Genomic DNA, 72,089 nt, shown 5'->3' on the forward strand with positions numbered 1-72,089 from the left:
CTTTGGACTTTATTGTAGTAGGACAATTAAGTCACATACCTTTTATTGGAGCCAAAAGAGGGACCTAACCGGACTTACATAAACCAAGTTCTAATAGATGTTTCTAATTGGATCAACTCTTGATCAATTGAGATACATTTATTAATCCCGATTTATTCTACTAAGCAATTGAGATTGCACTCTCGATTCGAGCGATAGTTATAGAAGCAAATTATGATCCAATAAAAATATCCTCTGCTTATCGTTGCACAAATCAATCCCCATTTGACCACCAATATGTTGAAACTGGCAAAATGACCATTTTTTTTGCCCTTCAACATGTATTACCTTCTAAGTTCCATTTTTATACGACAAATTCGCTGTGATCAACTCACAATATAAAGTCTCATCGTCAGATTACTGTGCTCAGGTTTAATTTGCGTAGAAAAATACCTTAGAGTGACGATTATCTTATCTCAATGATTAATGAATTCCACTATCGCAAGTATATGATCTCTAATTGTTTTTGCCCGATTCCCAAAGCACCAAGATCAATCTTCTATTTAAGACTTCACTCATTGATACCTCAAAAAACTTGAACTAGCAATCGAAGGTACATTACTCGCTCAGAATTTAGGTGACTTGTTTGATAATCTAGTAGAGTCTCATTTTGAACGGTTATAAATGAGTCATCTACACGGTCCCATGCAATATGCATCGAAACACATTATTGTTCTTATTTCAAGATCTAGACAAAACTTAATAACACCAGTGCAATCTTATCAATATAAGGCATCCAACTTTATGTGCTAGTTGTGAATGACATAATTTTGATCACATCTCGAATTGTGTCTTACGAGTATACAATTTGTGACATCCTATATGATTATGGAATCTTAGAGAGTCTCTTTAAATTATAAAACGAAAATAAACGAATGTCAATTCATAATGTGATTTTAAAGAACACTACTCGAAGAAATGGTATCAAACTAAGAATCTCTCGTTTGCCCCTTTTAGAGTATGTGTAACATATCAAGAATATCCATCCCCTTAAGATGCCCATCAAAAGCTTTAGCTAGTAAGGTCGTGTTGAACGGATCAGCAAGATTTTCTGCTGATGCAATCTTACTAACCGTCACATCTCCTCAATGAACAATCTTTCTAACAAGGTGATATTTCTCTCGATGTACTTGCCATGCTAATGAATCCTTGGTTATTGAGCATTGGCAACCGCTCCACCATTATCACAATAAAGCATTATAACTTCTTAAACCATACAACTTCTTTAGCAACTTCACTAGAAAGCTACATATTCTGCCTCCATGGTAGAATCAATAAAGCAAGATTGTTTGATACCCCTCTATACCACAGCTCCACTTCCTAATGAAAGTATTGATCTTGACGTAGACTTTATAAAAACACAATCAGATTGAAAATCGAAATCGATATATCCAATAGGATTCAGATCATGTCCTGAATAGACAAGCATATAATCTCTCGTTCGCCGAAGTTACTTGAGTATATGCTTCACCGATACCCAATGTTTTGGTCCTGGATTAGACAGATAATGACTGAGAAGACTTTCCACAACCGAAGGATAAAGAACCTTTCTCATATAAACTATCTCCTTTGTAGTCTAGGGACAATGCTCCTTAGATAGATGAATTCCATGTATAAAAGAAAGTTGTCCCTTTTTGGAATTTTGCTTTGCAAATCTTAACAATATTTTGTCAATATCTGAAGCTCTGGATAATGCAATCCTTTTGTTTTTCCTATCTCGTAAGATACGGGTTTTTCTTACCTCATAAGATACGGATTCCCGAAACATAATTGGCTTCTTTCAAGTCCTTTATGTTAAATTGCTGTGACAACCATTTCTTTATAAATGACAACGTCTTACATCATTTCCAATGAGTATAATGTCATCTGCATACAGAATCGTAAAAACTACTTTATTTCCTTATATTCACTTGTACACAAGGGTTCATCCAGATATTGTTCAAAACCATAGGTCTTAATGGTTTGATCAAATCTTACATTCCAAGACCTAGACGCTTGTTTGAGTTTATAAATAGACCTCAATAACTTGTAAACTTTCCTTCCATAGCCTTCTTTTACGAACCCTTTAGGTTGCATCAGGTAGATGGTCTCCTCAAAAAATCTATTTAAAATGCTGTTTTGATGTCCATTTGTCAAACCTCATAATCATAATAAGTGGCAATGGATATAATGATTCGAATAGATTTAAGTAGGGCAATCGGTGAGAAGGTTTCTTCATAGTCGATGCCTTCTCTTTAGGTAAAACCCTTGACCACTAGCCTTACTTTGAAGGTTTCAGCATTCCCATCTATATCTCTTTTCCTTTTATAGACATACTTGCACCCTATAGGTTTTATCCCATTAGGTGCATCTACAAGATCCCAAACCTTGTTGGAATACATAGATTCAGTTCATGGCAGATTTCCATTATTCAAAGTCTACATCATCCATTGTTTCCTTAAATGAAGTGTGATCTTCTTCTTGCTCTGTAGAGATCGCCTGATAAGATTCTCCACAAAGCAAGTACTTAGAAGGTGGTCTTACAACCTTCCCCACTATGAGTAAAAATTGAAAGTGCCTGATTGTCCAATCTGACCAAAGGTCGTTCCTTTGCTCCCACTACTTGGTCCTATCCTTGCTTAGGACTAAAGTCCTCATTATCCCCATTGAGAGAGGCATGTAGAGGTGCAACAATAGGTGCCTCATTCTCTACTACCTCTGGTTCCATTTGTCCATGAGGCTCAATGGGAACCACTTGCTCACTTACTTCATTAGCAACCATTAGTTCAGTAGGAGGTTCCAAGTCATCACTATTTTATTTTATGCGAAAATCTGGAATTGGGTTGTTTGAACCATGTTCTAATACCTCTTCCAATAGAATCTTAGCAGTAGACTTGTGTTCTTCTATATACTTATCCTCTAAGAATGTTGAATTTGCATTAAGAAATACCTTCTTATTAAAAGGATTATAGAAATATTAACCTCTCATTCCTTTTGCATATCTTTGTGAAACAAACCTCTATCTTGATTACATCTTATCTGTATTTCCCTTTAGCACATGTGATGGACATTTCCATATACAAATATGGTACAAATTAGGCTTCTGCCTATTCCACAACTTAAGAAGCGTCTTGGGAACTAACCTAGATGGTACCAAATTCAAGATATAAATGGTTGTTGGTAGTATATATTCCTAAAAGGAAAAAGGCAACGAGGAGTAGCTCATCATTGAACTTACCATATCTAAAAGAGTTCGATTTCTTCTTTTCGAGATACCATTCTGTTGGGGAGTTTTTGATGCACTCAGTTGGGATAATATCCCATTATCTGATAAGTAGACCTTAAATTCTTAGGATGGATACTCGCCACCTCGATCGGATCAAAGATCCTTGTAACTCTTACCTAATTGTTTCTCAACCTCCACCCGAAACTCTTTGAATTTATCCAAAGTTTTGGATTTGTGAGACATAAGGTATATGTATCCATATCTAGAGTAATCATCTATGAAGGTGATGAAGTACTTGTATCCTCCTCTAGCCCGAGTACTAATGGGTCCACAAATATCAAAATGTACTAATTCCAAAACTTCTTTAGCTCTTAGTCCCTTAGCTTTAAAGGGTCTCTTGGTCATCTTTCCTTCTATAAAAGATTCACAAGTTGGTATGGATTCCACATTTAACTTATTTAAAGGACCACCATTTACCAATCTTTGAATCTTATTTATATTGATATAACCCAATCTAAGATGCCATAAGAGAGTTTCATTAGTACTAGACGACATATTTCTTTTCTTAGCAGTAGTAGTGTTATGTATATAGCCAATCATATAACTTAAGACATAAAGACTATTAACCATATAACTTCAACATATAATAGAATTATTCAACATAATAACGATCGTAGAATGGGTAAAAAGTATCGAATAACCAGGAGATATAAAAGTACAATGGAAACCAAGTTTCATATACATTCTGGAACATAATAACAGTCATCTAATATCAAACATCTACAATTCTCAAAACATAAATAAAAGTACCAACAGTTTTGGCAGATACTACTACTCCTATGCCAACTCTAAATGTATACTCCCCTTCACTGAGGTGCTTGGTTTTCTGGAACCTCTGCAAAAAATTACAAACATGATTAGTGGCTCCAGAATCTACAATCCAGATATTAGTAAAATCAACCCCTAAGCATGACTCAATGAATAGGGAGTGGCTTTTACCTCGCTTCCCCTTAGCTTGGTGACCTGGGCAATTCCTCTTCAATGACCATTTTCTCCACAAATAAAATACTTTCTCTTTGGTTTCCCATCGGCATTAGTTTTCTTCCCTTTCGACTTGCTATCTGGCTTTTTGTTTGGCCTCTTCCTCTTCTTTCCTCATTTGCCACCAGAAGGCTTAGGATAAGAGGGCCCAGCAGTTACAATCAAAGCACTTCCACTTCTGGTCTTTAGAACAGTTTCAACATTTTAAATTTCTTTCATTAATTCTGTTAGAGGCGTGTTCATTTTGTATAGATTGTAGTCAACTATAAATTGTGAGAACATATCAGAAAGAGTCTCAAGTACCAATCATGGTTAACATATGGTCCCTCACAGATGTGCCCGATTTCATACGTGTGTTCATAATTGCCCTAATGGAGGCATCGGTTTTGAAGTCCAAACATCTCTTGAAGATTTTCCATTACGTCAAAAGCAGCTTACATATTTTGAAGTTTCTGTTGTAATACATTTAACATGGATGCCAAGATGTAGAAACGAGTCATCTCATCAGAATGACATCACTTTTCATATACAGGCTTTTGAGATTCCGTGGAGTTATCATTAGAGGTTTCGAGACAAACTTCCGATAGCACAAATTTGTGTTTTTCAATAGTAAGAACAATGTTAAGATTCCTTTTCCAGTCAACATAGTTTTCTCCCACAAGTTGATTTTTGTTAAGTATCACTAATAATGGATTTAGCGACATTTTCTGTAAAAATTAACGATTTGTGTATTAGTAAAATGAGCAATGATCTTTGTATAATGCATGTATATAAGTATGAAAATATAGATCCAAAACTATATCTTTTAAACAAAGATCTTAAACACTTACAACTTTTAACACACCTTGGGTCAATGTAGTTGTTGGCAAGGTTGAGACCATCCTGCTCATTTTATTGAGCTAGGCATCTCATGTTACAAAAAAATGAGGATTGATTATTATTTGGCCTATAAATAATTTTGTTGGAATCTTCTAAAGGAAGTCCTCCCAAAAAAATTTCATATATAAGTGTAATAGTCATTTTAAAATATCTGAAACATATAAGATGCCATCTATAGGATGATCACCCAATCATTTCAAAAATTCTATCGTTAGATCCAATTTTCAGTTAATCTAAAATAACTAGTTATCCTATAGGAAGACCGATATAATTCGATACTAAATATAAGCATTTTAATAATAAATTGGATGATGGAGGAGGCCGTATGTAACGCCCCAAAAATTTTAGAATAAATTTATTTTAAGGAGTAAGATTTTGTAACGCCGTACTATTATTTCTCCTGATTATTATGTCTATTTAAATTCATTAATATTATTTAGATTTTGTCATGACTAACCATACTTTGTAGTGGAATGTATCGTGGTAGCCCTAAATGATCGACGTGTCAACTAAAACTTATTATGGTATGCTTATAATTCAATTAAACATATTAATGCATTATATGATAATTAGTTTATAATAAGCTCAACGTTATAATTTGCAATTAGATATATAAAACTTAGATTTGACCATAATCATATTTGTATCTTTTTTGTTAATCCGGATAAACTCTTAATTGGGTTTATAACTAGACCGTAAATAAGGTAATGAACCAGCCAACGAGTTAACTTACTGGATTTGATGAAATTTCTAATTATTTTATTAGCACGATTTTTACCCTTAAATTAAGTGTCCTAAAATTTGAATGAAACTCTTTCACCTTCATTTACTAAAATAAAATAAAAATCTTTCCATCCGCTTATGTTTCACGTTCCTGGAATTTTATTGGCGCTAGAATAGTTAATTTATTTTATGTAATTTCCTAATTAAATTCTTTTTCTATTGATTCGAATTGGCAAAGACTAATTTAAGGTGTTATTTAAGTAAATAAGGTCAAAATTGGATGTTAAAATTTATTAGCATAAATTGTGCCTAATTACATATCATTAGGCCGAAAATGAAGACTTTTTACCTAGTTTGATCAATGCCTTTAAAATAATTTAATAGTATAAAAAGGAGAGGGGGGTGGCTTATTAATTAAATTAGCACCAATTGCACTAGTTAGCTGTCATTAGATTTAAAATGAAGACTTCCCACATACTTTTGCAAATTGGGCTGCACTCCCTTTGAAGCTACTGCCGACCCACGTTGACACCCTCAAAGTATCCAAAATCTTGTTTTTGCTTGGCAATATTTTCCATAATTTTCTCAGCATATGGTCACGGCAACAGTGAAAGGTTTTGAGAATATGAATTTCTTACTTCCAGCAATTTTACTGTCAAATGAGGTACGATACTATATGCAAGTTGTCCCGTCCTTTCAATATTGTGATTTTTTCTACTTGATTTATTTCATGAAATGCTAATTGACCTACGGATCCATATGAAATGAAATGAAATGTGTGATCGCTTTGGGGTCTTCTCAAATTTGTTAGAGCTTTCAATTGATCACCGATTACTCTAGATGAAATAATGGTATGGAATGTTATAGATTCATGTTTTAAAAATTATCGTATTGTTTAGACGCACGTATCCTACTGAGTATAAATTACTCACTCCTTTTAATTTTAAAATTTCAGGTTAGTGCGGATCGATTGGATTTGTGACAAAATGGTGATGCGGACTACCAAGAGGTGTTCAAAAAACTAAAAAAATAAGTCTTACAACCTTTAAATTTATTAGTCAAATTTTGTTTGAAAACACGTTAATTAAATTATTAGTTGATCATATATTTAAAGATACATTTTCCATGATTTAAATTAAATTTACGAATAATCCGGTATTTTATTTATTAAAGAATTTTACTCTTACCAGTTGGTGTTTAAAATAAAGAAAAGTGAGTTTTGGTAGTGCTCCAGTGTTGATGAAAATTTGGGGCGTTACATAATGGTGTCAGAGCAAAGGTCTACTTTCCTGTAGACTTAGAAATTTCAAAAAAAAAAAAATTTATTATAGAGCACTTTCCAATGCATGAAATGTTTTCTACTGCCTAGTTATTATAAGGGATTTCATTTCAAGTATATTTTAATTCTTCCATATAGTGATTTCATTTTAAATATATTTTATTTCTTCCATTTTTGTAGGCAGAAAATAAAAAATTGGAGCGTGATTCTTGAATCTTGTCTTGCAATATTATAATTTTTGGTGTGATTTATTTCATGAAATGCTAATTGACATGCGGGTCCAATGAAATGAAATGAAATGTGAGATCAACTTCGAGTCTTCTCAAATGTGCTAGGACATTCGATTAATCACCGATTGCTCTTGATTAAATGATGGTATGGAATGTTATGAATTCATGTTTTAGAAATTATTATATTGTTTTGGATGCACGTATCCTACAGAGTATAAATTACTCATTCCTTCAAATTTTAAAATTTTAGGCTAGATTGATCGACGTGGATAGTGGCTAAGCATTGCCCAAGTTGCCAAGTAAAGAAATTATTTTTCCAGAAATCATTCAAAAATAATTTCGTTAGGCTATATTTATCACTATCTTTATTTTATTTAGTATTTAAGAGTTCAAATAAATTAAGCTAACGCTCCAAATTTTCATCAACACTGGAGCATTACCAAAACTCACTTTTCATTATTTTAAACACCGAATGGTAAGAATAAAATTCTTTAATAAATAAAAGACTGGATCATTCATAAATTTAATTTAAATCATAAAAAATGTATCTTTAAATATATGATCAACAAACAATTTAAATAACGTGTTTTCAAACAAAATCTGTCTAATAAATTTAAAGGTCGTAAAACTTATTTTTTAATTTTTCAAACACCTCTTGGTAGTTCGCATCACCATTTCGCCACAAATCCAATTGATCCACACTAACCTAAAATGTCAAAATTGAAAGGAGTGAGTAATTTATACACAGTAGGATACGTGCGTCCAAAAAATACGATAACTTTTAAAACATGAATCTATAACATTTCATACCATCATTTCATCAAAAGCAATCGATGATCAATCGAAAGCTCTAACACGTTTGAAAAGACCTGAAGGCGATCTTTCATTTCATTCCATAGTGACCCACAGGTCAATTAGCATTTCATGAAATAAATCACGTAAGAAAAATTACAATATTAAAAGGATGGGACAACTTGCACATAATATCCTACCTCGTTAACTCGAATGAATATGAACGGCAATACCAAAATCATGTTTCAGATTTTTACTTCTGCCTATTACTATGTTGAAGTATGTATTATTTTAATGGGGGTATTTATATGGTCCATATCAAAATTTCAAAATTTAGTATAATTGAGATGATGGTGCCAATTAAATAAAGTCTACCATTTATGTTTACCTCAATTAAATGTGATTCATAGTTATGTATGGGACAAACTTCCACAAAAGGTGGTAGTCAAAATTTTTTTGCTTTTTGCTATCTAACATAATAACGTGTTTTACTCAATTTCGAAATACAAGTGACAGAGTCGAAAGAATAGTATAGAAATGAATAATGCTATGTATTGTATTTAAAGTGTGAATGGGAAAGAAATGAATTTTTAATAGGCCAAAAATTTGCACATATGTCGTATTTGTCCGGTCTAAATCCCAGTATTCCGTACAGTCAACATTTATTTCTTTTCTATATAAACAACGCATGGCAGCCCACGCTTACCAAATTCCAAAAATCAAGGCAATTGAATCATTTAAAAAGGAACCTACCTTATCTACCATCTAACCTATAATTTCAAAAATCAAAATGTGACACTCCAATTACGTATCTCTATTTCCATTTAAGATTTTAATTCAATTAAAATACTAGTTTTTTAACAATTTTTCAAGCTATAATAACTTAGTGTAGAATTACCAGAATCAATTTTTCTCGAGCCTAAAATATATGATTAATTACGAGTTATCCAACGTGTATAATATTAATATACTTATCATTACTCAATCACTTTTTAATTTTTGATCTAAATAAAAGAAAATGAGTTTAATTCCTACATCATTTTAGACCTCGTTTTTTCTCCAGAATATAAAAATGTAACATATAAAACAAATATATTTTTATTCTAAAATTTTCGGGGTGTTACACCGTAGGTTTATACATGCCTTTAAACCCTCACCCACTTATTATTTTGAACCCTTGGGTTTTCACTTAATAATTAGTCCGCCAAATATAAATAATTATAATGGCATTAATTATTAATAAAATATTTTATAACCACCTCCAATTAATTTAGATTGTTGAAAAAATATTTAAGTGTAAATGCATATGATTTTAGTACACCAGGTGGTGTCCATTTAATTTACATGACATGTGATAATAATTAAGCACTCATCCATTCATAAAACAGTAAAAGCAATAACTAAATAAACAATAATCACTAATGGCCCATTCTAGGAATTTAAATTACAACATGGATAAAAGTATTAAATGGGGCCACAATCCTGCCCAATTCTTCAATCATCTTGTAGTCCATCCCATGTAATGTCCAAATTGGATCAATTTAATTTTTAGGCTCAATTCTTAAAACCAACAAGGTCCTTATCCAACAAGATTGGCCCATGTCTCAAAAAAAAAACCCAAAAAATCAATATTAACCTAATTTCCAAAACCCTATTAAGAAAACACACTTCTCCATTTCACACACTTTTTTGATGACGGCGCTATTATCGGCAGCCCCAAAAGAGGTCGTCGCCACCACCTGCCACCATGCAGGAGCTGTGGCTGTTTTTCACAGCAATAAGTTTCAGAAGCATTGGCTACCATGATCGACAGCCAATGCAGCTACCGTGGCCAGCGTTAGCTGCTGCCGTTGCTCTGATCGCGGTTGCCTCCTGTGAAGTGTTTTTTTGCTTTTTCATTTTGTTGACCTCTTTTTTGTCCCATTTCTCCAACAAAAACAACAAGAAAAAGCCCATTTTTTCTCCTTAATACATAAGTATAAATGAATAAAAAAATACAAGAAACCTAGTGCCTTATAGCTAACATCATCTCTAGAGAGAAATAACAACAACAAATAAATTACAATGGAAAAAATGAAAAATCTAGGGCCAAAAGTGATTGTAAATATATCAACAATGACTTTAAACATTTAAAGCATAAACATGTCAAATTAAATTATCTAACACCGCCCAACTAAAAGTGCATTTTATACTAGGATTTAAAGATCTTAATCCTATTCAAGGCTTACAATGACCTTGGCTCTGATACCATTTGTTGGTTAATGGATTTAATCATCACAATAGGAAATTAATTTTTCTATGAAGATTAAAACCATGATAATAAGGATTTTTGGTAACCTTGAGATCATTGATTATAAAATCCTCACACATAGATAGGGAAGATGATAACCTTTGAAGGAACTTTTATGGCCTAACCAAATGCTTCCACCATTAGATCTTCTCCCTTGTTCACCTTTAGGTATATCCCCTTTTGAGAAAATGAAAAGTGGCTAACCTTAAATCTTGTTGAAATAAGGGGCATATTTATAATGCTCAATTAAGATTTTGAAATTGCACAAATTTCCTTGAACTTTATTGTAGTCGAACAATTAAGTCACACGCATTTTATTGGAGCCAAGAGAGCGACCTAATCAGACTCACATAACCCAAACTCCAATAGATGTTTCTAATTGGGTCAACTCTTGACCAATTGAGATATACCTATTGATCCTAGCCTATTCTACAAAAAAAAAATTGAGATTGCACTCTCGAGTCGAGTTATAGTTATAGAAGCAAATTATGATCCAATAACACTATCTTCTGATTATCGTTCCACAAGTTAACACCCATTTGACCGCCAATATGTTAAAACTGGAAAAATGATCGCTTTGCCCTTCAACATGTATTACCCTCTAAGTTCCATTTTCATATGACAAATTCGTTGTGATCAACTCACAATATAAAGTACGATCTCATCATCAGAGTATTGAGCTTAGGTTCAATTTGCCTAGGAAAATACCTTAGAGTGACGATTATCTCATCTCAATGATTAATGGATTCTAGTATTGTAAGTATATTATCTCTAATTGTTTTGGCCCGATTCCCGAAGCAGCGAGATCAATCTTCTATTTAAGACTTCACTCATTAGTACCTCAAAGAAGTTGAACTTGCAATCGAAATTACATTACTCGCTCAGAATTTAGTTGACTTGTTTGATAATCTAGTAGAGTCTCATTCTGAACGATCACAAATGAGTTATCTACGATGTCCCGTTCAATATGTATCGAAATACATTATTGTTCTTATTCCAGCATAAAGCGTTCAACTTTATGTACTGATTATAACGGACATAATTTTGATCATATTACGAATTGTATCTTACGATACCCGAATCATCGAGTATATAATTTGTGACATCCTATATATTCATGAAACCTTAGATAATCGCTTCAAATTATAACATGAAAATAAATGAATGTCAATTCATAATATGATTTTACAGAACACTACTCGATGAAATGGAATCAAACTATCAATCCTAACTCTCTCGTCCTTAGGTCAAATCGTTGAAGTTGTCCAGTCGAAGCCAACAGTAGTAGTAGGGATAGATATTCTACTTTTCAAGGTCAAGCCTTAACTTTAAATTATATGGGTTAATTTTTTGGCCATTCATTTGGCCCATTTTATTTTTTTCCCTTTTAACTTAGGTCTTGGCTGCTTTGGCATATTTATAATTGGGGATGACCCAAAATCAAGTGTAAGCATTTGCCTAATGCTTTGCCTACATTAGGCCTTCACTAGGTTTGCCCCTGATGAAATGAAGAAAGGAAGAAGATCAATCTACAGAGAGAGATGAGACACAAGGATAGAGAAAAGAAATGGGAGAAAAGTGAAAAGAGAAGGGTTAGGAAGAATCGATTTGTAGAAAAATAGGAACACACAGACAAAGTACGAGGAACCCAAATGTATTTTGAATAGATATATCACTATTGCAAGCAAGTTTGAAAGATAACGTCGGGGAAGCAGTTGAAACTCGTTATCTTGTCTTTACTACTCTAATCACAACTACTAAAGTTTCAATAAATTATTTTTAGGGAAAGTCACAAAATTGGTGCTCAAAATATTACTCAAGTAGCAAGTTAACTTTTAGTTTTAGTTTCAGAGTTAGTTTACAATGATAATAATCATCCAAAACTCAGTTAAATCGTCTTTATAAAATATGTATCATTTCAAAATTCTAGACACTGCCTTGTGTAGAAAATAAAATTTAGTTTCATAAAGTTAGATATGGAGGGTCACATGATGGTTTAATAGGGATTTGGGTTGCTTTCCTTGTCCATAGAAGAGACCTTTCACTAGCCAATGTCAAGCTTTCATCATCATTGGGGTTTTCATTTAAAATGCCTAGTCGAAGCAAGTATTAATTTAAAAAGCCTGGCTTCAATATTTTTTAAGTTAAAAAACCAAAAGACGCAAAAATTTGGAAAATACATGTAAATGACTAAAATGTCCTTGTATGTAAAAAAAATTATTGCCCTCAATATCATTTCATATTCTCATTTAGGTCTAAATCAATTTTCTTCTTGGCATGAGAGATCGATCATAGAACCTCTCCAAGGTTTTCTCCTTTCCTTACGCATCATCATCTTCCCTCCTTCATGAAATCCTAAAATCTACATTGTCATTCTTGAACACTAATTTGGTTGAGGTGAGTAATCAAAGTTCAAAACATTGTTGTTGGGCACTTGAAAAAGAGTAGAATATATTGTTAAATTTCATTATTTAGCTATTTTCTTTTCTTCATTTTTCTGAATCATTTTTTTCATGTTGCTTTGATTTGTTTTTATAGTGTTCATGTGTCAATAATGGCTTAAAATTCATTTTATCATTGATTAGAGCTTTGACATGGGTATTTCGACCCGCTCTTATTTCCATTAGTTGGAGTGAAATGTATGTGTATAAATACGTGTTTGGCTATTATGTTTCTTGTTCTACTATGGAACATACATTTCTAATATGTAACGACATACTTAACATTATTTTATTTCATTTCCTGCTATATATATATACATGTATATATATATATATATACATGTATATATACATATATATATACATGTATATATACATGTATATGTAGATGTATATGTGTATATGCATATATGTATATGTATATGTATATATATATGTATATGTATATGTATATGTATATGTATATATATATATGTATATATATATATATATATATGTATATATATATATATATATATGTATATATATATATATATATATATATATATATATATATATATATATATATATATATGTATATATATATATATATATGTATATATATATATATATATATATATATATATTGTTGAATAAGAGCAGTCAGTTGAAGGTGGATGAAAATGGAAATATACAGAAAATGGCAAAGGGAAAACAACACCTAATCTTGTTTCGAGAACAATTTCTTATGGGAACTTGTATGATAAAGTCAAAAAGTGTTGAAGGTTGATACGAGGCTATACAAATTGAGGCGTCAATTTGTCCCTATAATGTATAAGGCTTCAGCTGCACTTACCATCACTGATTATGGTAAAAATATAAAGTGGATTGTTCTGTAGAAAAACTTTTCTTTGCTTGTAACCCTTTAGAAAAAGTTGTTAAAAACCAAAAGAATTTGGTAATGATGGATGTTTATCGCAAATAGAGGGTGGAGAACAGTTTGGAAGTATGCATGAGGAAGAACTTGTTTGAACAGACTATGATGGCAACCATGACAATATTGATGGAATTTTTTTAGATTGTAGTAGTTTTGACATAACTCAAGATAGTTTCCAAATAGTAGATGGGGCTCAAGATAGTTTCCAAATAGTAGATTGTGGAGGTAATTCTCTACTAGCAAACGACAATGATGTCGAGTTATACATAGATGAACCCTATAGTCAAACTGTAGCAAATGATAATGATGTTAATTGTAGTTAGATTGTATCTAAAAGTGTTAATTTTCTCCGTTGTACGACATTAGTAAGAATTCCAAAAACTGAAGATATACAAGCTGACCAATTATTTCCTACTAAAAACGACCCAATATCAAAATTGCAGTTACTGGCTATGAAGTGTCACTTTGAATACAAAGTTGAGAAGATAAATAAGAGCACTTATACAGTTGTTTGTATTGAGGAATTGATGTGCAATTACGGAAATTGCAACTATGGGCTACCTACAACTTACAAATCAATGGCCTACCCACGACCGTTGAAATTTCCTATAGGCTGCAAGTTTGCAATCCACGATTAACCACATGCCTGATTCCGTTGGGATGCATTTTGCAATTTTTTGTATTTTTTTATTCTTTCTACGAGTTTATTTTTCATGTAAACTCTTATTTGAAGTGTAATACTATATAAAGACGAAATCTAAACAAGAAAAGAGCCCCCACTTTTTGAGAATTATAAGAACACATAAGGATGAAAAAAAGAATGAGGTTTTGGCAGTGGAATTTGGGTAAAGAAGATGATTTTCATACAAGTTTTTCTCCAATTCTCTACATCTTTCTTCAAAACTTGGCGATGTACTTAACAATTATTATTTATTTTTCTTCATCTAGCACGCATAACTAAACATTTTTTGAGGATGAACAATGTAGTTTATTGAGATACTTTAATTCAAATTTCAAGATTCTAATTCTAAAATAAAATATGCATTGATTTTATTTATGGTGTTTTATGCTTTGAATTACTTGTCCAATAATTAAATGATCTTGTGAATATATAATTAGTTGAGAGGTTAGTTATAGATTTAGACACAAAATGATGCAAACAATATAATAATGGATGTTCGATCCAAAAAAAGATCTACGTCCCCGTTACCAAGTTCTTACAATGCTTCCAGTGACTTATAATCAAGAAGCACCGATCTTTATACGATATATAGCTTTACGGGACCTTTATATGACTCACAAATTCAAATAGTAATGAGTTTACAATTTTAAATTTTCTCTCAATAAATGATACAATCAAAATTAAGTACAAGAGAGAAAAAGAGCTAATACTTTAATAAATAGTAATGAATGAAGTTCAAGTGTTAGGTAATAAAATTTGGATGAAAAAGATGATTTTCTAAGGTTGATTTAATCAATCAAAAGTTTTCAAAGCGAATGTTTGAAGAATTAACTAAGATGTAAGCTCAAAGAGTATTGCTCAAAATACTTTTCACTTTAATACTATCAAAGAAAGTTATAATAAATGCAAGAAGTGGGGATATTTGTAGAGTTTAAAACATCAAGAAAAATCTTAAGCCAGATGACTCATCCGGTCGACAATCTCTTGTCTGAATGATCAATATAGCTGTTTGTACAGCCAAAATCGGATGTCAGAACAGTCAAATTTTGGGCTATTGAAATTTTTCAATCGATCGTTGCCCTTGGCCGGTCTACCGCCTCCCGATCGGTTGATAGCCGACAATTTTGATCTTTTTACGTTTTGCCCCTATTTGACCCGACTTGAAGGTTTTAAAAGGCATGGATTTTTGGGGGGTATTTTTAAAAACTTTTCAAGATAAAAGGTATTTTTTAAAGTTTAAATATCTTTTTAAATGTCATTTTTTTATCTCATCAAAATATTGTATTTGAATGACTTTTTAGTGCACAAAGAATTGTTTTTAATGCGTAAAAGGATTTTGAACTTCAACATTCATTTCCAAAAGTGTTAGTACTTTTACATTTTATCTAAGAAATCAAGTCTTTGATCTTCTTTGGAAGTTTAGCTCTTAAATTCTTGAATGTGTGATTTCGATATTAACCTCTTTCTTGAGTCGATTTATGATGATACATTTTGATATTTTGATGGTCATCAATCAATTTTCCATCATATGCTTTGAAAAACTATAATCACTTGAATTCAATTTATTAGCAAACAAGATTAGTTTGTTTGATATAATCAACAATAGGTCAACAATTTCCCCCTTTTGACTATGACAAATAAGATGATTTGCAAAGTAATATTAAACAATTGATAAGGAATATAAATCTTAAATTTTGCATGCAATCCATATACTTCTCCTATATTTTACAAACCAATGGCCATTCACTTTAAAGCATATGTCTGTAAAGCATATCATCAAGCACATATCATCTCATATATTAATCAGATGTCAAATAGTAAATATAAATAAGATAATGATAAGTAAAAGGGTAGATAGGATGCAAACGATATAATTATGGAGGTTCCAAGTCAATGATCTACGTCATCCGTTACCAAACTCTCTAACATAGGTAAGGCCTTTTTCACTACATTGATTGACTTATGATGCAATCCAATCCTTTATAATGCTTCCAGTGATTTACAATCAAGGAGCATCGATCTTTATAAAATATAGAGCCTTACTGGTCCTCTATATGACCCACAAATTCAAAGAGTAATGAGTTTACAATTTGAACTTTTCTCTCAATAAATGATGCAATCAAAATTAAGTGCAAGGGAGAAAAGAGCTAACACTTTAATAAATAGTAATGAATGAAATCCAAGTGTTAGGTAAGAAAACTTTGATGAAAAAGATAATTTTTAAAGGTTGATTCAATCAATCAAAAGTTTTCAAAGTGAATGATTGAAGAATTAATTAAGATAAGCTCAAAGAGCATTGCTCAAAATACTTCTCACTTTAATGCTATCAAAGAATGTTATAATGAATACAAGAAGTGAAGGTATTTATAGAGTTTAAAACGTCAAGAAAAATCTATGAGTGCGGATGACTCATCTGGTAGACCGCTTCTTGTCCTGATGATCAATTTAGCTGTTTGTATAGCAAAAATCATATGTTAGAATGGTTGTTCAAATTTTGAACCGTTGGAATTTTCCGTCGACCACCTCCTGATCGACTGACTGTCGATAGTTTTTTGATCTTTTTACATTTTGCCCCCGTTTGACCCAATTTGAAAATTTTGAAAGGCATGGATTTTAGAATGTATTTTTAACATACTTTTCAAGATAAAAAAATATTTTTTCAAGTTTAAATATCATTTTAAAAGTCATTTTTATATTTGATCAAAATATTGCATTCGAATGACTTTTAGCGCACAAAAAATTGTTTTTATTGCATAAAAGGATTTTAAATTTCAACATTCATTTTAAAATATCAAAGTGTTAGTATCATTACATTTTATCTAAGAAATCATATCTTTGACCTTCCTCTGAAGTTTGCCTCTTAAATTCTTGAATGTATGACTTCAATCTTGACCTCTTTCTTGAGTCTGATTTGTAATGATAGCTTTTAATCTTTCGACGACCATCAATCAATTTCTCATCACATGCTTTGAAAAACTATAATCACTTGAATTCAGTTGTTAGCAAACAAGATTAGCTTGTTTGTTATAATAAAAACTTAAAGGTTATAATGTCAACATAGTAGTTTCCAAATCTATAATCATTTTGTATTTTTTATACTTGCATATCCATATGAGATTATAGACAGTCTTTTTTGCTCACCATAAGCTTCTTTCAAAATAATTAAGAACCACTCTCATAAATCATTAATTTCTAAATCACCAATTTCAAATGCTAATATGAAGATGTGTTGGCATCTTAAATACATGCAGTGAAAAGTGTTCTATCATATTTGCCTTTTAAGAATGTAGCATCTATTACTATAACTGATCTGCCATACTTCCACCCTTAAATAGATGCACCTAATGTTATGAAGAGGTACTTTAATTTTTTGTCATGATGTGTCTCAATTTTTGTAACAAATCGGGAACTTGTTTATTCTATTATGAACAAATATTCTAAAAAATTTTCATATGACAATCCATTTCGATCGAGTATCAAGCATTAGAAGCATATGCATGCCTATGCGAGATTATGCGTTTTCAAATTTTAATATTATTTAAATATTCTAAACTAATAAAATAATGCATTCTTTGAGCACTATACATATTCTTTATACTTTGCCAAAAAAAAATAAAAGATATTGTTCAAAATGATAAGCACTATATATATATATATAGAATTCCTATGATTAGATTAGATATGAACATCGACTTAAAAAACACTAAATGCTACCTAGGTCTTTGTTGGATTTCAATTCAATCTCCTATTCTTCATCTAAGTCATTTTACATTCATACGATGCAAAATTATTTCCATTGGACCTTTATTTCAACTCGAGAATTTCTATTACCTTTTATAAATGATAAGATATCATTGTCAAACCTCCTTGTCCTCACCACAACCACTACTAAAAAACAGAGTTTCAGGCACGAATTTTTCGTTCCTAAAGTCTCAATATCTGTTGCTAATAATCTTCACCAACGGAATATTTGCAACCACAAATCCGTTGGTAATTTGAGGGTAGTTACCAACGGATCATGCCGTAGGTAAAGAGTAAACATTTTACTAACGAATTTTTCGTTGGTAAAGTGTGAATCTTTTACCAACGGAATTTTTGTTGGTAAAAGTCTTAATCAATACCAATCGACTTTCCGTTGGTAAATGTCTACCATTACAATTGGTAAAAATCAATGTTGTAAATAACCGTATGGTAAAAAAGTTATTTATTATTATTATTATTATTATTATTATTATTATTATTATTATTATTATTATTATTATTATTTATTTATTTAATAATTATAATATATTTTTTAGCCAACTGAATTGAAATGCCAAAATATTGTTTAACTCCTTAGTCAACCACAAATTTATAGAGGGCAACTATAAAGATATTGTTGTAAACTTTCGATGTGGGATAAGTGAATTATTTTTACTAATGGAATATCCGTTGCTGAAAGATCAAAACGTTAAATGGTTTTATTAGGTACGGAACATCCGTTGGAAAAGAGATATCATTTTTACTAACGGATAATCCGTTTCTAATTACCAATGGAATATCCGTAGGTAAAAGATCAAAATGTTAAACGGTTATATTAGACACGGAATATCCGTTGGTAAAGAGATATCATATTTACCAACGAAAAATCCGTTGTTGATTATTGTAGCTAAAAGTGAATTACTTTTATCAACGAATAATCCATTTTTAATTACCAACGGATGCAATCCGTTGGTAATATTCGGTATATCACCTACGGAATATCCATTGGAGGAAGATCCAAATGTTAAACGATTACATTAGGCACGAAATATCGGTTGGTAAAGAGATATCATCTTTACTAACGGAAAATTCGTTGCTAATTATCGCAGCTAAAAGTGAATTACTTTTACCAATGGATAATCTGTTTCTAATCACCAACGAATGCAATCCGTTGATAATTTTCCATAGGTAAAAAGCTGTTTTTTAGTAGTGAACCATCAACCATCCAAGATTGTACATCACTTGGTAGTAAAACTAGAAGAAAACCAAAGAAGAATGAGGCTTAAGCTCGACGAAGATGGTTTACAACTCTAACAAGAGTTTGTTCTGATTCTTGATTTTTCCAAATGTCAAAACCGCACAGATTGCTATATATATAATTCATGGCTAGGTTGATTTGGGATAATTTGATTTTTTTTTCTTGGGATAAATTTGCTTTTTTAAGCCATAAAAATGAGTTGGGATTTGTTAGGCTAATTTTGGCACAATTTTTAATACAAATATGTGCACATTTTGATGTTTAAGCGTGCATATATGGTCAACAAAATAGGTTGACGTATTATCACACGTATATCCCATATGCGGGACATTTTAAAAATGTATCGAGTATATGAGTGCATTTTAGAACATAGCTTGTAATTCATCTACAAACCATATGTACTCATCATGTCACTTATAATGTTTATGGGAGTGTATGTTGTTTTTGTCGAGATATATATGTATTTGATGAATTTTCTTACTGTTGAGCTTGTTGTTTGACAATGATCTTCCAAGATGATGTTATTTGAGTACGTATGATCATTTTTTATATCCTTTTCCTTGAACATATATGTTTTCCCAAGCCTTGAAGTCTTAAAAGTCTATTTGCACTTATCATCTATAGACTTCAACACATATTCTTTCTTGTCTAACTTACTTACCTTGAACTGAAAGTTATTGTGTAATTGTATATACCGAAATACTTTTCGTAACCCATATCTTGTTCCTAAATACTTTATCTTTTACAATTCCATCCACAGTGATAATTGAAATGATACTACTTCTTCCTTTATTCATCAATTCTTTAAATCCTCTCAAGATCAACAATATTAATTTCAACTATTTTTCCAATCAATCATTGATGCACTAATACGATTAGAATTTTCAAGTGGAAGTTTATTCAACTTGAATTTGTTAATTACAAATGTAGCTTTCATAATCTATGTAAACAGATCATTAAACAATTTTAAAATTACAGATTTAGAGATCCAATTGAACAAAAAATCCAAGACATAAAAACCTGTAAATTTTGGTTTTTTATTTATAGATTTAGGGAAGAAAACTTCAAAGAAAATATAGGTGAAAATGTTCTAGATCTTGTTTTTGTTTGATTTGTGTAAGATATCTTATTTTTCCCTTTGATTTTTCTTGATTTCTCGAGTTGGAAGCATCAAAATTTTTTTGCTATTGTGTGTGTGGGTTAGAGGTAAAAAATTATGCTAAATATTAACTATTTGCCTTTAACTAAAGTTCGTCATGATTTTTCAAAATGATCATAACAGAAAAGGTATTTGTCTATTCTTTTCTAACATTTTGTTCCATCTTTCCAAAGTGGTAACTATGCTAGGACAGATTTTGAAAATTTGTATTTAAAAAATAAGATTTCAAGTTTGCTTATACATAAATCAGGTGATAACTCAACAATTGATGTTATTAATAATATTATAAATTAAGTTAATCTAACCCACTCCACCTTATCCCATACCCATCTACCCCAAACCCTAAATCATTTTTCACTTTCTTTGCTCTATCATTTTCCTTCTCGCTTCAATATCATATTTATTCTCCTGTAACACACTACCCCGGCAACATGGCACCTCTAGTAACATAACAATCGACACCGTACGAAGTAACACGGTACACAATGATGCTGAGTCTCATAGCGCCAATAACATCGAAGCCTCTACACTGAGGCACATCAGTTGCTCATTGTAGCAATCTGTACAAAGATATTGTACGTTCCAGCTTCTCAAGGCTGTACCTTTGCTCATGAGGTTGAGGCACGGAATCGGAGCTTTTGCGTACAGAGGAATAGAGCTACACAACTCCTCTATGATGATTTGTATCAGGATTTGTACTTTCCAACTAAATTGGTCACGGATCGCCACACATACTTAGCAACGGTGGAAGGTGTGGTGATGGTAGGTTTATGTGCTGAGTCATGATTTGGAGACGATTTTTGTTGGTGGTGATGATGGTGGGTTTTGTCAGATTGATGGTGGATTTGATGGTAGTGGTCTGACAATGTTTTAGCATTTTGGTAGCCCCGGATCCAAAGTGCTTCCCGATAAATATAGTGCTTGTTGGATCTGTTAGTAGTAGTGGTTTTTATTGGTGGAGGTGACGGTGGATCTATCAATGGCAGTGGTGGTTTTGTAGTTGAAAATGGTGGTTTGTTGGTGGTTTTGAAATTGGAAAATGGAAGTTTGTTTGGCAATGGGAGCGACGTTAGTTGTGGTTGTGAGGTAGCATTGCTTTGGATTGATGTCATGGTGGAATGGAGTTAGGCAGTGTTGGTGGGATTAAGAGTCTTTGTGGGACAAATAATTTGTAACTGATAATTTGTGACTTAAAATAAGAGTGTTTGTGTGACAAATAAATAATTTGTGACTGATAACTCATGACTTAAAATAAGAGTGTTTGTAGCCAATTATTTGAGATCGTGACAAATAAATAACTTATGATAGATAACTTGTGACCAATAAATAGTGTGTGACTTAAAATAAGAGTGTCTGCAATCAATTATTTAAGATTGTGATAAATAAATAACTTGTAATCATCACTTGTGAAATATAAATAATATGTGCGTAAAATTTTATGACACATAAAATTTGTAATTTATAACCAATAAATTATAAATTTTTAAATTTGTGATCGATGAATAAATTGTGACATATAATTTTTTTTTACTGTGATATAATTTAATGACTAATTAAATTAACAATTTGTCATCAAATTGTGACCTTAATATATTTAATTAATTATTTTATAAATAAAATGTAATTAATATCTGATTTTTGAAGTTTTAAACCTTATTTCTTAATTTTGAAATTGATTATATCTATTTTTTTAGATATGACAAATTTCCCTTACAAATTGATCACTAATTATCAATCCACATGTAAAAGGGCAACTTACAAAAATACCCTTAAAATCATGGGACTTTTGAAAAATCATATGAAAAGTTTTTGGAAGTAAAAGATACTGTGTAAAATTAAAAAGTAACACAATGTCACTTTTTTTATAAAAATTGTGTCACTTTTAAAAGTTTAGTATCACTTTTTCATTAAAATATTACATACAATGTCACTTTTATTAAAAAGTTACGTTTGTCACTAAAAAAAGTTATAAAAATTTGAAAAAGACAACCAAAAAAAGTGACAAACAGAAAAAAAGACAAAAAAAAGTGATGAATTTAAAAAAGTGATTTTCTTTTATATGTTGTCTTTCTGTAATTATATTCTACTTCTATTAACTAACATGTTAACTTGGATTTGGAAGAAAAAAATTTTAAAAAGTGTCGAAAACCCAAAAAAGTGAGGAACACTTAAAAAAACACAAATACTCAAAAAAGTGACATAAAACCAATCAAAACCTTGGAATCAGTTGAATAAAGTGACAGAACATAAAAAAAATGAAGATCACTCCAAAAAATAACAAATATCCTGAAAAGAGAGATAGTATTTAACATCAATCAATGTAGAAAGCCTAGTTATGAGTAGTCAATCAAATGACCTACTTCTTAGACGTTTTCCTCTTCATGCCCAAACCAACAGGTTGTGGCTTGGGGTATTTTTCAACTTCACTTGAATCTAACCGATTGAGAGGGTGACGATTGAAGAGTGGCAAATTGGGAACCATAATCAAAGAAGTTAATATAACACCAGCTACATATATAAGCAGCACTGCTTGAAATGATACCAACACATCCCATGATGAATTCCAGCACTCCAAAAAGTACCAATGGCAGCTGCATCATGTGCTCTACTAGCTTTTGTCCTTGCCAATCCATCTATAAATCCACCATTGAGAAAATCAATTGCATATAAAAACATGTATACAATTGCTTGTCCAAGCAAAAACACATGAAAATTTAATGATACATATCACAAATCTTGTTTTCCAAATGGGTCAAGAAGAAATGTTTTCCCACATAATCTATGTTTCCTACATTCATTTAGAAAAAAAGCAGTCATTGTAAGGATTTAAAGACTAGAAATACAAATTTTTCCGCTTGAATAAAAAATAAATAAATTATAAAATGCTTGGAAGTTGGAGTACAGAACTAAAGTAATTGAATTGAAAATTGTGAAGGATCATTTCAATATTCCTAACTTTAAGACCAAAACACCATTTCAACGGTACAAAAGCGTAGCCCAATATCTATACTATAAAAATGAATTCGCCTATCTATCGTCAAGCGTTCCTCTGATCATCACGACGACTAATCAAGACCATCAAATGTACACATACGTCACTGGAATAAATAATCTAACATCTACACCAAAAGATACCAAAAAAATATTGAAAAAATATGTGCATACATACATCTATGTATATCGAGACAGGGAGCGAGGGATTCTCACCGGAGAAGCGACGAGTTTAGAGATTTTTGTATGAAGAAAAAGGTTTTGGTAAATAATGTAACTGTAGAAAACCAGCTGCTTTTATGATTGAAGAAGATGACGGTGTAGTTTTGGGGAAGATGATTTAGGACGTGCAGGTGATGAAGTGGGAGAATTTGAGAGTATTTATTATGGGAGTAAAAGTTTTAATTATTTTCAGAGTATTATTCTAATTGATTAATTTTAGTGGGTATTGGGTCTAATTTTCCCCATGTAAAACCCGTTACCCGAGCCCACCAACCCGAAATGCAAACCCTTTCCTCCTGCCAACGACAACAAGGCGGCCCAAAATTCTCCTACCACCCAAATCAAAAAACGCCCCAAGCCCTAGCACAATACCCGCCACCGCCGACAACCACCACCACTAGAGCGTCGGTATAACGGCCATCCCAACTACCGGGGCCTACAATCCTCGTCTACATCAACCTCCACCTTTGCTGGCGTAGACCTCAGGAAATTCCCAGAAACACCATTATCGCTCGACCCAACTGTCGCCAATCCGGGATTCACGATCACTATCTCGGTTCAGTGAATTGTTCTCTCTTAGCTCTAAAGATACTTCAACCATTAATTATTCCAGATGAAAATAGCAGTTGAGGGTTGTATGCACGGAGATTTGGACAATGTATATGCAACTCTTTTACATCTGCAAGAAGTCGAGAATATGAAGATTGATCTTCTCATTTGTTGTGGGGACTTTCAAGTACATTTCTTATTTCTTTCTGTACCCCCTTCAATTGCTAACATTAACTTTTTGTTCTTTGCATATGAAGTTTTAATGAATATGTAGCAGCAGGTGGTTTTATCTTTAATTTTTTCAAATTTTTTGGGTTACTGTTCGAGGGTTCAGTTTTTGCTTCATTTAGAAAGTTAGAAATCTTTGTTTTGATAATGTGAAAGGCAGCTTTAGAATGAATTGACTCACATGAAAATAGGACAGTTGATATTTATTCTGTTGTAGGATATGTTTCAGTTTATCATCTTGGTATTCTTTGTGTCATTTTTTGCTAAAGAGAGTTTGTTGTCTTTATCTAACTTGTTTGATGGATATGATGAAGCCCCTTCCCTTTCTATCTCTAAAGTACTGAACGGAACTTGATTCTGCTAGTTGTCTGCCTACTTTAGGAAGATTGATTTTACGACAGACATTCATGGGTTGCGATGGAGCAAGTAGTTCAAAATCTCTTGCTTCTTTTAGTGATTGTACCTTCTCTTATGGCTTCCAGCTTGGGTAGAGAGGCTGGGCATGTCAAAAGGAAGATAGGTGTACAAAGATTCAAATTTCATGTTATTGCATGGAGTTTTCAAATGTGAGGTTCATTAGACCCCTTATAATTTTAAAGCACTTGATTATTGTTGAAATTCTGGAGATGTGGCAATATTCTACCTACCATAATTAACCTTGTATTTAGGGAAATTGTAATTATTGTAATTAGGATTGATTCTTGGAGATTATTAGGCTGATTTATGATTTTTATTTTTCCTTTTTTAATCCGTCTCATATACTATTAAAGGAGGTCCTTGGTTGTATTATTAACTATGAAAGTATAGAGAATTTTGTCTCTTTCCAATTTCCTCAGTTTTCGATTATAATTATAGTCAACGATCATTTAAATTCCACAACAAAAATGAATTTTAGGAGCTTACAGAAATCAGGTAGTGAGCCTTCAGAAATTTTGCTCTGTATTCTTATGTCCACCAGTTATTGACATATGAACATGGACGGATGAAAACCAAATTGACATTGCTATACTCCGTTTAGGTATTCTTTTGCCTGAACTTAGATGCTCACTTTATTATGGTGCAAAAGAGGAATTAGTCTGCATTCGATGTCTAAAGCCAACACTTTTTACAACCGTTCATAATTTTCCTAGATCCATTCTCATCTCTTTGGCAGAAAAAGTCATGATTGTTGGAATCTATTTGTCTAAATGGTTTATATACACTCCACAATAGTGGTATAAATGCACCATATCACAAGGTTTTAAATCTGCAATTCAAGTAGATTATTTGTATCACAAGTTGTGAGGGTCAAGAATAGTTTCGGATGTCTGTTCTGTTTTAATCTTTGATTTATTGTTTTGTTGGTTTAATATTTGCTCTATTTTGCACAGGCCTCAAAAGAAGCATGGTCTTGTTATATTTTTTTATTTTTGCATTCAAAAGCATATTCGGTAGTGGCTTTTTTAGTAGAGTTCGAACAGAAATGTTTCAGAAGAGAATCAATGCTTTACGAACACCAGTTTCTATAAGACTCATGTGAAGAGATGACCTCAAGCTTAGTTAATCATTTTTTATATTTTGTGCATGCAGGCAGTTAGGAATGAGAAGGATTTGGAAAGTTTAAATGTTCCACCTAAATACCGAAGCATGAACTCTTTTTGGAAGTATTACTCAGGAGAGAAAGTTGCACCAATTCCAACTATATTTATTGGTGGAAATCATGAAGCATCCAATTATCTTTGGGAATTGTGAGTCGTCTACTTTGCGTTAGATCAATTGGCATTTAATTGTGAAAATATATGATTGGGATTAAAGAAGTTATAAAAAAGTTAATGGCTCCATAAGGGATTTTTTGAAATAATGGGTCAATATTTTGTCATCTTCCTACCTACATTAAATCATAAGGAAGATGAAAGTTGATTTTTCTCTCTCTCTCTCTTTTTTTTTTTTTTTTTTTTTTTTTTTCTCCAGTTTTTAAGTTCTTGTGGAATCAATTTGGTTTGATACTGGCAGTCTACTCCATAGAAGCTACATATCTACTTATGAAATTGAAAGAAACATTGGAAAATGGAAGAGGAATTGCATATGAATAGATTTTGAGTGAATTGCTATGGTAGATTATAGTGATGCCTCGAGTCTCAATTTCCCGAGTTTCGCTAAAACCTTCTTAGACCTATATCAAAAGTGTAAAGAAAAAAGAAAACCGAATAATATTATTAATACAAATGAAAAAAGAACAATCGATAAATACATTCATATCAATAAGCTTAAAAAAAAAAAATGGATATTAAATTGCATGTCAAACAATTTTGACTTGAAAGAAACAAGACTTTAACGACACACAATAAAATTCATAATATATAAAAAAATTCGAAATTCGTAAAATCTTTTATTGAGTTTCACCACTGCAAGTCTTCGATACCGTGCACTATTGAATTCCTGTAGGAAAAACATAAAGGGTGATATTAGAAAACCCCAATAAGTGTATGAGGTGAATAGAATTCGCACTTAGATTTAGAAAAGGAAACTCGTAACGTACTTAAAGAAGGCACGAGAATTATACCAAACTTAAGTAGCATTAATCTTGTACATAACGCTACTACACTTTGATCCTAACCCATATAAATGAATCCAAAATTTAGAAGTACGAAGTACAATTCACATAGAACACACACATTAACACTTACTTTTGAGAAAATTTGACGAGAAATGGAAAAGTCTTGGTGAATTAGTTTGAAGCTCCAAGGAAACCCCATTTCTTGCTTTGACTTCTTCCCAACCATAAAAAAAGAAACTTATATGATGTCTATTGTGTGTATGGCTGAATGTTAGATAAGAGAGAAAATAGTGAAAGAGAGAAGCCTTATGGGGTGGGGGTGCTTGGTTATGTGTGCACACATGTATGTGAATATACATTAGTTTTTATGGTTTGACTTTCACCGTAAAGGAAATATAAATCATTTCTTAGACATTAGTATCTAAAACTTGCTTCTTTTCTTCAAACCTAGATGTGATTCATGTTTGCAGCAGAAAAATCTCACTAGATTATACTAACAATAATCATTTCTTGTTTATGCTAATAAATATTTACATATTAGCGCGCACACATATAAACGTAATCTTGAAATTTAAAAGAATAATCTAGACCATTATTAAAATACTATGGACACAAAATAATTTTAATTATTTCCTTCTACTATAATGAAAAATTCGGTACTATAGACACGGCTTAAAGCTATAATTTCAGAAATTGCAAATAGGTCCCTAAAAACTATGATAAACAACCAATTAGGTTCCCGAACCTTGAAATACTTACCATTAGTTCCTAAATTGAAAAATAATGGCTAGTACTAGGGTAAGGGCTGTTATCATATAGCCCTCTAGCATAAAATCTCTCCTCAAAATTTTACCTTAAAATTTGTCTGAGAGTTGTGGATACTTTGTTCCACTAATGGAATCACTGTATTTATGAGTGTTTCAAAGCTCTATCCTCCCTATAACTCGATTAATAGTTTACCCCATGGATCTAATCAAGGACGTACTTTCTAGGCATCATCGATTGTAAGGGTTTTTAGAATCATTAGAGATTCTCAAATGAAAATGGGAACATATAACAATGAACTTGTCGTTTATATTCCGAGGCGCGTAAGATGTCACTAGGCTATTCGGGTAATTGTTGATCGACTAACCAAATCATCTCATTTCTTGCTAGTTCGCATGACATTTTCAATGGATAAGTTTGCACAATTGTATGTAAATGAGGTGGCAAGATTGCATGGTGTTCTTGTTTTGATCGTTTTAGACAGAGACCCTAGGTTCGCATTTAGGGGGTGTTCGTGCCCCATTATTTGTGAATAATGTATTATGGAATAGTGATTAATGTTAAAATGTGTGGTTAAAAAAAAAGGAAATGCTTTTTATTTATGTGTAATATTATTTTAATGAAAAATGTGGGGTTGAAAATGAGTACCGTAGAAAAAATAATGTAATAGAATGTGGTAAAATGGGAGATGAACAAAGCCTTAATTTTTGTGGAAGACCCTACATTGAGCATGGGGACAAAACTAAAATTTATTACAACACTCTGCTTTCAGACATCTGAACGGACGATTTAAAAGCTATATGATTCAAATTTGTCCTCCAGTTTGGAAGACATTGGGAGAAGCATCTACCTCAAGTTTATCAAAATATTGTTGCGTGTATTCTACGTGAATTGTATTTCGTACTTTTAAATTTTGGAATTATATATTTGGGTCCTATATAAATAAGATAAGAAGATCGAAGTTTAGTAGAGATACTCACAAGAGTTAATACCACTGAAGTTCGGTATAATTGTCCTGCCTCTTTAATCTACATTATGAATTTTCCTTTCCAAATTTCAATTCCCTGCACGCATTTATTGGGATTGTTAATTTAATCCTTCATGTTTTCCCACTATAGAATATTAGAGGTTCATGGAGCTGGCTTGCTATGCGAAACTCAATAATCTCATATTATTGCATGCTGTTAACCTCTTGTTTTTTTTCAAGTCAAAATTGTTGGACAGGCAATAATCTTTTTTGAATTTTGCTTATCGTTATGAATGGAAATTTTCTGTTTTTTTATGTATAAATAACTCCCAGTTATTTTTTTTAGTCTTTTGAAATAGGTTAAGTAGGTTTTCGTGACATTCTGAAATTTAACTTACGGGTTGTCACACAAATAATTAGATATATCAATAGATAATATGTATAATAGAGCAGCCACGAGTTTGCAGTATAGTAACCATAGTAGTAAAGGATTTAATAATTGTAGATGGGCATCAACATTTTGTCTCAAGTCTGTAACTTTTTGGTTTACTCATGGATGGCTTGCAATACATTCAAGATGAGGTATGTTTTAGTTGATGAAGCTAGGAGAAGATAAATCATAAGTTTGAATTTTGGAGGACTCCTTTGACTGCAATAGTTTAGGTTAAGGAAGAATCATTCAGTTCCCAAGGAGTGATTGTATGTACTTAGGTTCAATTATTAACAAGAAAGAGTTGATGATGATGCAATGTATAGGTTAAGGAAGGATCATTAAGTCCCAAGGAGTGATTGTTTCTAGTACTTGCGTTTGATTGTTTACAAAGATTTGAAGATTATGCAATGTATACAAATTGAGCGAGTTGGATGATAGGTTATTGGGATCTTATGTCATAAGTAAAAAACTTTAACATATTAGATCAAAAGAAAAGTTCCATGTAATGGTTATTAGGCCATCTATGTTGTATGTAACTGAATGTTTGACCATTGATGTACAAATTATCCATAATATGGTCGCAGCTGAAATGATGATGTTAAGATGTATGAGTACCTAGATAAGAAATGAGAATGTTCGCCTATATCTGGAGGTAGCACCAATTGAGGATAAAATAATGGAAGGACAACTTAGGTTACTGGGGCTTGTCTTTCATTTTGGCCCATCACAATACTGATGCAATTCTTGTAAATAGGTTGGACGAGGAGATATACATCTAAGTTAAGATTGCCTGATACGGTTGCAATGTATTTCATTGCTTTAGAGTGATGTATTATAGCAAGAGTATTTATATTGCTGACGCCAAATTAATTGAGTATTTATGATTGTTGTTGAGAATTTTTTGCCACACATAAGGTTTTTACCCCACAGCCTATACATAGAAAGCTCATACTTTTGAGTTCTTCATATTGTGATTCATTTTCATCTTATTTTATCCCTGCTATCTGCAATTCATTATGATTCTGCACTTGTAGCATAAAGTTCTGCACTGGTTTTTAGCCTTATAATGTTCTATGTCCATCCCGAATCATATCTTCTGTTGTGTTACTATCCAAGTTTCACCCTTGGCTATTATGCTTTTATTTTTTGCTTATGACAATTATCTGTACGCTACTGATATACATCAGCACCATTCCATTCCATAGACTTTGGAAGTTGGCAAAAGCTTCCTGATTATAAAATCTCTCCCCCAGAGTGTTGCATAAGAAGTTCTTATATTTTCACTGCTTAGCCCGAAAGATCAACCTATTCTAGAACACCCTTTTTTTCATGCTAAATGTCCATATACACTGTTGCTCCTTCTTTCTGATCGTTTACTCCACATTTTTGGGTCCTTGAAGTTAAAAAATTGTGGAGGTGCTCTGACAGTTTTCATAGGGTATACAATCGACCCTTTATGTTCACTATCTTACTAATACATTTCTTATTATTAGCCCTTGCTTGGAAGAGATTTTTTCAAAAATCATTTTTCCCCAAACTTATTTTTAACCACACACTCTCCAATATCAATTACATGTATATCCATAACTTTTTCCTACTTTTAAGTTTTAACCATTGATTCTCCAAAAGAAAATCGTTTTTCAGATGGAAAATTCTCTCCTTAACGAATGCTGAATAACACTTTCAGGAATCAACTATATTCTATGTTTCAGAGTAAGTTTATAAATATATGTTTCTGTATGTATGTGTGTACATTTTTAATTGGTTATGTACTTGTTACTGCACTACGTTAAAAAAATTATCCTTCTTTTGCCAACTCCTGGTCATTATTACTGGCTAGAAATGTCTTGAGCCATTATTAGAACTCCAAGGCAAGCCTTTTATTGCTGGCGTTAGCTAGATCAGGAAGAGATGGTCTTATTTTTGTCAAACTTTTAGTTGAACACAATCTAAACGAGTCTGTCATTGGATTTATTTATATTGCCAATCTTTAGATAAATCTCTTGTACATGGATATTGGTTTACGCATCTGAATCAATCTGACTAATTATTTTGGAAGAGTTCTTATTATTCTCAATGGAAGAAACGTCATAGTATTTTTATACTACAATAGATATGTTGGCGAGCAGTTATATTGACAACAGCGTTGTTTTCTGGTTCACATGGACACTGAACTTATATATCTACAACAGATAATATGAAAGTTTCTAGGGAAACCTATAAATTTATAATGCACGGATAAGATTAACGTATTCTGCTTATATTTTTGCCTTTTTTTCACTTTTATTTATTTATTTATTTTTGTGACTATAGTATGGTGCATAAGTTTGCATCAAGGTTATCAAATTATTACAATAATGAAGTTACAATATTAAATCTATATGAAAGTTGGACAACGGAGAGAACGGAAATATTCAACAAAATTTTTTATTAGATATTGCCTCATGGGAGAGTGGGATGGTTAGCTAATGGAAAATTCTTCTATTTTCTCAGATACTATGGCGGATGGGTTGCACCTCAGATCTACTTCCTTGGGTTTGCAGGAGTGGTCAAGTTTGGAAATGTTCGTATTGGTGGACTTTCTGGGATTTACAAAAGACACCACTATTATTCAGGTATTATATATTGAGAGCTCACTGCCAGGTTTATGAATATTCATATCGCAGGAGAATGAATGTCCTTAATTTTTTTTTTTCTTCAATTATGCAATGATATTCATGAATTCTAATTTTAGCAAAGGTTGCAATGTTTATTTAGGTCAATTTGATCGTGTTTTTTGACGTTGTATTGAAAGCTTTCTTTAAGGACCATGAAAAGCATAAGCCTATGTTTGAGCTCCATTTTTTTTTCAAAACTCATATTCAACCACACATTCTCACATAAAATAGTTTTATACGTAAACTAAAATTTGTCTATATTTTCTAACTATACATTCTCCAAAAAATTACTATTTCAAAACAATTTTTACCCAAAAAATGGGTCTAAAACGGGGCCTAAATCTCATTCCTAAATACTTTTAACATTTCTTTGTGTGGTTTTTATCGTGTACTGGTGCAAAATATGTAGAATGACATTTTGGGTGTGCAGGACACTATGAAAAGCTCCCTTACAATGAACAAGAAATCAGATCTATATATCATGTTCGTGAATATGATGTTCATAAGCTTATGCAAGTTGAGGAACCAATTGATATCTTTCTTTCCCATGATTGGCCTGTTGGCATCACTGACTATGGGAATTTGAAGAACCTTCTTCATCAAAAACCTTTCTTTGAAGAAGAGGTATTATAAATTTTTTTTTAACTGAATTCAAGACTTGACATGTCTTCCTAATCAAAGTGGAGTATTGCATAGAATAAATTTTGTGCTCATGCATACTCACAAAACTTGAGGCTGGTAGGTAGAAATTATAACTTATATAAGAATAATTACCTTAAATTTATTTACTATATCAACTAAGCATACCATATATAAAATGACTATGTAAATTGAAAATGCATGGTGCTATGGCATTGTGTACTCAGTTTGAGGTGCCACTTTTTTGCTTGTCCTCATGTGGCGGTACTCTGCATATTATATTTAGATACTGGAAGGAACACTGGGAAGCCAGCCCGCTGCAGAATTGCTGGGAAAGTTGAGACCTTCTTATTGGTTTTCTGCACATCTACACTGCAAATTTTCTGCTCTAGTTCAACACAGGGAAGGTGGCCCTTCTACAAAGTTCCTTGCCCTCGATAAATGTCTTCCTGGACGAAAGTTCTTGCAGGTGTTTGTTAGGATCCTTAGTTCTTTATTACAGAAGCTTTTTGTAGCTATTAAATGAAGCTAACTTTTAGACCTGGATTATAGATTGTCGACATTGACTCACAACCAGGGCCTTATGAGCTTCTCTATGATGAAGAATGGCTTTCAATCACAAGGAAGTTCAACTCTGTGTTTCCTCTGACTAGGAAACGTGCTAATTTTAGGTGTTTTTATTATGGATTTGCTTAAGATAATATTCTTATTGCAAGTGTTAACAATCGACTGATAATTATTTCCTTTTTGGTTATAGTGATGCCAAGCTTGACATACACGGGTGTCGTCAATTTGTGAAGAATAAGCTCCAAACAAGAGGTTGCAAACCTTTCGAATTTGTGCATACCGTGCCGTACCACAATCCTTCTCAGTTTAATGCCAATTATTTTCCTTATGGTGAGTATCTTGGCAACACTATGATGTTGTTTGCAGTCACCTTTGTCTTCAGATGAAATTCACCATCTTTGGTTAAATTCAGAACAATTGGTTTTAGACCATTTCAACAAATGAATAGTACAAGCATTTTGGGCTTAAGTCCGTAACTTCACTTGATTGTGATACTAATGGATGAACTAAAATATAACTCAACTACTTAGCCTTGTTTGAAAGTGATTTTGAAAAGAATCACCTTTCTGCACTCATTTTCAACCACAAAAAAAATAAAAATAAATAATAAATAAATAAATAAAAATGAAGCCTTTTTCACATTTTCCCATTAGATTTTTTTAACCAAGTACACTTCAAAAAATTTCTTTTCGTAAAATCTCTTTGAAACAAGGACTTAACTTCTGACATTCTGGTACTAATTAAGTTCTAATTTTGTTCTATTTTGGGGAAAGGGTTAAGTTAAAGATGCTATGTAAAGTTGTTTGATATGGGATTAGAAAACTACTTACATTATTCTGAGTCGTATTGCATCTTTTCCGCACAAATTAGTCCAATAGGATTTTCAATCAGCAGTATGACTATACAAACTTCTGTGTTTGGGTTGGGCAGCACGGATTTCTAATCCAGAAAGTTGGTAACATAAAATGAGTACTTTGTCCATTGTTTATTGTTAAAAATCCTAACATAACCTTACCCATATTTTCCTCTTCAAAGCTGCCCCCAGTCACCGACTACCACTTACCGCTTTTCCTCTTAACCTCCACTACCAACTGCTACCATTGCCAACCTCTTCACTATCACAACCACCACATTCCCAGCCTCCTCCATCACCACTCATCAACAACATGCAAACCCCTAACTTTAACCTTACTTTTCCCGCCACCATCATGTAAATTCACCAACCCCCTTTCAGACCTACATGCTGCATTGTAAAAATCAGTTCTAAGCAAAGAGTGAATGTTTGGTCTGGAAGTTACTCGTGGAGAGTTTACTGGGTTTGGTAGAATTGATTTGGGGTGTTGGTGTGTGATGATTGGTATGGTCTCCATGGGATGATGGAGTTTTTGGGACATGGCTGGTGGAAATTCAGAGGTGACAATGATGGTCGGTGGCTGATGAATCTTGGTTTTCTCTCTTTTTATAATGTCTGGGTACAAACGGGAGAAAAATAAAAGGAAATTTGCAGCTGAGGTCTATGTTAATGCAAGTAACTAAAGGCCTTAGACTAAAGCCCTGGGGTGACCAACTGTGTCTTAGGCCCCAAGGCCTAATAGTCACATGTTAACTATTACTTGTCTGTCTATGCTAGTTGGAACTATACGTTAGATACTAGGAGATCTATTATTTGTCTTTACCGGGTAAAGTGTTGGGAGACTTGCCTTTTTAATGAGAATTGCTGCAAAGGGCAAATCAATTTTTCCAAAGCTCTTGTTATTTTTACATGGTATTAGAGCTCCAACTGAAAAATAGTCAATTCTTGTGCAATTGTTTTTTGGTGCATTAGGATTTCGATAACTCCAGTTTAGCATTTCTGGTTGGGATCTCTTCTGTCCAGCTTGTAAAGTGAGATTAGTGATGATTCCTGTCCTGAACATCAATCATAATATATGTCAACAATAATAGCTGACAATTTGACATGAAATTTTGGAAGTTCTTTTGCTTGTGTCTGATATTATGTTGCTGGGGTTGGTAATCTGGTCTAATGATCTGTTATTTTCCTTCTTTTCAGGACATTGTCGGAACCCTCAGACAGAAGCTTTATTGAAGTTTCTAGACCTTCAATATCTTCTTGATAATACGGCTGAATTAGACGAGCTATCTCGAAGTCCAGGATCATTTTTCTCTACAGGTAAATATGCTGTCACCAATATGTTTGTCAAGCTTCTTTAGGGATTGTACTGTTAAAAAAGTTTGTGAAACTTATTTGCACAACATGGACTTGCTGGAAATTTGTAGCGATTTTGGTTGATAAGGATCTAGAATGGGGAGAGGCTGACCAAAATTAATGAGTGGTTGCTAAGGATATGGTTGCAGTTGATGTATTGCTGAAACAAATGAAGTAGCAGGGGAGGATTCACATAACCCACTGTAAATGCGTGCTACAATGCATTTTCAATGGGCTTGTAACTGTGACTATCTTAGTGTGTTGAAATTCTTTTGCCGAACTGTGGGAGAAATGACAGCCACCTTTCTTGACCCTTCATTAGATCTTTGGAGAGATAAATTTGCATGCCCTTTCTAGATGTATTAAATAGGCTGGAAACTGTGTTGGTTGCAATAAAGGGATTTTTTGTTTTGACCCATGACTTAATTTCTAACGAATTCAACTAAGAAGTTAGATGTGATGTTTAAGGAAATGTTCAGCTTGATCTTTTGTTTTGAAAGAGAAGAAAGTAAACTTGATCTTATAAAGCACGCCCTTGACTTTTAATCTTATTCCTTAGTGTTCAAAGAAATTATATTCTTGTTACTCGTAACTAAAAGATACAGAATAAAGGGAAGCAAACAAATGCTCACATATATTGACTGCTGAATGCAAAGTGCAGCTTTATTGGCTGGCTGTCAATTTGAGTTGCCAACATATTCAATTTGATGGTTATATTTTGAGGTGATTCACCGATTATTTACTTACCAAGGTCTGCATTTGAGGACTGTTCTGTTCTCCCTTGTATTTTTAATTGTAGCCACCATGATGTTACAGTCTGGGTACTTGGTTAATTTGTATGCTTTGGCCAGAGAATTTTTAGAACATTTTAGGCATGAAATTACCACGACTCTAAAATACAAACCAGTTCTTTAACTTGTTTTAAGTGCAAGTGCAGGCTCCCTTGATAATGACAGTGAAGATATTCCAATTGATGATGTGGATGATGTTGAACTCAACGAAGCAGATGATGCAGAAACGTAAGAAGAATGTGTAGAAGCTTGGATCTTGATTGGTCTTGTCCCTTCATGAGATGAATATAAACCAGAACGGTAAAGATTTAGGCATAATGACGTTGAGAAACTTGGCACTTTCTGCTGTTATCTCGTCATTACTGATAATCGAGGCTGATTATTTGAGTTTCTCACTGCTTTTCTTGGATGTACAGTGTCTTTTTAGTGTGAATCTAGAAAAATGGTAGGGCTTACTTATTCAAGAACTAGAAGTGTTTATTTTTAGGAGAAATTTCTTTAAATATGTTTGTCCATGAGCTAAAATGAAATGCTAAATGTTCGAAAATTCCATCAAGTAGCCAGAAATAACAATAACTATATAGTATTCAAATAAATGATGAAATATCTTGCTCCTCGTGGTCTTCTTATTTTTTATTTCTTCGCCTCTATTGTGCCGTACTGGGTACATGTTCTTGATTAAATTTATTTATTTATTTTTATACACGATGGTACTGTTTAAGTTGTCCATGTGTTTTGCATGTAGATTTGAATGTGTCAACAAATATCGCAGGAGCATGTTCCATCTCAAATATGTAGAATGAATATTCCGTGCCATTCTTTTTTCCCGATAGGAAGAGTTTTCTTATTCTCTCCTTTATGTTTTGTGATAAATATGCGACTAATTGAAACGTGCATCTTTGTAGGTTCGAACACTAGCACTAGCACTAGCACTAGCAGGATCTTCAGCTTCGGAGTTCGGTTATTTGTGATCTAAAAATGTGTACGTTTCATGATAAATTATGGGTTAAATTACACAACCCTTCCTTGAGGTTAATGATGACACCTAGCTAATGTATTTCACTTATTCAACAAGGTTGCTTAAGTCAATACTTAAACATAAAATCCCACTTGGTTAGGACTTGTCATATTTAGAGGCACATATCACATGTTTTTTTGAAAGTCTTTTTACGGATTTGTTAATTTTGAAATTGTATTATTAAACTATTGTAATATATGAATTTTTCTCAAAGATAATTTAGCACAACAAAAGTTATGTAGAAAAAAACTTCCAAGATGTGTATTCCTTCAACTGAAGCGCTAAATCTATGCACCTGTCCTGGAGACCACGTCCATGGCTATATGTAGAGGCCTACAGTTGCATTTTGATTATTTTCAAAATTAGTGTAAAAATAATGTCTTCGTCTCTTCTTTAAAAATATTGTTATTTTCATTTTCAAAATTAGTATAAAAACTACGTCTTCATCTCAAATATTATATTTTTTTACAATATAAATTTATACACGGATTATAGATTGTCAACTTCATGTCATTCATTGATGCTTCAAAGTAAGTAACCTTATTATCTAAATTTATGTCTATCTTAAGGTTGACGGCATATATAATAATATTAGTTATTTGGAAATTTTCAATAAGCTTTAATAGTAGTAGGATATGGGTTTAAAAACGTAGTGGAATATGAATTGCAATTGAAATTCTTTCATTACAAAGTAATATGTGTTTTGGAGATGACAACTATGAGTTGGGCTACCTCACTATTTCTTAGGTTTTTGGGCTAATTAAATTGTATATTACCCGGCCCAATTGATTAAATGCATTCTTTGGTTGCACGACTTATGCCTCAACATAAGGGTTGCTTTTTGTTGTACACGTGGCTCGCTTGCGATCCTTTGATCTGTGTCGAGTCGTCTGGACGCTCCATCTTTGAGATAGACTTTTCATTTTTCTTCATCTCTCGAATGTTCTTTCTCTATGTGAGCTAGGGTTTCTCTGAAATTGGTAATAATTTTTTTTTTTTTTTATTCGTGATGTTATCTCTGTATTGTTGAGTATTGAGGGTTGTTTAGTACAATATGTGTAAGAGATTTTGGTTACCAAATTTGTAAAAAGAGAGGCTAGAGAGGACTTGAAGAAATCATTAATTTCTTCATATATTTGTACGATTTCTTGGTGATTTTAGTGAATCTAGAGCCTAATCGCTTAGTCGATGCTCAACGGGTGAGTAGGTCTTTGTGACTAAACATCCGGACCCTTTTATGGATAAAAAGTCTTCTGTGTTCTTGTTTTTAATATTCTGTACTTTGTGTCTTTAAACGATTTAAACAATGGGACCAACAAGTGGTATCAGAGCGTTTTAAATACTTTCAAATCGGGTTTATTTTATTTTTAAGAAAGAAAAGTCTCTGTTGAGAAATTTGATTTCTGGAACTTTCTCGTTTTTTATCCATTCTTAATCCAACTCTTGGTTGGATCTATTGCAAAATAACTTTGTTTTGGGATTTGTTCCTCAAAATTCGTTTACTGGGTTTTATTCCTTAAGACCTGTTGTAAATTATTACTGTAATATTGAAAGTCTTCTTTAAAAAAAAAAAAAAAAAAAAAAAAACCTCAAACTCGCTCAAATATGTTGTTTACACTGAGTCTTGGTAACTCTACTTTTAACTCATATTAAGTCTTGGCAAGTTGAGTTAACTCGTTTCGATTCCTGCTGAGTTCTTAACTCACTACTAAGTGCTATTGAGTCTCTGTGACTTGTTGTCTTCTTGGACCTGTATTGGCTTTTTTGGTTCAAATCTGGTAATTTGACTACACTTTCCACTCTGAAATTGAGATTTCAGATTCTGGTAACATTTGATCTTTCTTATTAAAGTTGTTAATTGTTTCTGTTAATTCTAAAAGTGGTCATTAAGGTTAGTAATCTGCCATTACTTTCCTTTGTCCAAGGCCCCTTGAGGATTTGGGAATATGAGGAAATAGTAGAATCCAGGGTTATAACTCCTTAGACCTACTTATTAATTCTAATTCTCTGTGATTTTGTAAATTGCATGATAAATAGTTATAATCAACTGCATCTATCTTATCCTGCTTATATTCATTGTAATTTGCTAATCTGCTTGAATTGGAGATACATCGTGTGTTGTACATCTATTACTTTGTGATTATATTTATTAATATGTCTACTGTACACAAATTTGAAGTCCCAACATGGAATGGTACTGAAAACATTAGTCTCTGGTATCAGAAAATGAGGGCATTATTATTACAACAAAGATGTGCTTGGGCTTTAGATGGTCCATGGGGTACAGAAATTAGTGCCTATAGAAGGCATGAACTTGATGAAATAGCCTGGAGTTCTATATTTCTTCGCCTTTCTGACAGTATAATTAGAAAAGTTGGGGAAACTGCTGATACTCAAGCACTTTCGACTAAACTTGAGTCCTTGTACCTAATAAGACAATGCCTAATAAATGTTATATGTTTAGGCATTTTTATGATACATCTCTGACTCTAAAAGAAAATATTGATAAATATACAAAATTTATTCAAGATCTAGCAAGTTGTGATGAGAAAATCTCTGATGATCAGCAGGCTGTTGGCCTGTTGAATTCCTTTAGTGAAAGATACAGAGATATTAGAAATGCCTCAGAATATGGGAGAGAAAACCTTACTATTGATATTATCACAATTGTCCTAAGGAACAAGAAACTTGACCTAAAATCAAAGTTCAAAGATACTAAACTTGTTGAGGGACTCCACATAAAGGGAGAAACAAAATTGAAGTAAGAAGAAGAATGTATGTAATTTCACTTTCTCTGGGCAGATTTCAAAAACCAAAACATAAGGACAGAAATAAAGATCGGATTAAAATCAAGAATCAAGTTAGGAAGTGTTATTATTGTGAAAAGACTAGACATCTTATAAAGGACTATTTCAAAAAAATTTCTGATTTAAAAGAAAGAAATAATCCTGATGGTTCTACAACCATTGCCTGCAAGCATGAACTTGACATTTAGGGTATTGTTCTTACCAAGTGGGTCCTTAATTCTAGATGCACTTTCCACATGTGTCTTATTAAGGAATGGTTCACTGAATTTGTTGATCTTAACAATAGGGAAGTCATTACCTCTCATAAGACACATGGAATCTACGCTGTTTGTGCTGAACCTTTAGTAGGCTTCACCTCTACAACTGTAAATTAAAAATCTAATTAGTTTTTAATCTGGCATAAAAGGCTTGGCCACATTTCTGAAAAAGGTCTGCTTCTCTTGAACAAACTTGGGTGTTTTGGGAAGGATCACATTGAAAAGTTAGAATTTTGTGAAGATTACATAATTGGAAAACAGCAAAAACTACCTTTTAAACCTAAAATTCACAAATCCACATGTATCTTAGAGTCTGTACATGCTGATCTTTGGGGTCCAGTCTCTGTAAATACACTAAGTGGTTTCAGATTCTATCTACTTATTGTAGATTATTTTTTAAGGAAAACATGGATTTTTCTGTTAAAACAAAAATATGATACTTTTCAAATCTTTAAACAATGGAAGTTAATGATTGAAAATCAAACAAGTAAAGAAAATTAAAGCACAGAGAACAGACAATGGACTTGATTTTACTCCTTTTGTAAGAAAAGTGGCATACTAAGACACAGAACTGTGACATACACTCCGTAATAGAATGGTGTTGCTAAAAGAATGAATAGGACCTTATTGCAAATGGTTAGTTGCATGTTATACATTTCTGGTCTACCTAAACTTTTTTGGGGAAAAGCCCTCAAAACTGCAACTTATCTTATAAATAAAAATCCATCTAGTGGCTATTAATTTTCAAGCACTTGAAAAATTGTGGTCATGAACTATACCAGATTATAGTAAATTGAAGGTCTTTGGCTGTGCTGCCTACTCTCATCAAAATGAGGGAAAACTGGAACTAATATCACTGAAATGTATCTTTCTTTATTATGGAGAGGAAACCAAAGGGTATAGACTTTGGGTCGAGGAACAAAATGGCTTTAGAGTCATTATAAGCAGAAATGTTATATTCAATGAAAAAGATATGTCATGCCTTAATTCATCAGGACTAAAATCAAATGAATCCACACTTATAAAGCAAACTATCCAGAAAAATCAATTGGAAGGCCCTGAAAATCAGAATGATTTGATTGTGATGGAGACTACTCAATTTGAAGTTGAAGGTGATCAGATTGAACCTGGATTTGAATTTGACTCTGTAAACCCACCCCTTGCTGATTATTAGCTTACAAGAGATAGAGAGAGGAGAAATAGGATGCCCTCTACCAGGTTCAATAATGATGATTTTGTCACATTATTTTCTGGTCTAGATTCCTAAAATTCTGAACCAACTACTTTTGAAGAAGCTGTTGGTTGCTCTGACTCGAAACTTTGGAAAGAAGCAATGGATGAAGAAATGAATTGTTTGATTAAAAATGAAACATGGGTATTAGTGGATAAACCAAATGATAAAAAGATAGTTGACTGTAAGTGGATTTACAAAATAAAACAAGGGGACTCTAATTCAGAAAATAAAAGGTATAAAGCCATATTAGTGGCAAAGGGCTTTACATAAAAGAAAGGTGTGGACTATAATGAAAATTTTTCACCGGTTGCAAAATACACCACTATTTGAATTCTCTTTGCTTTAACTGCTCACTTTCACTGGGAGTTAGAGCAACTTGATGTCAAGGCAGCTTTCCTTAATGGTGAACTTGATGAGGAAATATATATGATTCAGTCAAAGGGGTATCAGGTAAAGTCAAATATCCAAAAGGTTTGTCTAATGCAAAAATCCCTCTATGGGCTCAAAAAAGTCCCCAGGCAATGGTATATAAAGTTTTGCTCATGTATGCAAACTTTGGGCTTTATTAAAAGCAATTATGATTCCTGTTTCTTTTTCAAATGTTCAAGTGGCCCTGAATCCATTTATCTGCTATTATATGTCGATAATACGGTACTTGCTTGCCTGCCTGCCATGATAAATCTGAAAAAGAATCTGTTAAGTCTAAACTTAAATCAAAATTTGAAATGAAAGATTTAGGTAAAGCAAAAAGAATACTAGGAATGGAAATAGAAAGAGACAGGAATAATTACATGCTATTTTTAAAACAAGGAAATTATGTGAAGAAAATTTTAGAGAAGTTTTCTATGTTTGAATGCAAACCTGTATCATTGCCACTTGCAAATCATTTCAAATTATCAAGTGATCAATCATCTAAAACTGAAGATGAACTTGAGAGAATGAAAGATGTTCTATATGCTAATGCAATGGGATTTATCATGTAGCTTATGGTATGTACTAGACCAAACCTAGCTCATGGAATGAGTGTCTTGTGTGGATTCATGGCAAACCTAGGTGAAATACACTGGTTAGCAGTTAAATGGATGCTTAGGTATCTTAATGGATCATGTGATTTAGGGATAATCTTTGAAAGGTGTAATGAAGGGATAATTCTTAAGGGTTACTCTAGGGATGGCAAATTAGCTCGGGGTGGCTCGACCCGCTCGAAACTCGGTTTCACCTAACGGCTTGAAATTTTTAAAAAAATAATAATAATTATACTAATTAAAGCAGCTAGCTGCTGGCTTCTTAAAAAAAAAAAAAGAAAAAAAAAAGAGAAAAAGAACCAAGTCGAGTCAAGCTTTTGCTCGGCTTGAGCCGAAAAAAGCATAACCTAAAAAAGCTCCAGCAGAGCCCAAGCCTCGATTTTCGACTTGTGAGCCGGCTCTACTCGACTCGGCTCGTTCATACCCCTAGGTTACTCTGACTTTGACTTTTCTGGCGATTTAGATAAAGGAAGGTCTACTTCATCATACATTTTTACTTTGTGTGATGGCTTTTGCCTCTGTTCAATGCATAATGACGGAAGCTAACTTTGGTTGGTTAATCCGATTAGTTCATCGATGGTCCGCAAGTATGATGGTCCTAATGATGATCCTGCATGTTTTTCGTGTGTATCTCACGGGTGGATTTAAAAAACCTCGCGAATTAACTTGGGTTACAGGTGTGGTTCTGGGGGTATTGACCGCATCTTTTGGCGTAACTAGTTCAACATTAGTTGGAAATCACAATTGCAAAAATTAGTTGCCTTATCTTCAACAGAAGCTGAATATATTGCTGCATGTAATGTTGTTAATGAAAGTATGTAGTTAAGAGAGTTATTAAATGAAATTGGTTTTCAAAATGATTCTATAAAAATCTTTACTGATAATCAAAGTGTCATACATCTTAGTAAAATTCCAGTGTATCATTGTAGAACAGAGCATGTTGATATAAAGTTCCACTTTGTGAGGAACGTGGTTGAAAAAGGTATGGTTTCATTAGTCAAAATTCCTACAGAATATAATCCCTCTAATTTAGGTACCAAAATTCTTCATTCAAATAAGTTTAGAAATTGGTTGAAGATTCTAAAGATCACTTGAGATTGATAACCTAGTGATACTTAGAATCTTAAGCTATGGATTGAATCTGAACTAATTTTTGTTTTTGTTTTTACAGGTCTTCAGAGCAAATAAAGCTGAAGTGATTTCTGGATCCACTAATTGAAAGTAAGAAATAGCTTAGCAAGGTGGAGATTGTTATGAGTTGGGCTGCCTTACTATTTCCTAAGTTTCTGGGCTAATTAAATTGTATATTACCCGACCCAGTTAATTAAAAGCGTTCTATGGTTGCACGACTTATGCCTCAACTTAAGGGCCACTTTCTGCCGTACATGTGGCTCACTTGCAACCCTTTGATATGTGTCGATTCGTCTGAGTATTTACACTCTTGAATGCTCCATCTTTGAGATAGACTTTTCATTTTTCTTCTTCTCTCGAATGTTCTTTCTCTGTGTGAGTTGGAGTTTCTCTAAAATTGATAATTTTTCATCTTCATGATGTAATCTTTGTATTGTTGAGTATTGATGGTTGTTTAGTACAATCTGTGTGAGAAATTTTGGTTACCAAATTTGTAAAAAGAGAGGCTAGATAGAACTTGAAGAAAGCGTTGATTTCCTTATACATTTGTACGATTTCTTGGTGATTTTAGTGGATCTAGAGTTATTGTAGATCAAATTTATTTCTATACATGAATATGATGTACCAAATGTAGTATAAACAGGTTGCTCGTTTGTAGTGTTTCATCATAAAATAAAATAAAAAAATTTGAAGTATAGAAATTGAGTTTTGAAAATACAATTTTTTTTCCTCTTAAATTTCTATCCTAAATTTTATTTTCTTTAGTTCTTTTGAGACTTATCAAATCCTCCTAACAAATTTGTATCAAATATTAATTTTAGAGAACTTATAAAGTATTTCAGACTAATGTGCAAATACACGTTCAACTTTGACTAGTAATAAAAAAGGATATTGGAAAATTGAATAGTATGAAGGTAAATGGATTCAAAATGACTTCTCTACATGCAAGCCTGATTTGGACTCAAACTTGGACAGTCTTCTTGTAGTAATTGTTGTCTGCTCATCACTTTCTGGAGTGTCGAACTTCTCCTTCCTAACAAACCTGAAGACACTATTCTTGAATACGTAAGCGATGATAATACGATCAAACAAGGGTGAATCATGAAGAAAATCGAAACAGAACAGTAATCTAAGCTTATTGAATTTATGATACATCATTCAGACGAATTTTCTCTTTTCTACAGTGCTTAAAGACAAGCAACAATAGTCTTTCGAAGTAGAAAAGATTTTATCTCTTATAGAAGTGGCACATCAACATGTAAGAGTCTCAATGAATACAACTTTGTGTTTTGTAATCCAAATTTTGGAATATAATTTATGAAGTATTGCATTAGTATATCGTGGTATATCATGATTATCTTGATGTATATTGGTGCATATAAGATCTATCAATGGTGTATACATTCTGGCATAAAAGGAGGTAATCAGTGGTAGATCTAGGAAAAAATTTAGGAAGAACTAATACGTTAAAAAACAAAAAAAAAAACCACAAAAATAAGTTCCTTAATTTTTTATTTTAATTTACATTTGGGTTGTAGGGATGGGCTGTAGCCCTACCCGGCCCTAGATCCACACTTGGAGGCAATTTATAGAGTATTTGTAGCCATTCAAAAAATTTAAAAGGCCTATTCACGAACTGTTGTCAGTGTTTAGACACCCTTCTAAATGAATAGTAGGTCATTACAGTTGATTACAGTCAATCACAAATAGGGCTAGGTGTGGTCCTGTTCGGTTCTAATGAGAATTGAATCGATCCGAAATTTTTGAATATTTAGTAATTGCAACGGTCGAATCCAAATTTAATTATGGAACTGTTCGAGTTCGATTCCATTCAATTCAGTTTGGTGAGGTTCGATTCAGTTCGGTTCCATTTGGCTCTCGGGTTTCGCACTGTAACTGATTTTTAAATATTTACAAAGCTATATTAATTCAAGTTATGACATGTTTGATCTTAGTTTTTAGAAAATAACGTATTACAATCTTATGTGTTTTTTGTATCTCTCATTATTGAGTTCTTTATAGATTTTATTGTTATAACCATAGGAAGAGACAGATAAGTATCTCACAATAATTAAGAGCTGAATTAGCGAGCTTTAATTCGATTTCTTCAAAATGGTTTAAACGACTCTAGGGTAAAATAACAGATATGGGTAAAACTTACGTTAATTTGATTAAATTAGGTTTAGACTAAAAATTAGAAATAAGAAAATCATATATTTTTATTTAAGCTAAATTAACTAGTTAGCGAATTTATTTAGAAAAATAAAAATAATTTGGCTTATTTAAAATAAATAAATTTAAAAAATTAGGTGGGGTGGGTTTTTTTTGTTTTTTTTTTTTTTTTTTAATTAGAGTGATTCACATGTATCAACCACAAAACATAATAAAAAATAACTATATCAAATAACTCCAATAATCATTATTAATTGAACTCTAAAATGTAACAATATTCGTACAAAATTCAGATCCAAAATTCTAAAACACCTAAAAATCCAAGAAAGTTTTCCCCCAAAAAAAAAAAAAAAAAAAAACACTTGTGGAAAAAGTCAACAGTTCAAAAATATTAACTGTTAAAAAAAATCACAATTTCTTCCAGAAAGATATATGTAAGACAAGGATCCACACTCAATCGAGCTTCAATTCAATTTTCTTAAAGATGATAGAAACGACATTAGGTAGAATAACAAATTTAGGTAAAACTTAGATCAATTTGATTAAATTGGGTTTGGACTGAAAATTAGAAATATGAAAAATCATATCTTTGGGTTTAAGCTAGATTAACTAGTTGGCGAATTTATTTTAAAAAAAATAAAAATAATTTGGCATATTTAAAATAAATAAATTTGTAAAATCAGGGAGATTCTGTTCTTTTGTTTTTGATCTTGAGTCGAGAATCAAACCTAACTCGTCGTTTCTCGATTCAGATATCCTGTTGGGTATTTAAATTAAGAAGAATCGCTCGATTCGATTCGGGTCTAGTTATGTTGGTTCGGTTCGAAATTTTTGCCCAACCCTAGTCACAAACGTCGATTATAGGTCATAGACGGTCACAAGTCACAAACATCAATCACATGTAACAAATAGATATTGGTCTCAGGCAGAAAAAACTTGTAGAAAAAGTTAATAGTTCAAAAATATTAACTTTTAAAAAAAAAATCAAAATTTTCTCCAAAAAGATGTATGTAAAGCAAGGATCTACACTCGATCGAACTCGTGCACATGCGTGTCGAACGAATGACGATGCGCTAGTGATATATATATCTTGCGTAGTAGAACATAAATATGCTTGATCTCATTAATTTGGAGTACGGATCCCGGCCGTCATTATTCAGAGTCAAGATGATTTAACCCCCTTTGTTTCATATTTTGATTTTATTAAAATTTAATATGATTTAATGTAAAAACCTAATTGGAAAAATAAATAAATAAATAAAAATTCATTGATGTGCTTACGGATTACGTGGTTAATTTGTCTATTTACATTTTACAAGTAATTTACTAGTAATAATAGAATTTGATCATTTACGCTTTGTTTGTGAATAGAGATCCCAACGACCTTTTTTTTTTTTTTTTCCTATCTTTATTTTAGTTTGACCTTTTTTTTAAAAAATAAAAAATAAAATAATTGAGTAGATACATTAACTGATCATGACTTCTCGATCTAGGTTTGACAATGACAACATTTGGATAAAAAAAGAATCTCTAAGACGATAAGCATCAGACTTCACTTCATTAATGAGGGCCAGATGTAAGCAAAAGAGCATCTTTAAAGCTCTTCTAGAAGCCTTTAATACTTGTAGAAGTGTGAATGGATATTACAGAACAACGAAAATATATATTGGACAGCTTTATAGCACCGTGCACCACATAATTATATTAAAAGCTCTTTTACTTTTGCGGGCGCAATTTTAGATATTGGATATAGTAATTATTTTGGTCAAAATTAATTTATGAACAAAAAGAGTTTCACGTGATCTTAGAAGATCCTAGTGTATAAGAAAATATGAGCATGATCTTGATAAATCTTAGTGCATATGAGAACATGAGATTTTGAACAACCACAATGAAATTTTTTAATCAGAAAATTACTGTAACTTTGATTTAATATTCATATAAAGGTGAATGTGAATTTTCAAAAAAGTTAGAAGGTTTGAGATTGGGATAAAATAGGGAAAGATCTTTTGTAATTAATCTGGATATGAGCTTTGATTATGGAGATGTGAGGATTTGAATGGAGTGCGCTCTCATTAGATCATGTAAAGCCCCCGTTTGGCCTCCATTTTTTGTAATGAAAATTGATGGAATAATATTTTTTTTGAAAAAAATGAGTAGTTGAAAAAAAGAAAAAACTTCGATTTACGTGTAAGATTATTTTATAGAAGATTGTGTGGTTGAAAATATGATAGGAAAATAGAATGTAATGGTATGTAATTTAATAGGGGCCAAATTAAAAAAAGGAAATTTTTGGTCCAGTTGGTGCATTGGTTTTTTTTTATATATAATAATATATTTCTTTATACACATGTTGAATTTAAATCCCAAATCAAATAGAATTTTATTTAAGAAATAAACTTACACAAATTTTATCTTAAATGTGTAAATCCACACACACACACACACACAAAGCACTCAATTATCAATTATTTCCACTCACTATCTTTCTTACACTTGTACACACTCTCTCTTATTTTCACATACACGTGCCCCCTCCCCTCGCCCTCTCTCTCTCTCTCTCTCTCTCTCCACTCACTATCTTTCACACACTTGTGCACTCTCTCCCTCGCTCCGTCACATTCATTCACTTACACAGCCAACACACACATATAGACACACACACAAAGAGAGACTTTGCATCTCCATGATGTTGCAGGAATTCTAATGGGTAAGCAAATTCAAACATTTGATTCGTAAATGACTTGGATTCATCAAATCAAGGCCTTAGAATCATACCATAAAAACAAAATCCCAAATGAAAAATCAATTGTCCAGTTTTTCTCAAAATCCAGTGCAAGCACCATCATGAGAGCTCCAATTTTTCTTAAAGTTCAGTGCAGGCAGTGGCCTACACTGGACTCCATGTAGCTCCACCCCTATCTACTTATATTATTGGCGCTCTTTTTTCATTCCATTCTTATTTACAATCTTTTATTAATTAGGACAATGTTATGTAACTTCACTGAGAATATATCTTCAATCTAAGTGGTGCTAGATGATATATTAGGATTGCAATCCCAATGAAATTATATAGCATTACTCTAATTTTAAATGCCCATTTTCGTACAAAATTTATGTTAAGAGTGCATAAAAAGAAAGCAAAAAAACACAAAAATAAAAAAGTAAGATTAAATATTTGTCTCTTATTTTAAAGTACACTAACTAATAAGTCTTTGGGATGAATTTTGTCATCAGTTATAATATATACTAATTAACGCAATGTTGATCACAATGATACAACGAAAATAAGTTGGGAACATTAATGTAAATAAGTAAGAGCATCTCCAAATAATTTTTGAAAAGCAAAATACTCTCTATTTTAGAAAGTTGATTATTAAAAATAAGTTTCAAGAGACTCTCAAGTCTCTATTTAACTTTTTAAAATAAATAATGGATTTGACTAGTTAAATTTGGAGAACAAAACTCATTCTCTATAGTTAATTAACATGGATTGTATAAAATTGCAAATATCAATACTCCACAATTTATATCATTCAAATCATATTTCAATTGATTAGCTATTTACATATAAAACAATTATGTTAAATAAGTGATTGGGAGAAATCAACAAATGTTCATTAAATAAAATAAAGAGTAAAATAGAAAATATTGTTGGATTGTGTAAAAAAAGATTACTCCCTAAATTTAAAAATGCTATCTGTTATATATAAGACGCTCTGTATAAATAGAGAATATCTTGTAGATACTCAAAAGGTTAAAATCTCTAATATAATTAAAATGTAGTGCACCAGTACATCATTGTGATATAAGTATAATTGAATACACTATAATTTTTAGAGACTTTTTATAAAAGTCTCTAGAACTTATTAAAATTTGAATATCCTAAGACTTATAGAAACTTCTAAAAAAATTTAATTGAATACACCACAATTTCTAGAAACTTTTTAAAAGCCTATGAAAGTATTAATTGAATACACCGTGACTTTTAAAGAGTCTCAAAAAGTCTCAATTGAATGCCCATAAACTTTTTAAACCTTAAAAAGTCATAAAAATCTCAATTGAATATACCCCTCCTAAGACCTTAATTAAATGAATAATAATCAATATTAAACACACACACACACACACATATTTATATATATATATAATTCAATATTATTAGTATAGTATACTTTTAAAAATAAATAAAAATCAATATATTTAAATTTAATTATAAATTTTTCACATAAGATTTTATAATTTAATAAAAAAATAGATATTTTTCACCAAAAAAATGAATGAAAAAAAAAAAGAAGAAGAAAAAAATAAGCTACAAGAATCCAATTTAATTTTTTTTTTTTATAGAAAATAGAGATAAATAATAAGAATGAGAAAGAAAGATAAATGGAATATAATCAATATAAAAAAAAAATTTAATCATTCATGTCCATAGATGGTTAAAGTAATGAAAAATTGAAAAAAAATATTTTTTCTAAGAAAATCTCCCAAAATCTCGTAATTAATGAAATACAAATTTTAAGATTTTTATATGAGCACTTTCTGCTTAAAAATTAGTACTCCAGAGACTTTTATAAAATTCTCTAGAAATCATTAAAATTTGAATACTCTAAAACTTATAAAGACTTCTAAAAAGTTTTAATTGAATACACCATAACTTTTAGAGATTTTTTAAAAGTCTATGAAATTATCAATTGAAAACACCGTGAATTTTTGAGAGTCTCAAAAAGTTTGAATTGAATACCCTAAACTTTTTAAATCCTAAAAAGTTATTAAAAGTTTTAATTGAATACACCGCCCTTAATATTATAAATACACAAACATAGTTCATCTCAAAAGTGCGTGAATCATTAATTCATACAAGAAAACTTATTATTGAAAATCAATAACTCCATTCCATAAATCTCTTGATTTAATCCAAAGAACAAAACACAAAAGATTTACACAAAAGATTTAAAGGTCAAACACTAAAAATTATTACCACCTACCCTCATAGATCGGCCTTACGGGCCGACAACGAGGGTGTTTATCTCTACACCTTCAATAAGCTTACAGAGTTCTGAAACTGGGAAGAGATAGTTGGAATTCCAATTGTTCCAGAACGAGTTCTTTCTTGGTGATTCACTTGGAGGGAAAATAAGTCTAGTATTGCTGGAAAATGCAAGTTGGATAATCGAAGAGGTTTTTTGGTTACCAGTTGGGTGGTCAGAGTATACTAAAGTTTAGTTGTGTCTGGACTAACTGTAAGTTATCTTTTTCAATGGATCATTTTAACAAGATTTTTCGAGAGTTTTTGATCCTTGCGAAGAATTCTCCAAGGATATTTCTTTGTTACGAAATTTGGTGTTATTTTTTTTATTACGTTTGATCTATTTTGCGTGAATGACACTTAAAATTTAATTTGACATTAAAATTAATCATCTAGAAACAATAAATAAATGGTTGTTATTTTTTATTGATTAATTAAGCTCTATTTGATCCACATTATTTGCAAAAAATACATTTTTAAACAGTAATTTTACATCATTTTACCTTAAATTTTTAAATAAAATAATATTACATGTAAATGCAAAACTTTTTCTCATTTTTTAAATACACATTTCCCATATATACTATAAAAAAATGTATTTTTTCCAAAATAATGTGGCTCAAGCAAGAGCCAAATTCCGCATTATACATCTCCATGTATAGTTGAGTTAAAATGTTGCATTCAATTTGTATTTTAAATTTATATCAGAGCTTGATTGTGATATGTACCAAAATTTTATCTAGACGAGTCAATCACTATCTGTTCCTTCTTATTTTGACGGTAGTAATTATGCATATTGAAATTTTAGAACGAAAGTCTTTTTAAAGTTAATGGACGCATGAGTTTGGGTTAATGTAGAAAAGAATTGGATTGTCTCCATCTACCACTGTTGCTGGTGTTGTTACACCTATTGATATCTCTATTAGACTAAGGATGAATTAGTTGAGTGTAATTGAAATAGTATAGGTCTCCATGACATATTTATGGCTATCTCCTCTGAGGAGTTTAAGCGTGTATCCATGTGTGAGATTGTGCAAGAAGCTTGAAATATTCTAGAAACCACACATAAGAGAACTAAGACTGTGAAAAATTCTAAATTGTAGATACTGACCACTAAGTTTAAAGAAATTAGGATGAACGATGATGAATCCTTAGATGAGTTCTATGAAAAATTGAATGATATGGTGAGCTCTAATTTCTACGTAGGTGAACGAATCCTCGAGATTAAGATAGTGAGAAAAGTGATGAGATCCCTACCTGGGAGATTTAAACCTAAAGTTATTGCTATTGAAGAGAGTAAGGATCTAGATGCAATTAAAATAGCTGAAGTTTGTAGGATCTCTCCAAATATATGAACTTAGCCTACCCCAATCTACGAAAAATAAGTCTTCAGCCCTAAACATTGTTAAGGAAGAGACTAGTAATCAGATTGGCAATAACACCCTAAAAGATAAGGAGTTTGCATACCTTCCTAGGAAATTTTAAGAAATTGTTTAGAAATAATAGGACTTCCGGATTAGTTTAAATGTGACTAGAGTAAAAATAGGAATGATAAAATAGAGAAAAGAGATACTAGAAATGCCTAGAAAAAGTCTAAATCAATGAGGTGTCATGAGTGTTAGGATTTTGAATATGTTAAATCCCAGTGACCAAGTTATGAGAAAATCCAAGGAAAGGCTATGGATGCTACTTTCATTGATGACAAGTCTAGCTTCAATAATTAACGTGAGAACTCTAATCCTGATGAGGGGAAAATTATATGGCGTTCATATCTATGGTTAAGAGTAAAGCTGTAGAGGAGTGTGAGACATTTGAGGACATAGTGTAATTTGACTTTTCAAAGGAAGAATCAGAAGATGATTGGGATATACAAGATGCCTTTGACCAGTTGTATGTAGAGAGCCTTGAGTTAAAAAAAAGCCCAATAACTTTTTCTTTAAAAAATTACAAAAACTAGAGTTAGAAAAGGAGAGCTTAGAAGTCAAACTTGAAGAGTCAACTAGAAGATTGAATGGGTTAAGGGTTGAGAAAGAGTTCTTAGAAATTAAGGTTAAGACTTTTACTAGTGATTTTGAGAAATCTAGTGCCAACTTCATTCTTTTTTCTAGTAGATCTAAGAAGCTTGACAACATGTTAGGTTTGAATAAACTAGCTATGAATAGAAGAGGTTTAGGCTTTAATGAATCAAATTCTCATAATGTTTTCTCTTCCAAAAACAAGTTGTACCTGCCTCTATCAAGTCTAAGAATGTAGGAGCATAGGACATAAATCAATTGCGCTACATAGGTTTCCTCAACTTAAGGTTCAAAACTTGAGACCTAGAACTGGTCCTAAATTCATTTTCATTTGTCAGAATTGTGGTAAGTTAGGTAACATTAAACCTAGTTGCCATAACCCATCGGTTAAGAAAAACAAACAAGATCTCATTACTTAAATTTTTGACTAATCAAGTGAGCCATTTAATTGAGATAATGAGTTATTTGACTAAGATTACATCTTCTTCTAAGAAGATTCAGGTCAAAAAGTGTGAATTCTATGGTCAAAGTGATGTTATAAATTACAATATTGCTAAGAGCAGTTGTAACTCGTTAAGTATTTAGGTACATGCATCTGCATTGTTCATGGAATCTACATATTCTTGTATGTACTCTAATGTTTTGTTATATCATTATTTTTATTTTTTATTATCCTTTTGAAATATGAAGAAAAAAGGGGAAATGATTTTTGATGATATTATTGGACATGTTATTTTGCGATCAAGTACTAGTAAAATTAATGAATGATGAATAAAATTTTCTTTAACTTTGTTTAAAACTTATTTGGAATAGTATGAGTTTCTTCTTGTATCATTTGCTCTATACACATTAAACTATTGTGAGTGAGTTTTGACCGTATGTATGAGATTTGGGATGGTGGCCATCGATGTGGTGAGATGACTTTGAATATGGATTGAATTTTAATTTGCGTAAACAAGCAATAGCATATTCTCCATAAAGAAAATAGAAATGAGCTTCAAAGTATTTGAATTACATGTCAATTGAAAATGTGGGATATATCTTATACTTTTCTTCATAGTCTTTATGACTCGAGTATGTAAGCCTGCTGGGTATTTTAAAATATGGTGCCCTATAGTCATCTGACTTAAGAGTCATCAATCTAAAATTTATGACATGAGTCATTTAGTAAGTTTAATGAAGAAAAATCAGCAAATAAAATAAGAAAAAAATTATATATGCTCACAGATAGGAGTGAAAAAGTTATAAAATGAAAAACTAATATGAACTATTTTATTTAAAAGATCCTAGTAGCAGTGGGTTTGACTTTTGTACTTTGAGAAAAGTATTCATTCACCAATAATTTCTTTGCATATCATTTCTCACTGATATAAGGTTTGAAGTCTTGCTTATAGGAGATTAATGGCACTTTTCACACATGGATTGCTTATACAATGTACTCCGTATAAATTTGAAATGAGTTATGTTTAAAAAGTTCACTGTTTATTAATTCCGCATTTGTAAGTAAGGAAATAATTATTCATGTGATTTGAGCATTCAAGTTTTTGTGTCATATTTTGAAATCCATGAAAAAGAGTGATCTCAGAATGAGAAAAAAAAATCTTCTCCTACCACATGTATTGCATAATTTTGCATAGTTTGTCCATGTACATATTTTTTAACTCATTCCTCTCTATGTTATTCATGATTACATTATTTACTTTTCCTTCGTGATTCATGACAAAAGGGGGATAAATAAGTATTTATTTTAGGAGAGTTGAGTAGTACATGGGTTAAGGGGGAGAAGTTTATACATTGTTAATTTATTTTTGAAATTTGATTTAGGGAGAATCGTAGATATTATTTATTGATTGATGATCTGAATAGCATAATGTGTTGTTTAGCCTTATTGATATTATATTAAGTGTTTTGCATAAGATCGATATCATATTTTATATGACTAGTTCAGCTATTGTGATGATATGTCTCAACTTGTCATGACTAGTTTATAAGTTATTGATATATATAGTATTAAATGCTTTGCTATTACACATGTTTTGCTTGCGTTGTTTATAACTTAGTTATGTGCTTAATTGTTATGTTTTCCCTTGCTAGTACATGTGGCATTTTTGATTTCATGTGTTTTAGGAAACACTTACGATAAGTTGTTGAGTTGAAGTTTGAGAATTAAGTCTTTGGGTTTATAGTGTTAGGTTGTGCTAATTTTAATTTTGAAATAAATGATTTTTGTCACGGAATGTTAAAGGGGAATTTCGTTAGGTCCAAATTGTAATTGGCTAGTTCCATGTCCAAAATTATTGTTATTGAGTTGTAACTAAAGTTAAAAGAGTAAAAAATTGGTAGTATAGGTCATAAAGGAATCAAAGATGTCAAAGATGGACCAAGGAGGGGGGCGGGAAGCCTCATCACAAAACCATTCACAACTGCCTTGGAAGCACTTGAATAGAAATTTCAACAAGATTATCGCTTACTGTCCACTCGACAGTCGCTTAAGCGGTCATGTCATCAAATCAAATTCCTATTCACGATTTTGATAATTTTTCAATTCTAATCTACCTCAAACACTTGATATTGTAAATACCTAAGCATAATCTGTCCTAAAAATTTGTTGAATCATTATTTCATACGAGAGAACTTATTATTGAAGATCAATAACTCATTACATAAATCTCTTGATTCAACCCAAAGATCAAAATACCAAAAAACAATACCTTCACCAATAATCTTTCAAAGTTCTGAAATTGGAAAGAGACAGCTAGAGTTCCAGTTGTTCCAGAACGAGTTCATACTTGGTGATCCACGTGGAGGGAAAAAGGTCCAGAGTTGTTGCAAAGTTCATGTTGCACAGTTGAAGAGGTTCCTCGATGATTTACAGGTTATATGGTCAGAGTCTACTAAGGTTTACTTGTGTCTGGACCAATTGTAAGTTATCTTTTCTAGTGGATCGTTTTGGTAAGGTTTGACCAGAGGTTTTTGATCCCTGTGAAGAGTTCTTCATGGGGTTCTCCTTCGTTTACCAAATTTGATGTTATTTACTTTTATTGCTTTTGATCTATTTTGCATTGTTGGGAAATATTTAAACTCAAATATGTGGAATCAATCAATAGCAAACAACAAGTCATTTAATTATTTTTTCTAGATGATTAAACTTAAAATCAATTTAAACCCTAAATTTAAGCAATCACAAACATTCAAATCAAAAGCAGTAAAATAAATAACACCATATATGATCATGGAAGAAATCCCCTTCTCAAGATTAAAAATCTTCGATAAATTTGCCAATAAAATCCACTAGAAAAGCTAACTTACAAATGGTTCTGATACTACTAATGTTTTTATCATATTTTTCTCTCCCATATTTGATTGGGGCGACTCAAATGGCATTGAAAAGCTAACTTAAAGATTTACAATGCTTTAGAAATAGCATTTTTTTTTAATTTAAATGTGTTCAATGTGAAAATGGTATCGCAACTTGTGACTGAGAACTCAGGTTATGACTTGTGCAACACTTTAATATTCCTTTTGACTTTTAATTGCATCTCAGTGATCATATTTGATCTTCTTGAACATTCTTGAGCTCTTTGACTCCTTCAAAACTTATATTACCAACCCATTAGTTCTTTGACTTTAATTACAGCTCCATTACTTAAATTTGTCAATAATTAGCCAACTACAAATAGAGACCTAACGAACTACCCTTGACATTTAGTGGCAAAATCTTTTATTTCAAAGTAAAAAAACAAAACAACCTAACAACAATTTACTTAAAGACTGGATTCTCAAACTTCAATTCAAATATTGTCATACATGTTTTCTAAAACACATAAAAATGACAATGCCACATGAAAAGTAAGAGGAAACCAAAAATAAAACAAATATAACTAAGTTATTTAAAATAACGCAAGTAAAACATCTGTAACATCAAAGCATGTAATAGTATGTGCATCAAAAACTTAGAAATAAAATTCAAAAAATCAATATCAATATTGACAAAACATTAAACACAATATTATAAGTCAATAAGTCAAATGTCCAATAAACAATCACTTCCTTCACTCATATACAACTCAACTTTGTATAATAAATATTACTCTCTTCCCCTTTTTGTAACGAATAATAAGGAAAACAAGTAATATAAAAAATATGAACATGAAAAAATATGTAAAATATGTGACGGGAGAATACTTTTTTTTTTTTCTCTTGAGTAAACTATTTTTTTTATGGATTTTTAAATCAAACATCATGAATAATTATTTGTTTACTTATACATGTGTAATTCATAAACAATGAACTTTTCCTACATAACTTGTTTTAAATATAAATAGAGTAAATTGTACAAGTTGCACATGTGTGAAATATGTCATTAATCTCATGTAAGGAAGTCTCAAAACCTTATATCAGTGGGAAATGACATGTAAAGAAATCACTAGTGAATGAATATATTCCTCAAACTATGAAAGTCAAAACTAGTACTACTAGGACCTTTTAATAAAAAGCTCATATTTAATTTTTCACCGTATAACTTTTCTTTCTTCCCCTGTCTGTAAGCATATATAATATTTATAACTTATGTACTGACTTTTCTTCATTAAACTTACCAAATGACCTCTCTACTGATCTTTAGGACGATGACTCTCAAATCACATAGCTATAGGGCACCAAATGTTAAGATACTTAGTAGGATTTATTACTCAAGTCATAAAGGTTATAAAGAGAAGTATAAGATTTATCATAAATTTTAATGAAATTCAAATATTTCAAACATTACGATTTTTTTTACTGGGGAAATATATTGGAGCTTAGGTCATCTAATTAAAAGTCATTCAGATTTAAAATCAACTCAACACATTGATGACCATCATCCTAAATATCACACACGCGGTCAAGACTCACTTACAAGAGCTTATGTGGCAATCCAAATGATAGACAAAATAACATATACCAAGTACTCTACAGAAATTATAAACAAAATTAATGGAAACTTTATTCATAGTTCATTAATTTTACTAATATTTGATCACAAAATAACATGTCCAATCACTTTATAATAATCAAAAATCTGTTTTCCTTTTTCAAATTTTTTTTCTTGTTTTTATTATAATAAAAGAAATAATACAAAATAAATAAGGAAAATCTAATGTGCATGCATGAAAATGTAGATAGCATGAGCAATGCAGATATATGCACTTAAAGACCTAGTCAATGATGAATACAAATGCTCTTACTATGAAGAACAACGCACAATTGATAACATCACTTTGATTTAAGAGTTCACTTTTTTTGACATAGATCTTCTTAGAAGAAGAAGATATTCACCAATTTAGTCAAGTGACTTACTTGATTAGTTAAATATCTAACATGAGTAATGTGATATTGTTTATTGTTCCTAACTAATGATTTATGACATCTAGGTTTAATGTAACCTAACTCATCACACTTGTAACAAACGAGAATGAATTTAGGAGCTACCCCAGGTTTCGAATTTTGAATCTTATGTTGAGAAACCCTATTGTTCCTATTGAAAAGTTTGCGAGACTTAAGATCTCATGTGTCCTAATTCTCCACAGTGATAACAAGTGGGAGATAAACCTAGGAGGAACTCTAGGTTTCGAGTTTTGAACCATAAGCTTGATTGAGGTAGGTACAAACTTATTTTTAGAAAAGGAAAAGGTATGTAAATTCATCTTATTAAAGCGTAAACCTCCTCTATTCCCAATTGGTTTGTTCAGACATATCATGTTGTTAATTTTCTTAGATCCGCTAGAATGAGAGAGAAGTTGGGCATTAGATTTCTAAAGATCACTCGATCTCTTAACCTTAATTTCTAATGACTCTTTCTCAAACCTCAACTCATTTAAACTTCTACTAGACACCTCAAGTTTAATCACACATCTCTCTTTTTCTAATTCTACTTCATTTTGTTTCTTAAATACGAATTATTAACCTTGTATAACTTGATATTCTCCTTATACAGTTGGTCAATCGTCATATCCTTCATCAAAATGGATTGAATCATCTAGTCAAATATTGGGCCACGAATCGTAATTAAGCTCTAATACTACTTGTTGAGAGAAAATTTTGACCCAAATATGCAAAATTAATTAATAACAAGTAACAAGTCAATTAATTATTATTATTAGATGATTAAGTTTAAAATTAATTTAAACCCTAAGTTTAAACAACCATAAACATTCATATTAAAAGCAATAAAGTAAATAACACCTGAAATGATCATGGAGAAAAACCACATCTTTGGATCAAAAACCTTAAGATAAACTTCCCAGTAAAATTAATTAGAAAAGCTAAATTACAATTGGTCTAGACATTTCTAATATTTTTCTGACTTTGACCATCTAATTAGTAAATCATCGAAAAATCTCTTTGATTGTGAGACTCGCATTGCCCCAGCACTCTAGACTACTCTTCTCTCCACTGGATCATCAAGAACAAACTCGTTTTGAAGCGTTGGACCTCCAAGCGCCATTTCTCCAAATTTCAAATATTTGGAAGCTTTATAGGTGAAGGTAAGGGGTTTTTAGTGTTTAATCTTTAGATCTTGTGTTTTGATCTTTAGATTTAATCAAGAGAAATATGAAATTGTTGTTTGATCTCTGTAGGATGTTCTTATGAATATATAATGGCTCAATTAATGGCACAGAGATAGTTTGGTTTATAGTATGAAGTGTTCAAAGTTGTTTTAGATTGTAAAAAGGCAAACAAATCACAATCCGAGATTTAGGCACATAACAGGGCCCTCGAGCGCAATTGGGTGCCTACAAGCACTTACAATCATTTTTTGACGTTTAAGTGCCTAGAGGGTGGTCAATGAGCTCTCTTTGAACAGTCATTAGTTTTTTTATCATATATTTCTCTTTTGCTATCGAATTGAGGCAATTCAAAGTGCACTAGAAAGCCGACTCAAAGTGCAACGATTCTTTCAGAAATAGCATTTTTTCAATTCAAATGTTTTCTGTGAAAAATGTATTGCAACTTGTGGCTAAGAAATTGAAGCACGACTTGTGCGGCACTCTGACACTCTTTTGACTTCTAATTACATTTCATTGATAAAATGTGATCTTTTTAGATATCTTTGAGCTCTTTGACTCCTTCAAGACCTATACTATCAACCCATTGACTTTTTGACTTTAATTATAACTTTAATTTTGTCGAGCATAACCAATTACAAATAGAGACCTAAAAGGCATGATTGACAATTAGGGTTTAATTTGACATTAAACATAATCATTTAAAAACAATAAATATGTGGCTTATTGCCTTTTATTGATTAATTAAATTTCGTGTTATACACATTTAGGTGTAGTTGGGTTTAAATGTTGCATTCAATCGTATTTTCACAAGAAATTTAAGCCCCTATTTGATGGCTATTATTGAGGAAAAAATGATGTCTTGAATAGTAATATTTTGGAGAATGTGTGGTTAAAAAGTACAAAAAATTTTAAGTTTATGTGCAAAATATTTTATTGTGCTAGTGCATGATTGAAAATGAGTATAAAAATTAAAGAGTTTTATTTTAATGGAAGACAAACATGGGTTAAGAAGTGGGTAAATTTTACATGGTCCCGAATATTTGAAAGTTGTGATAAGAAGATCCCATACCTTTGATTTATAGCATCCAGAGTTTCAACTTTGAAGCCCTTCAAAAGTTTGCATTAATGGTCCTTCTATGCGAAAATCATTAGTTTTAGAGTTAAAATTCAAAATTTGAATAAAATGATCATTTTACCCTTCATTTGATTAATAATAATATACTGAAAATAAAAGAAAAATAGACATTACACAACTCACCTTCCACAATAGCAACGCAACCAACCCCTCCACCAGTATATGTGTGCAATAAGCGTAAAGATATGCTTTTGTTTCACTTTTAAATTTTCATGAGAGAATATACTCAATCAGAATAAGATTGCAATTGGTACATGTACTGGCAGCATGTAGGTGGTAGTACAGGTTCCAAAACCAAAATGGAATAAAAGTGGATTTACTAAAAGTCAAAGTTTTATATGATTATTGATTTGCTGTGGAAATTAAAGTGAATTGTGGGTGGAAAAAGTAAATAAAGAAATCTGGCCTCCATTATTATTCTGAATCCATTAAGTAAGAGCAAATAGCATTGAAGGAGAATCGATGGAAAATTCGGGAAAAGAGAGGTTCCGGCAACAGAATTAAAAAAGGTATTTTTCTTGCAATTAACAACCAAAGTGGAAAAAGGAAAAAAAAATTAAGATTTAGTTCAAATTTCGGCTTCTAGTTTTTATGGGTCGACGTTAGCAGCCAGGATGGCGGGATGGGGTGGAGTGTGGTAGACCAAGGATAGAAGAAGATAATCAAGCGCATGTTTCAGGGGGTGTTTGATAGACATTTTTATGAAAAAATGCATTTTAGAATAGTAAATTGATGTGAAATGTGTGTTTGAGAAATAAGGAAAAGTGTTTGATTTACGTGTAATATTATTTTAATAAAGAATGTGTGGTTAAAAAGAAGAGAGAAAAATGCATTTTGAGAAAAATGGCTACCAAACGGGACCTTAGATCCATTATTTTGAAAAAAAAAATAGCTACCAAACGAGTTTCATTCTTTGCCCAAAATATATTTTAAAATAATATTTTGTTAGAGAATATGTAGTTAAAATATAAGAAAAATTTTAGGTTTGCGTATAATATTAATTTTATTAAAGAATGTGGATGAAAATAAGAGAAAAAATGTATTTCCAAAATAATATGGACCAAACAATGGTGATATACTTGTGTTTTTCTTTGTCATCTGTATTCTTTTGTTTTTAGGGTTCCATTCAAATTAGTTTTTAGGGAAAATATATTTTAGGATAGTGATTTTTTGGAGAATGTAATTAAAGAAGAAATTTTTTTTTGAATTTATGTGTAATATTAATATATTGAAGACTGTGTTATTGAAAAGAGAAAAGAAAAAATGCATTAAATTTGGAATGGCTAAGTGAAGGAAAAGGGTACAGTTACTTCCATTTGACGTTGATTATTAAAAATTTTTGAGTCGTTGCATTCCAATCTCACGAACCAAATTCTTGAATGTAGACGTGACAGTGCTTTTGTAAATAAATTAGTCACATTGTCATTTAAGCGAATTTGTTGAACATCAATATTACCAATCTTTTGAAACTCGTCTGTATAGAAGAATTTTGAAAAAATATGCTTTGTTTAGTCTCCTTTAATATAGCCTCATTTGAGTTGTACAATACAAGCTACATTATTTTCATACAAAATTCCTAGATTATCTTTTGTTGAAGTTAATCAATGTGATGTTTGGATGTAATGTGTCAAGTTTCTCAATTGTACACAATCTCGACTTCCCTAATAGATTGAAATAATTTCAAAATTGTTTGAAGATGATGTTATAAAAATTTGTTTTATAGATCTCTGATCCTCTATGAGTAAATACATATATATTTGTGATTTAGCTTTATGTGATAATCTGCATCTATATATTCCACTAAATCAGATCCTGATCTTTGAGAAATAATCACAAATCAATAATACCTTTCAGGTAATGAAAAATATGTTTAAAATCATTCTTATATCTTTGAATTTGTGTAAAATTATATCTTGTAAGGAGATTTATAGAAAAACTATATTTACACAAGTACAATTTGAAAGATTTGTTAAAGCTTCAATTGCATTACGTTATGGTATTTCGGGACTAAGAATATTTTCTTCTTTTCAAGTAGATGAAATTGATCTTTTTTACATCAAGTAATTGAACAGCCATAGGTGATATCAATGGATATATTTTATCCATATAAAATATTTTAATTCTTTTTCTATAAATGAAGATTGCTTAACAAATAATTCTTCTTGTAAATATTCAATCTGTAACCTAAGATAAAATTTGATTCTTATATCAAATTCATTTTTCAAATGATCTGTAGTTTGTTGATTTCTTCAATAGTTTCTACAAAATTTAAATTACCAATGTAAACTGTCACAATTACAAATTTAATATTTGTTTTCTTTAAAAAAAATGAGCAGACATCATTATTTTTATAGTTTTCCTTTCAACAAATATTCGCTAAAATGATTATAGCCCATGTGTCCAAATTGTTTCAATCCATATAATGATATTTATAATTTAAATCAGAACATAATTCTTGGGTATGTGTCATTTGTTTCAGGTACTTTAAATCTTTCGTGTACTTTCATATATAAGTTACTATCAAGTGAACCATATAGATATGTAGTTATTGCATCTGTAAGGCATATATCGAGTCTTTTTAACACAGTCAAACTAATAAAAAATTTAAAAATGATGGTGTTTATTACGGTAGAATATGTTATTTCATAATCAATTCATGATTTTTGCGAGAAACCCTGATTTACGAGTCAGGCTTTATATCTTATAATATCATTCGTTTTATTTATTTTGCTTAAAAAACTCACTTATATCTTATAGGAATTACATTTTTCGGCGTTCTAACTACATGTCTAACACTTATCATTTCTCTAACGAATTCAACTCTGCTTGTATAGTTTCTTTCTATTTTGGTCACTATGTTGACATTCTAATATTACTTCTTTCGAAGTTCTTGGTCGATTTTTCTTTTGCACTTTTCTTTTCGATGATCAAAGTCTTTTGAACCAACTAGTCAATCACTCTTATAATGTATTTGAGATTCATTTTCTACAGTAAATTTCCTACATTGACATCATTTTTTGTTGAAAATTTTTCTATTGGTATATTTGATTTTGTCACTTTTTTTGTGTGTCGACAAATATACCAGGTAATTGATTTACAAAGTGAAATAATTTGTTTCATTTCAACAAATTTTGTATTATTTTTTAAAATGTAGTATTACCCATTCCAAAGTTGAAAAAGTTATTTCATCAAAATAATAATCTGCAATATGTACAGTCAACAAATCACCTGTTAAATGCTCAAGATACTTATGGTGAACCAAAATCAACATAAATTTCAAGTTTTTGTTGAGGATTCATTTTAGTACATTGTGGGGGTGAAATATGGACTTGAACAAAACAACTGAAAATCTATAAGTGGGAAATATTAAGCTTATGGCCAAATGCAAATTGTAAAATTGAATATTGATAATAAGCATTTGGTCTTATGCGAACCAATATGCAGCATGTAAATTATAGCATGACCACAAACAACTTTTGGCAATTTTGTTTTTATAAGTAATGGTCTAACAATAAGTTGTAAACAAAGATAAATGACCTACATAATTCATTTTGTATGTGGACATGTGCAATTCATTCGATAATAATTCCAATAGTACATGTAGTAATCATCGAATGCTTGTGATCTAAATTAACCAACATTATCCATACGAATTATCTTTGATTAAGTAATCGAGAAATTGAGTTCATAGTTTTATAATTTGGACAAGTAATCTAGCATAAACTATATTCCTAGTGAAAAGTAAGCAAAAATGTGATCATCTAATAGAAAAATTAATTAATACCATAAAATAACGAAATGATCAACATAATAGTAAATCTCCATGAATTCTTTTCAAGAAAGTTAGATATTCAACATTAACCTTTATAATTATAGGTCTGATAATTAACTTGAGTAAGCAGCAAATGGATAACTGTTAGGTAAAAAAATCTTTTAGTTCTTTAGCGATTGACCACTAGAGTTGTTATTTTTTGACTCATCATTATAGTTTCAAAATGTCCAAGTTAATTATGCCAAATTGTAGAACTTTTTGAATAAATGAACTTCGAGTTCATGTAGTATTTCATTCAATCATTTTTTATTAATATATAATACATGTCGAAGGGAGTGCTAAGAGTTATTCTTTTATTTGCTTCTAACCACATACAAAAGAAGTTATATAAAAATATTCAATATTATTTTATTGCATTGTCTTAATGTCAGATCCATTATAACGGATATCTTTAAAATTAAGCAAATTTCTTATGAATTTATTATAATAAAGTGTATCGTTAATGTATAATTCTTGTATTATTTTATCTCGAAACTTTTAACATCATTTTTTTCTAATGTTGTATTAACATTATTTTGTGTTAATGTTAAGTTCAAAAAAATACTTTCTTTTTTTTTGAAGAATAATATACATAGTTGCACTATCAACTAAACATGAATCTTTACAATTTATCCTCTAACTAATTCACTTTGATTTTTAGAGACTCGTGCTAATAATGTATTATGAAATAGAGAAAAAAAAAGTTGAGAAGTTAATAAACTTGGGTATATCTTATTAAGAACCGAAACCTCATATTTACATAGAAGAATTAGCACTGCAAGGAATACAATGGTAATAATAACGAGAATTGTAGAGGTATAATTGTCTTTCACTAATAAACATATTATTTACAATATTAACTTTTTTTGGCTGCTTATAGTTTTTTTTTTTCCTTTTGACAAAAAAAAATAAAAATAATAATAACTATGATACAGCCGAATTCTAATTGGAACCGATTTTGGTTCCGATTCTGTTTCGACTTCAAAAATTACATGAAACTAAATAGTTAAATTTACAAAATATCCGAAATTTAATGAATAGTTATATTGCATGAAATATTCCATCCTATCCTACGCCCACCTACCCTCTATGCCAACTACTTTGTCTAGTAATAGTATTAGACATCTTTTAAGCAACATGTTTGTGAAAATTAACATGACAATTCTTAAAAAGTGGTGATTATATGACTTCTATAGTTACTTTAATACTAAAATTTAGGCTATGTTGGATAGTCATTTTTTTTTCAAAATGCATTTTTTTCTATTTTTTTTAACCACACATTCATTATTAAAATAATATTACACGTAAATCAAATTTTTTTCTTATTTCTCAACCACACATTTCACATCACTTTATTATTCAAACATACATTTTTACATAAAAATATTTATCAAACATCTTCTTAAATATAAACAGGTACAAAATATCATCACACTATTGAGTCTTCAACATAAAAATTATAAAGACCTGTATAGTATAAATTAGCATTTGTATCAATACGAATAGAGACAATTTTCAAGATAAGCACCGTTCAACATTCTCTTCATATTGTTACCCGACAAAAAAAAAATGAAAAAAAACACACACACACACGAGACATTCTCTTCGTATAAAGTGTATACCATATGAGTTTTCTTTTTACAATGCACATTTAAGTACTTATTCTTTAAAATTTCATCAATTTTTCAATTAATAAAAATTCAATTTTTTAATCACATTAAATGAGACTCACAAATTTCATCAAATTTTATCTAAATCTGATAAAACTTTTTATCAGAAGCTTCGTTAAAAAACCCCTAAATAAAAAATGTTAAGAACCAGAAAAAAAAAATAAAAAAATCGGCAAACAAAAACGTTTTACAATTGTTTATTTCTTAGCGTTGAACATTCAACACAAATTTGTGCAATCAATATTTTCCCCACTATGGGTCCCAGCTTCCTAGACTTTGCAGTTGCGATGAAAGCAACCTTTTCCGATGAAATTGACTCCGGAAAGTCAGACCGGTGGTTCATTTAAACCGGATGGCGAGCCGAGTCATCTGATACCAGATGAGTTTCATCGAGAGCCTTGGGCTCCAAACACTTGAAGGACGGCATTTTTACTGGCATTCCACCGGCCCTTGAGGTAGATCCTTCACCGTTCTCCGCTACCACCCTTGGCGATCTCATCGACAATGCTCTCGAGAAAAAAGATGATGCCCTGTTAAAACCCCTCGGTCCCCTTCTTGAACTGCCTTCTCGAGGTAATGTTATTGCACAACTTTTAGTCCTATTCAACATAGCGCGCTCCATAACCTCTTTCCTAACTTGCTCGGGTAATTTCAAAGTGAAGCGGTCAAGATTTTCCCCTGGTCGAACCAAGGACAAGGAGTGACCAGTTGAGTGTGATCTAAACTTACCTATTCCAAACATTTTGGGCCTTCGTACGGACCGGTTCTGGTAATGAAAACTTGAGTTCCGGTTCATCGTCTCCTCTTGCCGTTGGGGCTGATTTTCATCGCAGATTTCAACTTGTATAACAACTTGCTCATTTCTTGAACTGTTGGTCCTTTCTATGTTCTCGTTGTTCTCTTCATTCTCCGGTTCCTGTATGGGCCCATCGGTCGAAACCGGAACCAAATTAGCTCTACAAACCGGGCAAGTGACGTGAGACTCGAGCCAGGCATCGATGCACTGAGGATGGAATACATGATCGCACTTGGGTATCAAACGAATCGTTTCATCATCTTCAAATTCATTTAAACACACCGCACACTCCAAGGCTCCTTTCCCAATCTTATGATCCTTCACTTCAGAGTATGAGAAAGTAGGAAAGGTTTCTAAGACGGAAGCGTCGAGTCCACGCGCCGCGGCTGCACGGCGGGTTCGAATAGAGAGGGCTTGACGGACGCTGCCGGCAGCACCGGAATCGTCGGAGCAGTGACGAATGTAGATGGAGAAGAAGCCCATGAAGAAAAGTGCTGCTATGAGAACTACTATGATAATCGCCATGGAAGGATTGAACTTTGCATATTGGTAACCGTTGTTGTCACCGGGTGGAGTCGACTGAGCCCCAACCAAGGAGATTTCGGAAAATAACAAGAGGACGAAAAGGGAAAGAAGAAGAACAACCCCATCTTGAAAAAATCTTTTCATTGGATCACAAAGATTTAGAACAAACTTTATATGTGAGGGTAGGCTGTGGGCGCCGTAGACGGCTGAGGAATGAAGGTGAACTGAGGGGTCTCCAACAGAGGGAAGAATATATATGAAGAAAGATATTGAGAGAGAGAGAAAAGGGAAAGGGAAATAGGGAGGAGGTTTCGTGATATTCAAGGGCAAGACAAAGACGATGAGGAAGTCTGACTTTTTTTAGGGTACTTTGGTTTTCAAATTTCAGAGGAACCTTCCTTAATCATTCACGCATTCATACACTTGATGACTTGTTCAAAAGTTGCTCACATATTTCTTTGAAGTGCATCTTTTCTATCGGAACAATTCTATTTAGTCACAATGACGTTATAATCTCAATTTAAATTGTGTTGAATGATAGATTGAATAAAATGTAAAATTAAATAATTTGTTTAATTTTATATATCATTTAATGTTACATTAACGTCATCAAAATTGAGATTATAACCTCAATAAAGCTACATAATATTATTGTTACTTTTGCGATGGTCATCAACATAGCCACCTATAGTTCATTTCCTTTTTGTTAAAAAAATCAAATTGTTTGTAATCAAATAATTCATTTTTGTTAATAATATCAAATAATTTGTAATCAAATACTTAATGAATAGTTTGTAATGCTATGTAACCTGGGTTACAATATCAGTTTAGGTGGAGCTAAATAATAGGCTAAATGAAAAGATAAAATTAAATGACTTATTTAATTTTATATATTATTTAATGTCACATTAATGCCACCTAAATTGAAATTATAATTCCCGTGGGGCTAAATAGTACTACTCTTAATTATAATGTGATGTTCTACCTCTATATTTCTTCTATCGTGTTTCGTTGGAGCTAGATTATAGGCTGAATGAAAAGATGAAATTAAATGACTTATTTAATTTTACATATTATTTAATATCACATTAATGCCACCTAAATTGAAATTATAATTCCTATGGGGGCTAAATGGCACTACTCTTAATTATAATGTGATGTTCTATCTCTATATTTCTTCTATCGTGTTTCGTTGGAATGGCTTCCTTATTTATCGCTTTTTACTATTTATTTTAATTTTTTTAATACACAATTTTGCTGCAATATTTTTATTAACATTGGATTTGACAACTCGGGACAACTAACATGAGAGTATCCAAATTACAAGGTGGAATCAACTTTTATTTTTAATTGGTATACAATATTAAATACAAAATTAAAAGTTGAATCACTAAAGGTTAGATAATAACAAGGTCAAAATCTAACTCAAGTGATAAGAGTAAAACCCTACTTGATCATTGGATTGTCTCCGAGCTTCCTCGAGGAAGATAAGAGTGAATATATATATATATATATGTCAAAAATTTTAAATAAATATTCTACTAAAGCATACAATTTTCTCTTTTTTCTAGTGTACAAGTACGAAGAATAGATGAATCATTTTTCATAAAGTTAATCTAAAGAGAGTCATCTTGACATCTTGTTTTGTAATGTCATTTTCATTTAGTGTTTTTTTTTTTGTTATTTTTAATTTTTTTATGTCCAATTAGAACGAAATGATATTGATAGCAATAAAAGTGAAAAAAAGGGCACCAATATTATCAATTATCACCATAAAAATAAAAAAATAAAATGATGAAAATCAATCATTTATATTTCTTTTAGCTACCAATCTTATTGGTCGCTGGATGCAAGTTTTTTTGTAGTGATTGATCGTAAAGCTTAATTTTTCATATAGTGAACTAGGAAAGATATATATATATATATATATATATATATATATATATATATATATATATAAATGGCATGCCCTAAAAATGTACATTCTAAACTTTTTATGAACCTTTTTTGGTGTAAGGTGTAAAGTTTAGGAACCAACTAAGTATTTTACCCATTTACTAAAATATATTACATATCACATACTTAACATCGAAATTGATAGTTTTAATAACACATGACCAAAGGGCTAGGTAGCAATGGCCAGTGCTAGCATCTGGCCACATCACATGGGCGGCTATCCCTTTAAAAACTCCTGTTACAAATTGACCGCTTACCATTTACATTACTTTTTTTAGTATTTTTTGATTTATATTGTTTTATTGACGGTCGTGTTATCTTGATTTTTCATGTAATTAATTGTCTCGTGGTCCCCCTCCTCCAACAACCACAAAAAGAAAGGGACTCTATAATTTCTCTTAATAATAAAAATCCCGTGGGCAAATAAAGATATATTTTTTTTTAATTTCCAACACTTTATAATGTTAATAATGACATTTGCGTTCATTTTTTTAATGACCTTTTATAATGAAAATGATAAGTGAATCTAGTAATCGCTACGTTCTAATTATGATAGGTGATTAGATACCGTACTTTCATGATTCGTTCTACTTCTTTTAGGTAAAACATTTTCGTGGATGGAGATATGATTGTTGAACAGTAATTGGATGATTGCTTGATGTCCATGATCTCCTCTTGTATCTCATAACATATGCATATGACATACCTTGCAAGTTAGAGATCTAATACAATAAATTTATCATCAAAGACCACTTTAATCGATTAGGTTATTACGAAAAATGGATACACAAGAGACGAATGCAATCTTCTAGGGCTCATCCATTCTCGTCTAATGAGACCAACAAATCAAACAATCATGGAATACTGTCGAGGGTACGAGGAGTGTTTGGTAAGCTCTTAAAAGTATAATCAATGTATCAATATAATAAAATTGAGATTTTATTAGTAATATTTTTTTAATTTCCAACACTTTATAATGTTAATAATGACATTTGCGTTCATTTTTTTAATGACCTTTTATAATGAAAATGATAAGTGAATCTAGTAATCGCTACGTTCTAATTATGATAGGTGATTAGATACCATACTTTCATGATTCGTTCTACTTCTTTTAGGTAAAACATTTTCCTGGATGGAGATATGATTGTTGAACAGTAATTGGATGATTGCTTGATGTCCATGATCTCCTCTTGTATCTCATAACATATGCATATGACATACCTTGCAAGTTAGAGATCTAATACAATAAATTTATCATCAAAGACCACTTTAATCGATTAGGTTATTACGAAAAATGGATACACAAGAGACGAATGCAATCTTCTAGGGCTCATCCATTCTCGTCTAATGAGACCAACAAATCAAACAATCATGGAATACCGTCGAGGGTACGAGGAGTGTTTGGTAAGCTCTTAAAAGTATAATCAATGTATCAATATAATAAAATTGAGATTTTATTAGTAATGTTTTCTCTTTATACTTGGTAAGCTTCTTTTGAGCTTCATTCATGTTTTTCAACTCATAGCCTCATAGTTTTCTATATTTTCTTTTTCTTTCCGTTCTTTTATGACATTGCAAATGGACATTCTTTTCTTGGGTTATTTTGGTTTCTTGTAAAATTAAATACAAAAGATACTTGATTAAGAACATTTTAAAGAGACTCTCTACTTTATAATTAGGTTATTACGAAAAATGGATACACAAGAGACGAATGCAATCTTCTAGGGCTCATCCATTCTCGTCTAATGAGACCAACAAATCAAACAATCATGGAATACCGTCGAGGGTACGAGGAGTGTTTGGTAAGCTCTTAAAAGTATAATCAATGTATCAATATAATAAAATTGAGATTTTATTAGTAATGTTTTCTCTTTATACTTGGTAAGCTTCTTTTGAGCTTCATTCATGTTTTTCAACTCATAGCCTCATAGTTTTCTATATTTTCTTTTTCTTTCCGTTCTTTTATGACATTGCAAATGGACATTCATTTCTTGGGTTATTTTGGTTTCTTGTAAAATTAAATACAAAAGATACTTGATTAAGAACATTTTAAAGAGACTCTCTACTTTATGCACGATAGATAATATCTTTATTTCTGAAAGTAGAATTTTTATACACTCTAACAATTATCTTTATTTTGACAATTCATTTCCATTTTTCAAGAAAAATTTATTTATTTTTTCTCATCTTTTATATATCAATGGTCAATCAATTCAAATATAATTTAATAATTTAAGAATGTAACTTAGTTTAATCATTATAGAGAAAGAATATTTGAGTCTTCAAATTTAGAGTGTTCAATTATTCTCTATTTAAAAAGTTAAAAAAAAAAAGAAAAAAAGAAAAAGAATCTATTAAAATTTATTTTTAAGCATATACTTTTTAAAATGTGACATATAGATGCACTATTGCTTAGTTACGAGACAATGAGGTCCACTTATAAAATATTAAAATATGGGGTCAACGAATATCATCAATTTAATTGCCGTTAAAAAATTATTTTTTCCTAGTTAGTAAATTTATGGCGATAAAATTTCCACATAAGCACTGACTAAAGTTTTTGTGGATGGATTATGCATCCCGTGCAACTCTTGACACGAAATGCATGTTTGATTAACCTTAAAACTTTTCTTATTCGTAAATTTAATTATAAGTTAATAAGTTGAATTTTCAAATAATATTTTAATGATAAATGGTGATAATAAGTAAATTGCCTATCTGTCTTGGGGGAGTA

The 72,089-nt window shown here is 31.4% G+C and overlaps 2 protein-coding genes across 4 annotated transcripts; one reads left to right on the top strand and one right to left on the bottom strand.

Annotated features, from left to right (window-relative positions):
* The first annotated feature begins 24,175 nt into the window (after positions 1 to 24,175).
* On the top strand, positions 24,176 to 37,485 carry LOC111377378 (lariat debranching enzyme). Of its 3 annotated transcripts, none has more exons than XM_023000454.1 (10): positions 24,176 to 24,624; positions 25,148 to 25,231; positions 26,235 to 26,392; positions 31,860 to 31,981; positions 32,454 to 32,647; positions 32,949 to 33,131; positions 33,215 to 33,333; positions 33,420 to 33,559; positions 35,280 to 35,399; positions 36,373 to 36,841. In XM_023000454.1, the coding sequence occupies exons 2-10, from the start codon at positions 25,217 to 25,219 to the stop codon at positions 36,456 to 36,458; spliced, it is 1,137 nt and encodes a 378-aa protein (XP_022856222.1). In that variant the 5' UTR covers positions 24,176 to 24,624; positions 25,148 to 25,216; the 3' UTR covers positions 36,459 to 36,841. The 3 variants fall into 3 exon arrangements, 2 of the variants coding, with proteins under 2 accessions (XP_022856222.1, XP_022856221.1); XR_002699712.1 differs by lacking the exon at positions 25,148 to 25,231 and adding an exon at positions 37,132 to 37,485 and having other exon boundaries at positions 24,177 to 24,624; positions 36,373 to 36,526; XM_023000453.1 differs by lacking the exon at positions 25,148 to 25,231 and having other exon boundaries at positions 24,177 to 24,624.
* Positions 37,486 to 66,239: 28,754 nt separating this feature from the next.
* Positions 66,240 to 67,745, bottom strand: LOC111377379 (E3 ubiquitin-protein ligase ATL6-like). Its single transcript, XM_023000456.1, has one exon. The coding sequence runs from the start codon at positions 67,541 to 67,543 to the stop codon at positions 66,422 to 66,424; it is 1,122 nt and encodes a 373-aa protein (XP_022856224.1). The 5' UTR covers positions 67,544 to 67,745; the 3' UTR covers positions 66,240 to 66,421.
* Positions 67,746 to 72,089: the final 4,344 nt, after the last annotated feature.

This window comes from Olea europaea, unplaced genomic scaffold (genome assembly GCF_002742605.1).
Source record: "Olea europaea var. sylvestris unplaced genomic scaffold, O_europaea_v1 scaffold1649, whole genome shotgun sequence".
In the NCBI taxonomy this organism is placed as follows: Eukaryota; Viridiplantae; Streptophyta; class Magnoliopsida; order Lamiales; family Oleaceae; genus Olea; species Olea europaea.

Excerpts from the sequence above, each read along its gene's own strand:
- LOC111377378 (XM_023000453.1), top strand. The coding sequence starts at position 24,502 with ATGAAAATAGCAGTTGAGGGTTGTATGCACGGAGATTTGGACAATGTA. Across the intron at positions 24,625-26,234 it reads TTTGTTGTGGGGACTTTCAA|GCAGTTAGGAATGAGAAGGA; the intron begins GTACATTTCTTA and ends TTGTGCATGCAG. Across the intron at positions 26,393-31,859 it reads TCCAATTATCTTTGGGAATT|ATACTATGGCGGATGGGTTG; the intron begins GTGAGTCGTCTA and ends CTATTTTCTCAG.
- LOC111377379 (XM_023000456.1), bottom strand. The coding sequence starts at position 67,543 with ATGAAAAGATTTTTTCAAGATGGGGTTGTTCTTCTTCTTTCCCTTTTC.